Here is a 72,089-nt window from a genome sequence, read left to right as displayed (position 1 = left end):
TGGGGAAAAGCAATACCCCAACTAAAGTACAAAATGAATTGCCCCTTTGAAAAAGTTGTTGCAATCAGCCGTTATTATTTTCTTCCTAGGCAAGCTTCCTTTAACTAATGATGTATCTCAATGGATCAAATCCCTTCTAGGTGGATGCTTTATTGATCGGGTTTACTTTGCTTTGAGGCAATTTTATAAGGTGCATCTTACAGAGACTTCTTATAAATAGAAGTTATTAGAAATGTCTCCTTTGTTTTATGAAAAACAAATGGTTCATGTATTGCCTTGGTCTCCTGATAAGGATTATCAAAGTTTGATTCACCACCCTTTCTTGGTATGGGTAGAGGTGTTACATTTTTTGGATTACATGCACGATGAACTACCAAGTCTAGAAGCTTCTTTTGGACAAGTGATATGTCCTTCTTGCCCTACTAGTAATAGAAATTGATTTTGTATTTTATGGGATAAAAATGTACCTACTCCGACCTCAATATCAGTAGAGCTTGAAGATGTTGGTATTGGGGAGAAATATTTTGAGTTAAAATAGGGATCTTTTGTAGGTGCTTGTTTCACATGTCAAAAATCCGGGCATATTTCCCCGGAATGTCCTCAAGTAGTACAGAACCCACCTCCTAATGCGATCCCTTAGCCTGATAGACAAAGTCCCTCTACTTCAAGCACAACAAATAGATCTACTCCTTCAAATTCTATTCAAAAGGAGCCAAAAGGTTTCTACTCCTACCCAATAGCTTATTTTAACATCCACGAATTGAATCAAAGGCCTTTGCAATCCCGTAAAACTAGAGTGCAATTACTTTGTTGCCAAGACAATCTTCTCAGTCCCTTTTGAACACTCAAGCTTCTATGCTTTGGACTGATGTTTTAAAAAATGGAATGCTTTTCATGGAAACAGATGTTCAAGATTATCTTCCCGCTCATCAATCCACAAATGAGCGTGAAGATATGGCTATCATGTGATAGGTTTCAAACCTTTTTGTAAATATATAAACACGCATGTTTGCTCCAATCAAATGTTTGACCTACAATGTCCAAGGTATATCTCATGACAATAAGTGGAGATTACTTTGGTAGTATGTACATAAAATGCATCCGCATGTAATGTGTTTGCATATTCAACATAACCTTGTTGGCCAGATAGGATTTTTTTATGGTTATCACATCTTCTATGCTGGATTGCAAGACTTCTTGGGTGTAGCTATGTTGCTGAGAGATGAATGGAATTCTCATATTGCTTATAATGATCAGGATGGTCGCTATGGATGGTGATTCATTGTATGATTAATGGTGAGATGTTTGAATTAGCTGATGTGTGTGCTCCACAGTCTTTCAAGCAAAGAACACAAATTTGGCGTGAAACGATTGATTATCCCTTGCTTTCTAATGCTTTTTCATGTGGGGATTTCAATAATTCTCCATACGCTTCAGACAGCACTACACATAATTCACACATGCTTTCAATGGAGAAACAGGCATGGCCATTATTCATGGATACTATGCATGTCACTATATTTGGAGATTAATTCATCCTGATGATTTGGGATACATGTATCAGCATAATGCTTTTTCTGCTTATTAGGCTCGCCTTGATAGATGGTATCTCTTACATGCTCATCAGCATGAAGTTTTTGTATGCAAAATGTGGGTTGCAGTTATCAGATCATGCTCCATTATGGCTTGGAATGTATTTTGATATGAAAATTGACAAGACTCCATTGCATATTATATGTCTATTGCATATAAATAGCAGCTGCTTGAAACATGAGACTTTCAATGACATGATAGAGTCTGCAATTGCACCCTTGACAATTCACATGCATGAGGATGTTGATTTTGCTTGGCTATCTTTGTTTAGTGTATTCAAGTTGTTCAAGCTGAATATGGAAGATGGTATATGGAAGAGCAACGACAAAAGATAGCATGGGCTAAACAGTAATTTCAAAGCCTTACCATTAAGAGTCAATCTTCCATGCTTGATTTACATGATCAAGAGAACCTTTGTGAAGCTAAAGCTCTTATATCTCAAGATGATGCTTGTAAGCTATATAAATGGAAATTTGAGGGAGATAAAAATCTCTAATGAATAAAGGATGTTCTTCTAAAAGGTTTTTTAAATCACTTCATGCAGATCGTATGCAAGATTCCATATATCGTGTCAGAAAAAGTGATAGGACATGGACTTCTTCTAAATCTAAATTGTCACATGAAATTTCAGCTCACTTCTCTTCGCTTTTCATGGGACCTTCTCCTCTTTTGGTATCAGATACAAAAGCAAGATCCTGTTGTTTGGACATGGTTCACTCTATTATGGCTTCTCATCAAGCGGCTCAATTGGAAGATTATTTTATTGAGGATGAATTATTTAATGCTTTGAAAGCAATGCAAAAAGGGAAATTGCCATGCTCTGGGATGGTCTCACAGTGATATTTTATCGACATTTTTGGGAAGAGTTAAAAGACATGCTACTTTATATGATAACAATGCATGGAGTACACAATTTTTTCCTATTTCTTGGAAACATGGTTTACTTAAGCTTTTACCCAAAAAATGTCTGGCAGAAAATTTTGATTCATGGAGACCAATTACCATGATGTCGGTGGTATACAAACTCATCTCCAAAATGGTTGTTCATAGAATTAAAGGGATTGTGCACAAAGGCTTACATCCAGGACAATATAATCTTGTTTCGAGAAGGAAAATTAATGATAATATAGCAAATGCTTTGATTGCTATTGAATCTGGAAAAAAATATTCAGAAAGATGTATTTATATGACAAGTGGATATTGCAAGAATCTTGATGCAATTAGATGGGACTTTGTTTCTCAAGCAATGCTTAAATTGGGCTTTGGTCAAGGGCTTTGGTCGAAAGATGGTAAATATTATCTATTGGTTATATATGGATGCTTCCTCTCAATGTCTTTTGGCTTGTGAGCTTACATCTTCATGAACTTTGGGTTGTTATGTTCTTCAAGGTTTCCCTTTGAGTGCATTGCTCTCTACTATTGCGACCCAACCCTTTTTTCTATATTTAGATAAACTTGAGCATGAAGGTGGCATATGTGGTTTACAAATTCCAAGCACTGAGTCTTTTTTAGTGCAGGCATATGTTGATGACTCGTTCTTTATGCATGAGAATGATCCGAAGTCTTTGTGCACTTTAATGTATACTTTATCTCTATTTGGTCACAGGCTGCTAGATTGCATGTAAACTTTACCAAATCTAAATTTCTTTCTTTGAAGGCATGTGATTGGCATTCTATCATTTGGAAGAGTCAAATCATTATGCCAAATGAGGTGGTCAGACATTTGGGTTACCTGATTGGTTGGCACATGTCTATGAAGTCACAACTTCAATGGGTCATGGATAAGCTCATATCTAGATTGTGCTATTAGAAGTCATCCACTTGGCCTTTGCATGTCAGATTGAGGATTTTCAATCCATTGTTATGGCTCACATCCAATTTTATCTCCCTTTCATTTCCTAGACTAAAGAGGCTATCTCTAATTTTATGTTGCAAGTAATGGAATTGTTATGGAAAACCAATCTAAAGCATAAGGCTTTACGCTTACTTAAATCACAGTTAGTTTGCTCACCAAAGATGCATGGAGGATTGAATATCCTAAACATTCATTACCATGTGATGGCAAGAAAAGCTACTCTATTGATTGTATTTTTGAACAGTCCCAACCTTGGGCGATTATATTAGCTAATATGTGTGCATCTTATAGATCCGTTGTGTGGTGAGAGCAAGAGAGGGAAGGATAAGGGGATGGTGAAGAGAATCATACACAGGATCTTTGGTTGAGCTATGAGAGGAAAGGAACCCTCTCACTCCTTATTACTCATTATAATCAATAAGAATAGATGGGAGGTCGGCCATTGCCTTTAGGCAGCCACTTGGCCTAAAACCCTTACAATATCCTACTTCAAGGCCAATGTGTCCCAAGAGGCTAGAGAATATAGAGACTATTATGTACAATTGTACAAAACATGAAGCAGGACCATAGCTTCACCCTACACCCATCCCTACACCCATCATCTCTATGCAATGTGCAAACCGCTCTAAAGCTAAGCTCTTGGTTAGAGCAGTCGTTGGGTTTTCATCCATGTGAACTTTGACTAGCTCAATGCGTTTGCTAGCCAAAATATCACATACCACATGATACTTGACCTCTATGTGTTTTGACTTGGAGTGAACCGGGGGTTTTTTGGGTAATGCAATTGCACTTTGATTGTCTCGCAATATAGCACTAGAGTCTGGTGTATACCAAGTTCTCCCACTAGACGAGATAACCACACAGCTTCCTTACTAGAATTGGAAACTGCAACATACTATGCCTCAATGGTGGAAGACAAAGTGCAATCATGATCTCCAAGAAATTGTCGCTCTAGCAAACAAGAAAATGTATCTTGATGTGGATCGCCTAGTGTCCACACAGCCCGCATAATCCGAATCAATGTATCCAACTATGGAAGCATCATTGTTCCCAAAGTGTAAACACTTGCTAGCTAAGCCCTTGATGTATCTCAAAATGTGATTCATTGCTTCTCAATGCTTTTTGCCTAGATTTTCCATAAACCTGTTGACCACTCCCACTACACATGCAATGTATGGCCATGTTCTAACCTTGGTGAACATGAGAGTTCCAACTGCCGAAGAATATGGCACCTTTGCCATCTCTGCCTTTTCCGCATGCGATTTGGGACTATCATGTTTGCTAAGTTTTTTGTATGTTGCCATTGCTATACTCAATTTCTTCCCGCCCTTGCATATTAAAATGTTGCAAGACCTTGTGAATATACTCTTTCTGTGGTATACCATGTTTGCGATCTCTCTTGATATGCATACCAAGAAAGTGATGTGCATCACCCAAATATTTCATAGCAAACTGCTTGCTTAAGGCACCCTTGAGAAGTGAAATCTCATATTTGACTTCCCGGCTATGAGCATATCATCCACATACAAAATCAAATTGATGAGGGAACCATCGTTCAAGCTCTTTGTGTACAAGCAGTGATCCTCTTGTCTTTGTATGTAACCCTTGGGATTGAATGTACTTATCAAACTTGATGTACCATTGCCTTGAGCCTTGCTTTAATCCATACAAATCTTTCTTGATTCTACACCACAGTTCTACCCGTGTTGGCTTCTCATGCTTTATTGCTAAACCTTTTGGTTGTTTCATGTAGACATCCTCTTCAAGATCCCCATGAAGAAACCTTGTCTTCACATACATTTTGACCAATTCCAAGTCCTCGATGGCTACTAGACCAAGCACAAGATGCAATGAAGTCATCTTGAGCACTGGAGAAAATATTTCATCAAAATCCATGCCTTTCGTTTTCTTGAACCTTTTGGCAACCAATCTATCCTTATACTTAGGCTCGGGATCATATGTGATATACTTATTCTTGTACACCCATTTGCATGACAATGCCTATTTACCGTAGGTAACTCTGTCAATTTCCAAGTTTCATTGGCTATAATCCAACTTCACACTATAATCCATTTGAATGGCCTCTTTGTAGCAAGTGGGTTCACCGCAATCAGTGACTAGCAAGTAGTGTAATCCTGGATCAAAACGCTCATGTGCACAAGATGTACGAGTAGATCTCTGAAGTGCTTGAGTACTAGATTCCTCTCTCTGTCTGGACCAACATGTGTGTCTGTACTAGTGGAAGGTGCATCACTAGCACGTGCAAAATTCTGTGTAATTGATGGTGAGGAAACATCCTCAAATTGTACTCTAGCAATACTCAATGTCTTTCACTGGCTTTTTATGAATCTTAGACTCGTTGAATATCACTTGTGAGCTGCGTATAACCTTCTTAGATTCCGAGTGCCAAAGTTGATAGCCCATCTCTTCATCCATGCCATATCCAATGAAGATGCACTTGTGTGATTTGGGGTCCAGCTTTTGTCTAAGCACTTTTGGCACATGTGAGAATGCCTCACACCCAAACACACGTAACCTGTCATAATTGGGCTCTTTGCTCGTCCACATCTCCTGCGGAACATTTTACATTAGTGGTGTACTAGGTGACTGATTGATCAAGTAAGCAGTCATCGTAATAGCTTCTCCTCAAAATTCTTGAGGTAAGTTGTCCGCGAACAACATAGAGGTGACCCATTCCTAAATGCTTCTGTTCATCATCTCAACCACACAGTTTTGTGCGAGTGTGTAAGGTTTGGTAAAGTGTCTTTTAATGCCTCCTTTACTGAAAAAGTCCTTGAACTCAAAGGAGATGTACTCGCCTCCATTGTCACTGTGCAAAGCTTTAAGCTTTCTACCCAATTGGTTCTCTACCAATGCCAAGACTTTTGAAAGACACTCAAGACGTCACTCTTTTGCTTCAAGAGATAAACCCACACTTTTCTATGAATTTTAGGAAGTATAACTCTCCCCCTAGAGACTTGACTGGCATAGTCAGTACAAGTTGCTATGAACGAGATCTAGATGACTCCCTAACTCCTTGTCTAAAGGCACTGATGTCAACCTAGTCTGTCTGCCATAGATACAATGTTCACATAAAGAGAGGTTAGAGTAATCTTACACAGGGATAAAACCAAAACACTGCAAGACTTTCATTCCCTTTTGACTTATATGTCCTAGCCACAACTCTGTAGATGGCAGCGTCCTAGCCACAACTCTGTAGATGGCAGCTCGGCTACACAAATAGAATCCTCTTTACGAAAGAGACATAAAGTGAGCACAATGAGCCAGACTTTTGGCCTTTAAGCATGACCAGATTTCCCTTGATGATCCAAGAACCATGAGAAAATATGGTAATGTAACCCAAATCATCTAGTTGTACAACTAAAATAAACTATTTGTCAATTTGGATACATGTCTAACATTATGCAGCATAAACTCAGTGCCATTACGCATAGAAAATGTGATGATGCCCACATCGCATATATCAAGCTCAAAATAATTTTCTAGCTTCATCGTGATATGTGTGTCAGTGTGTGTAGAAAACCACTCCTTGTAAGGAGTCACCTGAAAGGTAGCACCTGAGTCCACAATCCAATTCTACGCATAACACTCGTCAAGAGCTAACAAGGCATTAGGACTCAAATGCGATGTGAAAATCAACATGTAATGGAAATGGCCTATGAACTTTGAGGCTAGAAAAAATTAGAGAACTAGAGTGAGCATTTTTATGAGACTACTTTGAGAACATAGAGGGTGACAATAATTAGCGATAGCAACACAACCATTATACTTAATTAACCTGGCATGAAAAATACTTTTGCAAGAGAAATAATTAGAGAACATGACAACAGTTGAGGACCGGATTTATGTGGAGCCTATCCCCCCTCCAATAGGATTTTCTATTATAGATTCTCCCATAAAGAGAGGCTTGGTACAATACAATCTTTGTGTTCCTTGTGACCTAGGTGATGCAATGAAGATGGAAAGATTCATGCACCAAAATTTGTAAAAGCATTAACCATCCTCGGCCTCATTCTGAAGGCCTCAAACACCTTCAAAGGTGGAGAGAGCTAGCAAGGAATGAGAGTAGGGAAGAGGAAGAAGAAGTAGCGTATGAGAAAGTTCCCATTTATTCTCCCACATTAAATGATCAGTTTAATATGAGAAAATGATTTGGATATAGTTAGATATTAGATTTTATGACATTACCTCTCCCTTAAAACCATAGTCGTCTTTGACTATGAGGTAGAAAAGATAAAGCCTTAGTCATTAGTCAATGTTTCTTAGCGGGTAGAGGATCCCTTTTTACCCTACGACATCATTTCAAGATGGATGACTACTCCATTGGGGATTGGGAGACTTAGCTGCTGCAAGCATGTTGTGCTCTTTAGTCCATATCATAGTTCCAAAGTAGAGTGAAAATTTCTACCTGGTGTTTGAGAGACGTCATCAATACAAACATGATTCTAAACATGCATACTACTTAAATTTGTGCACAAGAAAAAGAGAGGAGAAATGAAGAAATATTCTTTTTAACATAGCCTTGGACATGAAGCCTCAATTTCCCAATCAAGGGAGTAATTGCGGCTTCTTGCCCCTTGAAGGCTCCATCGGCTACAACTACATCTCCCATCTCATGAGGTTGAATGCCTAACTTGGTGGCCAACTCCATGGATATGAAATTGTGAGTGGAGCCAGAGTCAAAGAGGATGAAAGCATCATGATCCCTTACCTTTCCCCAAGCATAGGAGAGAGGTGATCCTTTGCAATGAGCATCCTCTTTTGGAGCTTTGATCATGGAAGCTCTAGGAGTCTCATTGCGGGCATTTCTTTTGGGGCAAGAATTGTAGACATGTCCTTGCTCCCCACACTTAAAGCATTTGTGGTCCTTGCGAAAAGCTTCTACCTCTATAGGAGCTAGTTTATTTTTAGCTTTGTAAACTCCCTTCTCCTTGGACCGTTTGTTGTTGTTGTTGTTGTTGGAGTTTTCTTGGGAAGAGTTTTGGGCATTGTTTTTTTTCTTTGCATCACTTTTGTCTTGGCTTTCCATGGGCTTCGCAAAGACAAAAATGATGCAAAGGGGAGAAACAATGCCCAAAACTCTTCCCAAGGAAACTCCAACAACAACCGGTCCAAGGAGAAGGGAGTTTACAAAGGTAAAAATATACTCTCTCCTGAAGAGCTAGAAGCTTTTTGCAAGGACCACAAATTCTTTAAGTGTGGGGAGCAAGGACATGTCTACAGTTCTTTCCCCAAAAGAAATGCCCGCAATGCGACTCCTAGAGCTTCCATGATAAAAAATCCAAAACAGGATGCTATTGCAAAGGATCATCTCTCTCCTATGCTTGGGGAAAGGTAAGGGATGATGCCTTCATCCTGTTTGACCCTGGCTCTACTCACAATTTCATATCCTCGGAGTTGGCCACCAAGTTAGGCATTCAAGCTCATGAGATGGGAGATGTATTTGTAGCCGATGGAGCCTTCAAGGAGCAAGAAGCCACAGTTAATCCTTTGATTGGGAATTGAGGCTTCATGTCCAAGGCTATGTTGACAAAGAGTACTTCTTCATCTCTCCTCTCAAGCATGAAGATGTCATCCTAGGGGCACCATGCCAAAACTCTTCCCACGGCAACTCCAACAACAACAACCGGTCCAACGAGAAGGGATTTTACAAAGGTAAAAATAAACTCTCTCCTGAAGATCTAGAAGCTTTTTGCAAGGACCACAAATGCTTTAAGTGTGGGGAACAAGGACATGGCTACCGTTCTTGCCCCAAAAGAAATGCCCGCAATGAGACTTCTAGAGCTTCCATGATCGAAGTTCCAAAAGAGGATGCTCATTGCAAAGGATCACCTCTCTCCTATTCTTGGGGAAAGGTAAGGGAGCATGATGCCTTTATCTTGTTTGACCCTAGCTCTACTCACAATTTCATATCCACGGAGTTGGCCACCAAGTTAGGCAGTCAAGCTCTTGAGATGGGAGATGTATTTCTAGCCGATGGAGCCTTCAAGGGGCTAGAAGTCGTAGTTACTCCCTTGATTGGGAAATTGAGGCTTCATGTCCAAGGCTATGTTGACAAAGAAGATTTCTTCATCTCTCTTCTCAAGCATGAAGATGTCATCCTAGGGGCACCATGGTTTGACCATATGGCTGTTAATATAAATTTCCCTGAAAGAAGGTTGTATTTCAAGTATAGGAAAAAGGACATGTGCATAGATGATAATGAGCTTGGTTGTACCATACCCCTCGTAAATCAAACAATCTATTAAAATTCCTAATGTTTTATCAAATGAAGATGGTAGGAATCAAGAAGAGTTAGACTTGTCTCATTTTCGAAATGGATTCCAAAATGTTTTTATTGATAATATCCCTTTGGACTTACCTCCAAAATGAGGAGATGATGACCATCAAATTGAGCTCCTACCAGGAAGCTCACCGCCTAACAAGCCTCCTTATTGAGTTTAACAAGCTCAACAAGAGGAGATCATGAGGCAAGTACAAGAACTGGTAGACAAAGGGATGATGTGGCCTAGCTCCTCTCCCTTTTGTTCTCCAATCTTTTTAGTGCAAAAAAAAGATGGTACATACCGCATGTGTGTGGACTATCAAGCGCTAAACCATCTCACTATCAAAAACAGATTTCCTGTACCACGGGTAGAAGATATGTTTGATAAGCTACAAGATTTGACCTAATTTATTAGGATTGACCTTAAAAGTGGCTATCATCAAATGAGGATAGTGAATGAAGATATCCTAAAGATCGCATTTCGTACAAGATTTGGTCTTTATGAATATCTAGTCATGCCTTTTGGCTTGACTAATGCACCGACCACATCATTAGGCAAAATTTGGACTCACAAAGGGGCCCTTTAAGCAGTTTGACTTTACCTCTCTCTACCAAAACCGGCGCATGGATAAATTTTTGCAAACAAACTCCAAAGTTGGCGGAGGTCTGACAGTTAGAATGTCCTCTTCAAGCTCTATCTACTGATATATAGCACGCCATGAGATTCCTCATATTTTAAAAGATTCTTTTTTTGATTCACGAGTTGTCACATCATAGGTGAATCAAAAAAATAATCTTCTAAAATATGAGGAATCTCATGGCGTGCTATATACCAGTAGATAGAGCTTGAAGAGGACATTCTAACTGCCAAACCTCTGTCAACTTTGGCGTTTGTTTGTAAAAATTTATCCATGCACCCGTTTTGGTAGAGAGAGGTAAAGTCAAAATTCCTTAAAGGGCCTCTTTGTGAGTCCAAATTTTGCCTAATGTTCAATCGTTAATGGAGAAAATATTTAGACCCTATCGCAAGTTCACTCGTTGATGATATCAGCATCTACTTGAAGTCCTTGGAGGAGCACAAGCAACATCTCTAGGTAAGTTTTCAAGATTTGAGGGAGAACAAGCTTTTTATCAATCAAAAGAAGAGAAAATTTTTCCTTCAAGAGATTCAAAACTTAGGTCATATTATCTCTCAAGATGGTATCTGTATGGATCCATCAAATCTGGAGGTAATAAAAGCATGGCCTAATCCAAGGAATCTACACGAGCTAAGAAGCTTTATTGATATGTGTGCATACTATAGACGCTTCATAGCAAAATTCTCTCAAATAGTAGGACCATTAATGACTTAACAAAGAAGAACGTTAAGTACTTATGGATTGCTAAGGAGCAAAATGCTTTTGACAAAATCAAAGAGAAGCTTACCTCCCAGCCAGTCCTTATGCTTTCGGATCTCTCAAATCCATTTGAGGTCCAATGTGATGCTTGTGGTGATTGCCTTGGAGCAGTCTTGCTTCAAGAATGGCATGCTATAGCATATGAGAGCCAAAGGATCAATACCAATGAATGAGTCTTGGGCATATACGAAAAAGAGCTTTTAGTTTTTCTACATGCCCTAGACACTTGGAAGCACTATCTAATGGGGGATCCATTTATTTTATGAACGGACCACCAAAGTCTCAATTACTTCATGACGCAAACCAAGCTTTCCCACAAACAAGTGAGGTGGGAATTTTTTCTTTCTCAATTTTATTTTCATATTGCTCACATTGCTGGTAAGCAAAATCAAGTGGCTGATGCATTTCACGATGACCAAGAGTCAATGCGGTGTCTATAGGAACTCACAATGATCTATCTTCTATGATAGATGAATATGCTAATGACCCTCACTTTAAAGATATAATGTCAGCCCTTGCCTTGGGGAGGAAAGAAAAAACATTCACCTTGCAGGATGGTTACCTTGTCCATGGCAATAGGCTATGTGTTACCCTCTCCCTTTGTGAGAAAGTCATGTATGAATCCCATGCTTCTCCCTATGCGGGGCATAGAGGCATTCAACCTACTCTTGAGTAGTAGAGACGTACATATTTTTTAAATAAATTTTGGTGCATCTATTTAAAAAATAAGAGGTTTCTGCAAACATTAGTGTGAACAGGGCCTTTTAAAATAGGCACTTATAAATATTGGATGCTCTTATAAACCACTCATTTCTTAAGCACGGGTGAGCTCTTACCATACCCAATGGCGCGCACCAAAGAAACCGCCAAATAGCATCCACCTGCCAATAGAAACACCCTCCAAGGATGTACGAAGCCAGCATGGCTTAAAGGCACCCTAGGGCATCCAGTAGGAAATATGTAAAATAGCACGTGCAAACAAAATAAGGGATGTATAATTAGGTACATTTACATTAAAAAAATTGCTTACATAAAGGGTTTTTTAATTAAGAAAGCGAAAATTTTCATACATAAGGGCTAGTTTTCACACCAAAATGCATACATAAGGGGTATATTCAATACTTGAAAATATATAGGTAAGGGATTTTATAAATACCTCTTGTTCGCACGTGCTATATGCAATTTTTACATAGTGGACTCCCCAAGAAAGCCACAAGAGGACGGCCACGAACACCTGGCCATTCTAGGCACTCTTCAAGCAGTAGACACAGACATGGTAGTCGTGGGCCCAAGAGTCATCAAGGACAGAAGATTCTTCATGTACACAACAACAAACACCTCGACATAGAGTGAAGCAACATGCCCAGTGCTGGCGAGAAGAAGAGGGCTAGCAAACATCATACTCTAACAGGGAGGAGCCATCGCACCACCAATCGCAAGCAGGACCTTCCAGTTCTTGGGTGGTCCATACAGATACTAAATCAGAGATAGAGCCACCATGGCAACGAGCTCAGATACCACGCACAATTGGGTGCCAATAGGAGGGAAGACACCTGGAAGTGCCAAAGTACACCTAAAAAAAAAATTTACACCTAAAAGTTGTTAGAATGGCTGACAATAGTAAAAAGAGTGAAATTAATGTTTATAGCTTTGATTTTGCTAATGAGCAGGCTACTAATGATGCCCCTATGCTTGTTAACTACCTTGTTTCTAGCCTTCAACAAGCCATGGACAATCCATCCCTCCAAAGTGAAGTGCAATGGCAGCTTCGTGCTCATGGGATTCTCCAAACTCCCCACCAAGAAGAGAGAGTACTAAGGAAGACTCCTTGTGAGACTTCCAAAAGAGGTCTCTCTCCAATTTGGGAAGACGAAGAGGATCCGTACGAAGGGCTCAAAAATCTACTACTTGATGACGCATCTCCTTCCTAAAGGAGAACTCAAGAGCCCCCACCAAAAGAACAGGAAATAAGTGAATCTCCTACCACCTCGGCAGAGATGGCTCCACGAAGACACGGGCAAAACGCTCTCCAACACCCCCTAAACGGAGAAGACCATCGCACACTTCTCCACACCATAATTCAAAGATGGATGACAAAAAACAAGAGAAGAAAAAGGCAAGAAAGAGGTCACCCTCTTCTCTATCTTATTCATTCTCTTCCTCCTATGAAGAAAGTGATGGTGCAGATAAGGAAGACCAAGGGAAGAAAAAGGCGAGAAAGAGGTCATCCTCTTCTCCATCCTCCTCAAATTCTTCCTCCTCTGAAGAAAGTGATGGTGCAACTTTTGAACCACCAAAAAGAAGAGGCCATAGGAAATCCTATGCCGCGTGGAAGAGGTTGTCTAAGCTCAAGAAGTTCAAAGAGGGAGGAAAGAACATCTCTTTCCTTACCTACGATGGCACCTTTGGTGCTACGGACAAATTCTTGGCCTTCATCCAACAATTTGATGTGGCGTTTGGAGATGAGGGCTTCATGGAGTCCTTTAAGCTACGCCATGTAGCTATGCATTTTCAAAATTCCGCTAGGCAATGGTGGTCTAGCCTATGGGAAAATGGTGAAGCCCCATGAACATGGAAAGCTTTAAGAGCTTCCATCATGAAGCAGTTTTTGGCTACCAATGCCAAAGACAAAGTATTCACCGAATGGCGAAGCTTGAAGCTCTCTCCCTACGAATCTATTCACAAATATGTAGACAAGTTTTGAGACTTACATCTCAAAGCCACTGTCTTCAAAAGGATGGATTTTGGAGAGCAAAAACAACAATTTTGTGCGGGTCTAAATTGAAGATATGGTGGAGTATGTCAACTCCCAAAGGCCACGCACTACATCTGCGGTCATACACCATACCATGGTGTCTTCACAAATCAATTTCCAACAAGGGAATAAGAGAAATCTTTAAGTCCATAGAGAACAAGGACCGTAACAATGATCCTAAGGGGAAGGAAAATGTCCAAAAGTCTCCTAAAGGCAACGCCAACAACAACAAATCTAAGGAGAAGGGAGTTTATAAAGGCAAAAATAAACTCTCTCCTGAAGAGCTTGAGTGTTATCGAAAAGATAACTGTTGTTTCAAGTGCAGGGAGCTATCAATCTTTCCATTGCACACTAAGTAACACACTCTCTATTGTGTGCCTTGAGCTTCCTTCGTCTTCTCCAAGCTGTGTGTGTTTCTCTACAACCCTAATTCCAACAATTGGTATCAGAGCAGGTCACGTCCTCTCGGGCTTAGTCGCCAGCTGCTCCAGCACACGCCTGCTCACCTTCTCCGATTTCAGTGAGCTTTGGCGAGCGTTCGCAGGTCGACAAAGTTTTGGGGGATGCTCGAAGAGCTTGGTCTGCTCAGAATTTTGATTTGGGCTCATTTCGGCCTCCGTTTCCACTACAGGCAGTACTGCACAGGCTATTTTGTCATTTTGTGCAGAATTTCTGTCAGTGCCATTTTCTGCATAATAGGTGCCTTACAGTCTTCTACGGTTTGTGCTATATAGCACAGGTTGTTCCCGCTCCGTTTCTCCTATTTTCGAGCAGTTTTCACATCAGGTGCAACATTTACCATGGTTGACAACAACAACACAGATGTGTTCAAGATGTTTGCTGCTGAGGACAGGTTGGATGGGGACAAATACTCTATGTGGGCTTATATGATGCAACATGTTCTTGTGTCAAAGGGTTTCTGGAACATTGTGCAGGGCATTGATGTACATCCTCGTTCTGAGGATGTAGGCGATGTTGAGGATGTTGCAGGTCTTGCTGCAAGGATTGCTGCTGTTAGAGTTGTTTTGCCTACGGCAGAACAAGCTCGTTGGGATGTTAAGGATGTGCAGGCTCATGCATTGATTGTGTTGTCTGTGAAGCGCACCATTGTTCCTCACATCCGTTCAGCAAAATCAACAAAACAGGCTTGGGATATTTTAGCAGGTCTTTATGCAAGCCGCAATGAGGCTAAAATTGCTTTGCTGCGTAAAGAGCTGGAGTCGAAGATTATGCATGAGGAAGATGATATGGACACTTTCCTTGCTAGTGTCAAGGATATCAATGAGCAGCTTATTTCTGCAGGTGAAGTCATTTCAGACAGTTCCCTTGTGCAGACTGTTCTTGATGCCTTACAAGATTCCTACCAGACTTTTGCTAGTACTTGGAGACTGATGACCCAAGGAAATCCTGAAGTTGTCAAGTTTGATGCATTATGCACATTGCTGTTGCAAGAGTCACTGTCCAGAAAAAACAGGACTAGACAGCGTGCAGATGAAAAGGCTTTTATTGCTTCTCAAAGAAAGGGTGGTAATAGTAATGCAGCCACTTCTTATGGTTCTGTCGCAAGTGGCAAAAATTATGTTCCTAATGCTTCTGCTGGCAGCACTTCGTCTGGCAATTCTGGTGATAAGGGAAAAAAGAAGATGCGTTGCCATTATTGTAAAGCCAATGATCACTTGATCAAGTCGTGTCCTAAGTTGAAGGCCAAAGAGGCTAAGAAGAAAGAGGGTGGTTCCACTACAAATGCTGGTTCCATTACAAATGCAGCCATTGTTGAGTCTTCTGTGAAAGGAGACTGTAATGCTGATGTTGATGCAGAATGGGCTTTTAGCACAGAGTGCACTTACAATCCTACTGTCCATGATGCATGCTTGTTAGTTGCTGCAGATTCACATGTGTGGTATTTCGACAGTGGTGCTACAAAGCACATTACCTCACATCGTGAATTGTTTACCTCTCTCGAGTCTGTCCCTCATGGGAATTCAGTCACTTGTGCCAACAACGCCTCTTATCCAGTTCAGGGAGTTGGAAAGATTGTGCTCACTGCTGCTAATGGCAGTTCCTTCACACTTGTTGATGCACTGTATGTACCTGGGATCAAGAAGAATCTCTTGTCAGTATCCGCACTTGGTAGACTTGGACTTGTAGTCAAATTGTGGATGACAGATGTACAATTCATGATCTCAGTTTTGGTGATGAAATTGTTGCATCTGGCCTTTTGTGCCGTGGGCTGTATAAGCTCACTTTGTATGACAAGTGTGGACAAAATTTTGCAAATGATGTTGCAGATTCAAGGGCTATTTCAGATGCAAAACTTTGGCATGCACGTTTTGGTCATCTGAATTTTGCTAGTTTGCTACGTTTGCAAAAATCTGATATGGTTGCTTCTTTGCTGCCTCGTGAAGCACCTGTCAAACATGTTTGTGAAGGCTGTATTTTGGGTAAGATGCAGCGTTCTAAATTTCCAAAGGATGGTTCAGTTCGGGCCACATGCAGGTTGCAGCTTGTGCATAGTGATGTTTGTGGGCCCATGCAAACTCCGTCCTTGGGCAATGACCTGTACTTCGTGACTTTCATTGATGATTACTCTAGGCATGCATGGGTATTTCCGCTTAAAGCGAAGTCCGAAGTTTTTATGTGCTTCAAACAATTTCTGGCTATGGTTGAAAATGTCTCGAAATGTACTATGGGCACCCTCCGTTCCGATCGAGGGGGGGAGTATATGCCTCATGAATTTAATGCATTTCTGGCTAGTCGTGGGATAAAACACCAATGTAGAGTGCCTTATACACCTCAGTAAAATGATGTTGCTGAGAGAAAAAACAGGTCACTGACGGAAATGGCACGATGTATGGTCAAAAGTCAAGCTTTACCGCATTCTTTTTGGCTTGAGGCCATCATGTGTGCCACGTATGTACTTAACAGGTGTCCTACGAAAGCTTTGCAGTCTATTACTCCATATGAAGCATGGCATGATAGAAAGCCTTCTATTGAGCACATGCGTGTTTTTGGTTGTTTGGCATATGCTTTGGTGCCACAAGTGCAGCGCAGAAAATTGGATGATAAGGCTGTCAAATGTATTTTTGTTTGTTATAATGCTGAAAGCAAAGGTTAGAGGTTGTATCATCCGCAAAAAAAACGTATTCTGGTTTCTCGAGATATAGTGTTTGTGGAAGATTTTGTTCAGCCCTTGCTGTCATGTACTAGAGACAGTAATGTAAGCTCACATGACATTTATGACACTTTGTTGCCTCTTTTCAGTGGTGGAAATACGAATGTAAGTTCCAATGAGGCAAATGTATAGCCTATGGGGGTTTCTGAAAATGTTTTAGATCAGCCTATTACTAATGCAGATGTACATGATGTACTTGATGAGGAAAGGGCTGAAAATGAGCAGGCTAGAGGTATGCAAAAATGGCTGGTGCACACTTTGCGTGATAGTAAATTGGATGCACCTTTGTCTAGTCGTTCTCGTTCAGGCTCTCTCCATGCATCCTATGCATAAGATTGTTATGCTTTGGCTGTGGCTAGTTTACATGATGTTGAGGAGCCTCTATCTTTTGATGAAGCATAGAATTCAAAAAATTGGATGGCTGACATGCAATCAGAATATGATGCACTTATAGAAAATGACACATGGACTTTATGTGATTTGCCTCCTGGCAAAAAGGCCATTGGTACGAAGTGGGTTTACAAGTTGAAACGCAAGTCGGATGGTGAGATTGATCGCCATAAGGCTCGACTTGTTGCAAAGGGTTATGCATAGCAAAAAGGCATAGATTATGAAGAGACTTTTGCTCCCACTTGTCGTATGACTACTGTGCGTTTTCTATGTGCATTGGCAGCTCATTTTGGTTGGGATGTACATCAATCAGACATTGTTACTGCTTTCTTGAATGGTGACATATTTGAGAAAGTTTATGTAACGCAACCTCGCGGTTTTGTCATAAAAGGACAAGAGGACAAAGTGTGCAAATGTAACAAGGCTTTGTATGGGTTGAAGCAATCTCCTCATGCTTGGTATGAGAAAGCTGACACTCATTTGGTCAAACAAGGCTTTCGTAATAGTTCAACAGAAAGCACATTGTATGTAAAGCGTGAGGGTGATGTATTTCTCATCGTGGTTCTTTATGTTGATGATTTGCTGATCACTGGACCAAATGAGAGACATATTGCTGAATTTAAGGCTGATTTGAATGCTACTTTCAAGATGAAAGATTTGGGGCTGTTGCATCATTACTTGGGTATACAGTTTAAGCAGTGTGATGGTGGTATTGCCTTGTGTCAGAAAAGTTACATAGATACATTGCTATGTAAGTTTGGACTTGAGGATTGCAAACCTATTGCCACTCCCGTGGAAACAGGTTTGAAGTTAAGTCTACATGATGCTGGCGATCCTGCTGATGTCACTCTTTATCAAACTGTTGTTGGCTGCCTCATTTATGTATGCAACACGAGGCCGGATATTCAGTTTGCTGTCTCACAGGTCAACAGATTTATGCATAGCCCAGGTTCTAAGCATTGGCAGGCTGTCAAGAGGATTTTTCGCTACCTTAGTGGCACTTTACATCTTGGCTTATTTTATCCCAAGGGGGGATCATTGACGCCAGACTTACATGCTTTTTCGGACTCAGATTGGGCTGGTTGTTTTGACACACGAGTGTCCACAAGTGGTTTTTGTTTCATGCTTGGCAGTTCATGTATATGATGGTTGAGCAAGAAGCAACCTACTGTAGCCACTTCGAGTTGTGAGGCTGAGTACATGGCAGTCTTCACAGCTACACATTAGGAAAAATATGAACCCTCTAGGGGCCCTTTGGGATTAAGGTTAATTAGAGGTCAGCCAATAGGAAGAGGGTGGTGGACACACTCTATACCCTCAAAAAAGTAGGGGGACAAGGTAGCCTTACACCTCTTAATTGTCTCTTACCTAGTGAGAAGGTAAGGGAGGTGGCTAGGGGAAAGAGGGGGGCCGCGGGGGGGAACCACTTTGACCTCTTTTCCCCCACTTTTTGGCCCGGATTTAAAAATACACTAAAAATTTCAAATTTTCAAAAAAATTCAAATTTCAAGTTTTCCCTCCTTAAAAGGTCCCCAAACCTATTTCATGGTCAAAAAAGTATTTTTGACCTTCAAAAGTTAAAAACGTGCACAAAAAAATCCAAAAAATTGATTTTCAAAAAAAAATAATCAAAACATCATTTTCACCCTCCAAAGTCTTTCCAAACCTATTCTATAGCTAAAAAGTGTTTTTCTCTCTCTACAAACCCTTTTCCAAGCTCTCCATTGCTGCAACAACCACATGCACCCCCTATAGTCCATCATTATCTCTCTGCTAGCTTTCTCCCACCTCCATTGTAGCACCAAGCAAGCTTCTCCTCCATCTCTTCCCCTTGCCCACCACATAGTTTCACACCAAGCTAGCCCCTCTCCCTTCTCTCATCTCCATTACAACATGAAACAAGATTCTGCTCCTTCTACTTTCATTCACTCACACTACATGGAAACCTCTACTCCCGAAGGTGGCAAAAGTATGAGCTCACATGAGTTGCATACCACAACAATAGGAGGTGTGAATATCGCGTGGGCATTGCAAGGGTTCATCTCCAACATAAAGATAGAATGGTAAGAAAACTACCCTTGTAGCTTACATTCAGAGCTTAACATCATCTCCATCTTTAAGTTTATCATGCTGGAGAGAATTAACCTCTTTATGGCTTTCAGTGTTTAGGCTTCACACCTCATAACGCTGGGTGGTGCTATTTTGTTGATGGCTTTGGTGCGCCATCTATAGTTGTGTAGCATGTGATTTGAGTCTCACAATGTAAGTAAGTTGTGTTATCTATGGAGAGTTGTCAAAGAATTTTCTTGTAATTTATTCTTCGTATAATTGTCATTAGATAATTGGAATGATATCATTTTGTACTTTATAACTTTGTGCTCACATAATCTTTTGTTTACTTACAGATTCAAGTTGTTTTAAGAGGACATGAGCAAGCAACCATGTGCAGAGATGGAAATCACTCTATTTTTGTTCCTTGAGGAACCTTTTACTACCATGTTAAAAGATTTTGATAAGAATAGTAGGTGTTTTTTAGAATCTTGAACCAATAGGGACTCTCTAGGAGCTCTCATAGAAGCCATCCATATAGTACTACTATCTTCCCTAGTGTCATAGACACACAAATACTAAAGTGTATATGAATCTCTAGATGAGGAAGACAAATACTTGTAAGATAAGCCTAACAGCAACAACATTGTCTCCATTTGTAATTATTTTTCATGAGGTTGGATTCCTCTATAAATGCAATATAAATATGTTTTTTTGTTAAATGGTGTCGCATTGAGTGAGAGTATTTAATTTAGATTACTGAAGTTTCATACAGATCTGAGAAATATTGTTTACTTTTATGGATATTTTGATTTGCCTGTACGATGATTTAAGTCGCAAGTCTTAATCACTCCACCTTGAAGAAATTCAAGCAATATTTTGATTTCAGTTTAATCATTAATGGTTATTCTTATTAAAGTGGATCATAAACTTTGTCAAGATGTCCTCATTTGGGGATGTTGAATATATATCATTAGCAATGTTTCACAAGAACACTAGGTGGACACAAGGAAGTAAAAATTGGCTCCTTGTTTGGTCGATTTCTAGTGTTTAATGTTTAGTGCACAAGAATTGTGAGGCTGTTGACATGGGGAGTTCACTAAAGTATATGTAACATAGCACATGTGTTCAACAGAAGGGATTTTATATTCTTGTAAAGTTGCAGAAACATGTGTAGATAAGGCCTATAAGGGGTACTTTCAATCCATTCTAGTGAACGCACGTGATATAGGAAAATTTTACATAGTGAATGCTCCGGACCTTTGAACACAAAGAAAGGGGCGGGAGGGGGGGGGGGGGGGGAGGGGAGCTCTAATTACATCTGAGTGAAAAGAAGTGGAATTTGTACTGTCATGTTGCATAAAGATTTTCTTTCACTTAATCTAAAAAAAAATTGGTATTCTGGGGTGCAGACAAGGCCATATAATGCAAAAAACGGGGTGGCCACAAGGGCGCGTAGTGAGCCATCCAAAACTGCTGGATGGGCCATATGTGGGCCCTTGTGGCCACCCTTTTTTTGCATAATTAGGCTATTGTTGCACTCCAGAACCCTGGAAAAGATGAGATGAACCTAAAATTGAACTTTTCAAGCACATTATGCCTTTCTTCAACTCAACTTACTAGTTCCCTGCACCAAAAGGGAAAATCACATTGGACAATATAAAAATCTAGTCCCATGCTGCATAAACATCTGGTTTCATCAAATATTAACATTCTTGCTATTATAAGGGGCAGACAAGGCCATTTAATGCAAAAAAAAGGGTGGCCACAAGGGCGCGCGGGTGAGCCATCCAAATCTGTTGTATGGGCCATCTGCGCGCCCTTGTGGCCACCCTTTTTTTTTGCATAATTAGGCTATTTTTGCACTCCAGGACCTTGGAAAAGGTGAGATGAATGTAAAATTTAACTTTTCAAGCACATTATGCCTTCCTTCAACTCAACTTACTAGTTCCGTCCACCAAAAGGCCAAATCACATTGGACAATATAAAAATCTAGTCTCATGCTACATAAACATCTGGTTTCATCAGCTATTAACGTTTTTGCTATCCTAAGGGGCAAACAAAGCTAGAAAATGCAAAAAAAAGGGTGGCCACAAGGGCGCGCAGATGAGCCATCCAAAACTGCTGGATGGGCCATCTGCGCACCCTTGTGGCCACCCTTTTTTTTGCATTTTCTAGCTTTGTTTGCCCCTTAGGATGGAAAAAATATTAATATTTGATTTAAATTTAACTCTTCATGGCCAGAACCACTTAACTTAAAACACATGGATAAACCGAAAAGCCAAATCACTATGGAGACAGTAGACACAACTCTTAATCATTTTGTCATTGCAAAGTCATCTGAAATGATGTGAGCTTCTACAACTTCTTGAATAGCCTCCAACGCTATTGCTTGCATTTTATACTGATTTCCATAGCTTTGAAGCACCTCCTTCACCGTGTGAGCATATTTTTGATGCATGGCCATGATTCAAGTGTTAAGTTTTTTTTTTTTCCTAAGTGTTGAACTTTTCGGTTGTTTTCAACAGCTTCTAGATTTCAATCGGCTCTGAATCTGTCTGGGCTTGTCTCACATGAATTTGTTCATCTCATCGCGTTCTTCGACCATCATGTGATGAGAAAAAATACTATCTTGCTCGCATTCTCCAAAAATCAACGTGCAAGTTGACAATTTATTTAAAAATGACGTAAAACATACATTTTTTACTTTTTTCTTAATTTACGGACTCCAACGAGCATTAAAACCATGGAATCTGAAATACTCAAAGAACCATTGTTTTTTATTGTGTCAAAAGTGGCTTCCAAGGAGTGTACTCGGTCAAAATTTGAAACTGAAGAAAAACAATCAGAATGAACTCCTAGACTGTGTATAAACTTTAGAATAACCAAAATTTCCTTCAAAAAAAAGTTATGCTAAAAATTTGAAAATAGCCCCCCATTGGACTCCCCACAACGATAGAAGTCAAAGGATTCAAGGAGAGGTATGGTGTCACAAGTGCATGGTGGGAATCTCATCGAGGTTTATTCCATCAAGATCTCTTGTACTTTATCATGTCTTCTCATGTACAATCTTACCAAAAAAAAAAATGACACTTTAAATGACTACAAATCTTATTTAACTTATCAAACAATTTAAAATATGGTAGACCAAGAGTGCTCTTACACATCAACAAACAAAAAAGTCCAAACTTCTTCTCATTAACTTTGATAAACATACATTCGTGAACAACTTCCAAGGGGTAGTGCAGTCATAGTTCTTACATCCATTCCATGACATGGTATGCTCATGGGGTAACCTATCATATAGAAATATCTCTGGTGGGGGTGTCCTCATGTTAGGAAAGGGTGTGTTGCTGATGAAAAGTTGTTGTATTGTCCTACTAGGGATCTCTCTATGTTAGCATAGTGATTTTTGGTGTAGTGGGAGCCACATTGCTTGAGAAGAGCTTTGTGCCACCGTAAAAGCTTCATGTTATGCCAGTTCCTTGAGCCATTCTTGCATTAGGATGAGATTACCCACCTCTAATAAGGATGGATTTGAAGCACCTACCTGCAAGATGTAACAAAGAAGGCTGTTCTAGAGGAAAAGTGGTGACACTTGACCTCTCTAACCTGCACCCACTATTTCTTGTAATGCCACTGTTTTGAGCTGAAGAGCTTGACATTCGTGCATCCACGAATGCAAAGAAGCACCTGCACCCATACACAACCAATTGCAATAGCCTATCAAGCCTACTTCTCCCCTCCCAAGATATTGAAGAACCATACACATTCGTCTCACCGACAGTATGACGATCTTGGGATGACCTCTGCTCACCCTCACGTGCGGCCTTCGGTGCAAATACCGCGGACAAGCAATATGTACACTTTTGTTGTGCGGAGTACATGGTGGTGGAGGCATACAATTTGTGATGTCCGTGAGCACCATGACAACTGTTGTGTGAGGAAGCAAAGAATGAAAAGAAAGAGGGGGGAGGGAGAGGGAGGAACGTGGGAGGAGAGAAGGGGGCAGAGGGGGAGAGGGAGAAAGAGGGGAGGAGGAGGAGAGAAGGGGGTAGGGAGGGAGAGGAGGGAGAGAGGAGGAAGGAGGAGGAGAGAACAAAGGTTTTTTTTTTTTGGGGGATTTTTTTTTTTATAAAGTGGACTTTTAGTGTTTGTAGGTTTAAAAAAATGTCAAAAAATGATTTTTTGATGTGTATATATGTTGGGAGGGAGTTTTAAGTCAAAAATAAGTAAAAATAACTTTTTTGAAAAAAAGTCTAATTTTGGCTCTTAGTGACCCACGTTTTTGCTGATGTGGCCACACCCCTTTACTCCCTTCACTTTCCAAAAGCTAGAGAGAGAAAGTAACCTCTTAGGTCCACATCCTACATGTGTCTAAAAAAAAGGCTAGAAAAGTCTACTCAAAACTAGCTTCTTGAATGCCCTTGTCCCCTTAACCCTACACAACATTAGCCTTAATCCCTAAAAATTAGGATTCCTTACAAGGCCCATGCAAAGTCCATATTTCTCCTAATGGGTTGAGTGTGTATGGCTCAGACGCCTTATGGCTGATTTGGGTGTTGGACAGGACACTGCCAACACTATCTACACTGACAGTCAGAGCGCATTGGCAGTTGTGAGGAACCTAGTTTTTCATGCTCGCACAAAGCACATTGAGGTGCATTACCACTATGTCAGGGAGAGGCTCTCAGCAGGAGAGATCAACTTGGGTTATGTGCCAACACAGGACAATCTTGCAGATCTTTTCACAAAGGCATTGTCTTGTGAGAAGCTTGAAGCTTTCCGCAAAGCTTTGGGCTTACACCCCTTTGTGGACTGATCCTTTCCTCAGGGCACGGCACTTCCCTTTACTCATGTGCCAGCTCTCGTTCACCGCATCACTCCAGGGGGGATTTGTTACCATATACATGTGGTAGTGATGTGTGTGAACACACTAGGACCGCCGGGGCATTTTTTCCCTCTTTAGGAGGTTTTTTCCCCTGTGCATTGTATATACGCCCATCACTCTAGGGCTATCAATCTTTCCATTGCACACTAAGTAACACACTCTCTATTGTGTGCCTTGAGCTTCCTTCGTCTTCTCCAAGCTGTGTGTGTTTCTCTGCAACCCTAATTCCAACAATGCTCACTATGTTTAAGCTATTTTCCGCTACACACAAGTTACTAGGCCATTAAATGTTACAGCCACAAGGGTACGCAGATGAGCCATCCAGGACTTTTGTCTGGGCCATGTACGCGTCCTTGTAGCCACCCCCTTTTTGGTATTTTGTGGCCTTGTATGCCCGCCAGGATACCAAAAAAAGTTAATATTTGGTCTAAGTTTAACTATTCATTACCAGAATCACTTCACTTAAAACACATGAATAATAAAAAAAGGCAATTGAATTTGGAGACAGTAGAGACAACTATCAATCATTTTGTCATTGCAAAGTCGTCTGATTACATGTGTGCAATACAAAAAGGGAGGTGTAACTTTGGCTAATGCTCAAAGTCTTGTCGCAATCACCATGCAAGTTGCATATCCTTTGGCTGTATTGTCACTCTCTTTGCATGTATGGCACATAGGTTGGTATCTTCCAACACTGAAATGATGTGGGCCTCTGCAACTTCTTAAATAGCCTCCAGCACCATTGCTTGCATCCTATATTGATTTCCAAAGCTTTGAAACACCTCCTTCACCATGCGAGCAAAGCTACTCCTCTTTACCCCTTTAGAAAAGAATTCAAGCTCCTGTACTCATGGCTTGAATATTATTAATTGCAAGGAATAGAAGAGGGTCTTTCAACACCAAAACAGTACCGGTTCCTTTTAAGCTTCTAATAGCTCAATAGTGGTTAAGCTGTAGGCAAGCCCCGTAGTACTCCACTATTAAGACCATAGCTCTCGACGGTGATGCCCCATTATCTGCACGAAGCATGCGCACTGCAAGGCTGAAAAATCCCTATTCTACTTACTCAATTACAATTAATAATACAAACCAATTAGAGCTAGCTTGAGCACCTCCCTTCTTGAGCAAGAAAAGAGAAACCTTGTGCTCTGAAACCAATGTAACGTTTAATGGCCTGGTAATTTGTTTTGTAGCAGAAAATAGCATAAACATAGTGAGCATTTCATTAGAATAGATTCCTAATGAGCATAGCAAGAGTGCTTGGATGGAGAGAGCAACAAAAATCATAATACCTAGTTAGATAGGCATGAACAATACTTCAAAGAGAGAGAAATTAAGCTATTGACAACAATTGAGGACCGGATTTACATGGAGCCGGTCCCCCCTCCAAAAGGCTTTGTATTATAGGTTTCCCCCATCAAGGGAGACATTTTACAATACAATACTTTGGGTTCCTTCAATAACTTGTTGGTGCAATGAAGATGGAAGCTTCAAGCACCACGCATACACTTATAAAACACAACATCAATTCCCTCACGGTCTCAGACCCAAGACCTGACACACCTTCGAAGATGGTGAGAGATAGCAGGGTATGAGAGTAGATTGAGAGGAAGGAGTAGTCTTACGAGAAAGAAGTATATCTCCTCACATAATCGCTCATAAAAGCTTAGCATAGCTTAGTAATTAGCATGGTAGAGGAGATGAGCATGCATTGGAGCTTGGCTCTTGGTTGGATTTGCATCCCAAAGCCAAGAGTTGTTGGTGTAGACCTCCCTTCTCACAAGCTTGGAGTAGATGATGAGCTTTCCATTAAATCTGAGAAGGAGAGAGAGTCTTCTTTGCTTCACACATGAGATTGTGTGAGTGTCTGTGTGTGTGATAATGCCTTGCCAAAATCAGCCCCCTCTCTCTCTTGGTCGACCCCTCTTGGACCCTGCAAAGCTTAGCTATGATAATTAAGAAGCATAAGTGATAGCCTTTTGACATGTGTCCCCATTTCCCCTTTTGTGAGAGATTTAGGTAATTAAATAATGCAATCAAAATCTCATTGGACCCCTTAGTCTTTGGCCAATAGGAATCAGGCAAGCCATTGGGCTGCTGAATGCTCACTGGACCCCTTGGGAGACTGTCCAATAGTCTTGTAGAGAACTTAATTTCTATTGATTCTTTTATCAAGTGTTTTAAAATGAATTAAACTAAATGTACTCTAGCCTAATTCTCATTGGGGCCCCTCTATGGCTATCCAATAGGAATTGAATGCATCTTGGGGGCAACTGGCCTATGGAGCTGGCATGTGTCTCCTATTCCCTTTGTGTAAAGGGAACCTGCTAGAGTGTGTGTGAGTTTCTCTCTTATCCCCTACAAGAAAGGCTCGCCCCCTACAAGATAGGGATGTGGGAAGACTTTTGAGTCTTCCCACAAGCATCCAATTTGCCCTAGGTTTTGACCATTGGACCTAACCTTTGAATTTTGGAACCTTAGGGTCTTTGAATCCTATTGTTTGCACATTGCTCTTTTGCAGATGGCCCCCCCTTTGGATCCCTATTTTCCCTCCTTTGGATCCCTACTGTGGCCGGTCTGCCAGCTTAACCAATATTCTAGCTTTTTCTCCCCTGGCACTTTCCCATATTAAATGATCAGTTTAACATGAGAAAATCATTTAGGGGAATTAGATATTAGTTATTATGACAGTGGCCACCCCCTTTTTGGCATTTTTTGGCTTTGTTTGCTCCCTAGGATACTAAAAAATGTTAATATTTAGTGAAACCAGATGTTTATGCAACATGACAATATAAATTCCACTTCTTTCCACTCATATGATTTTTATAATGTCCCCAATATGATTTGACCTTTTGGTTTCTTTAAGTATTAAGTTAAGTTGAAGGGAGTGATCATGTGCATGAAAAGTTAAATTTAAGGTTTATCTCACCATTTTTAGGGTCCTGGAGTGCAGCAAAGACCAAAAAATGCAAAAAAGAGGGTGGCCACAAGGGCGCACAGATGAGCCATCCAGGACTTCTGGCTGGGCCATCTGCACGCCCTTGTGGCCACCCCCTTTTTTGCATTAGTTGGCCTTGTTATCCCTTCAGGATACCAAAAATGTTAATATTTAGTGAAAGCAAATGTTTATGCAACATGACAGTATAAATTCCACTTCTTTTCACTCAAATGATTTTTGTAATTTCCTCAAAATGATTTTCCTTTTTGGTTTCTTAATGTATTAAGTTAAGTTGAAGGGAGTGATCATGTGCATCCCACTTATGCTGAGTTGTTTTTTTAAGCAAAAACGATGCCGCTTATTAAAACACATCACCAATTTCAGTCATTTACAAGATTGAGAGATCACATTGAAAAGAATGTACAAGATAGAGAGGCAATTCAAAATATATTTTATTACTTCTCACTTTTGTTTTTGTAATAGTTAAGGCATTCCTACCACATCATATACAAAGGTGCGCCTTCAAGCAGCCACAATCGAACCCATGACCAACTGAGCTAGCTCGCGTTGGCAGCAAAGCATAATCACTTCACTATGGAGATCACCTTGACTAAGGACTTTGAGATAACTTCACAATCTAAATATTTGGTAGACGTAAGGCTCGATCTCTCACCAGCAGTATATGCAAGGATTATTGGAGGCCTTTGGCATGAGTCCCGCCACCGCCGCAGCATGACCAACTACAAGCCAATCGCTACTATGGGTTACACCTTTACTCTTAATTTGAAAGCAATTTCTTGCGAAAGCAAGAAGCAGCCTATTGTAGCCTTCTCTTTGACAAAGGTTGGATATTGTGCTGCTTGCAATGCTACATGCGAGTCTATTTGGTAGAGGCAATTACTTTTGGAGATAACATAGATATGCAATGCCATTTTGTCCAAGAGGATGGTAAACCTTTTGACACTTCTATCTTCATAAAAGACTCACCCTTCACTCCAACTCTCTTCCCTTGGTTCCACGTCCAAGAGCTCAATGGGATTCCTATCTAATGGTGGCTTTGATATCTCCCACGTGCAGATTACAAAGTGAGGGCTATCTTATGGTTGTGCATGGCCGTATGAGAGGTAGCTAGATGTACCCATATCGGCATGTTTAACATTGTAACCACATGCCCGCTAGGTTGGCTAGATGCAAGATTTTGTTCCTAGCTTATTTATTGGTCGATGTCTCTATTTTTGTGCTTTTATGCCATGTAGCATTCTTTGCTGAGGTGGCATATGCTGATATATCATCATTGGGTTGTGGGATTATAGGTAGCTATGAATTGCGCATGTGTGGAATTTTTCCTTCTTTCACCTTTTTATTGCACATACAATATGCTGGAGAGAGACGTTGGCACCGGATTGAAGAGAGAGAGAGAGAGAGAGAGGAGGGGGGGGGGGGGGGGGGGGGGGGGGGGGGGGGGGAGAAGAAGAGAGACTATAAGATTAAAGAGAAGAAAAACAAAATCATTCAAAATTTTGGTATACGTATATAGTTGATTTCAAAACAAGGTGTCTAGAGACAAACGTTGGCATTGCCTTTCACTCTGATATGAGTGAGAGAGAGAGAGAGAGAGAGAGAGAGAGAGAAGAAGCAGAAGAAGAAGAAGAGAGACTATAGATTAAAGACAAGAAAAATTCCAAAATTTTGGACTAGGTTCTTTATTGGTTGATGTCTCAGTTTTTGCACTTCTATGCCATGTATCATTCTTTGCTGACGTGGCATATGCTGATATGTCATCTTTTTTGGGCGTCCTCTCCTATTTTTGGGTTGTGGGGTTATAGGTAGCTATGAATTGTGCACGTGTGGCATTTTTCCTACGCTATGTTTTTGGTAGTGTCCTCCTACTTCTGGGTTGTACGTAGCTGTGAATTGGGCACGTGTGGTTTTTTTTTTTTCCTTCCACCTTTTTCAGTGCACATACAATATGGCTGTTCTCAAAATAAACAGTAGCAAACTCCTGAAATGCATTAATTTGATGAATAAATAGAGTTATCATTCATGTCAACCTTGTCTTCCTAGGATTGATTCCAGAACTCAAAGATGATGATCCTGTGTTAAAATCATAGTCACAAGGGACGCATTCCGGGACGGGGGAACGGGGAACGGGGGACGGGGGACGGGGCTGAAATGGGATTTTAGTTTAAAAAAGAGAGCGGGACGGCAAGTGGGGACGGGAAGCCCGAAAAAGGGCATCCCCTGTTACTATGGTTAAAATCCGCTGACCGGACAAAGAGGACTATCACATAAGCATATTAGACATCCACCATTGCTTTTTATTCACATAGGTCCAGCTTTCTGTGATCATTGCTACCGTCTCATCTGATGTTTCGATCAAATTACTCTTCCTTATAAGTTCAAAAGAACCAAGTAAATTAATAAGTAGCCAACATTTAAGTGCAGACAACTTATGTGTAGCCCATACTTCACAAGCAATCCTTATTTATTTTCTTCCCCAGGAAGTTCCTCAGAAATTCGGATAGTCGAGGAGATTTGCTTGTCCCTGTTGAGTAAGGGCACCCAAAGTTCATGAAGAGCTTCCATAAGCTGAGAATACTCCATTATCATGCACTTAAGAGAAGTATTACAGTGCACCATCATTTTGACTTAGTGTCTATGAATCAGCTGATGGAGGACGATGCCTGCACAAAACAAACATACATCGATCTTACTCGCCTGACTCCCAACTTGGACGCTGATCAGCATATAATCTATGTATGCACAAATCAGCTTGTAAGACATCCTGATAGACCCTAGGCTTCCTTCGCATTTCCAATTTCATCACTAACATTTTGCCCTTTGACAACTAATTAGTGCAGCATAATAGACTGACTAAGGTTTTCTTTTTGAATACTGTGAATTACAGGAATTCCAAACTCCAAGCAATCATAGAACCGTAGTTCCAAGGAATGGCCATTTTCAAGGTCTTTGTTCCCTGTTCCGAATCCGCATTCCGTGTTTCAGACGTGAGTATCTGTAATGGGGATAGCTTTTCATGCTCGTTGTCATTCCCCATTCCCCGTTCTAATTTTCCGTTCCGGGTAACTATGCTAGTGCTTTAGCATATGAAAAAGAAATTAGGAAAGGGATCAACAGCAACACAAGCAAATTAAACATAACCCTGGTAAATTATACATAACAATATTCCCTGACTTTTCCCAAACATGATAAATTTGTATGGTATCAACCGATCACCGCAAAACAAAGCATTTTCCCACTAAATACAATCCTTAGAATTTTCCATGACAGAATCACTAAAATGAGTAGCCACAAGGGAGGTCCGCCCATGCATGGAAAGATAAATTTCGAGATGACGCAACTATGTTACTAGCATCATTCCTGTGGACAGCCACACCACCTTTAAACTGAAACACGCTTTGCATTTAGCTAGCAATTGATCAGGCTTCACTGGAGGGATACTAATAGTCCAGCTTTACTAGCGCAACCACCTACAAAAGCCCCAGCTATTATCTACTGCCATTCTTGTGCTAGACCGTCAAAAAAATACCAAACAGGATACTGCTCTTCCCAAGAAAATTGCATTTGAGATTGCTAAGCCCAGTCAAAATTCCTTCATACACATCCAAATTCCAATCCTAAACTTTGTCTCTTCAACCTCCAAGAGGGACCCTCATGGCACATGTCAAAGCAGTCGCTTCTTTTACAGTGGGTCACGCCAACCATATAAGGGTAGCCTGTTCCTGGACAATGACCTCCTGGGTTTAGGCTTTAGAGGTTTAGGGTTTAGGGTTGGTAACCAAGATTTGAGTTGGAAAACTCGTCGGTTCGTGCATCTAGCTCTGAGAGTGAGAGATAATCATTCAAAGTGTCGCTTTCGCTGTCGCTAGTGTAGAGTTCACTAGAGGTGCTCCATTGTAACTCTTCAATGGCTGGTTGAAAAGAGCGAGGTGGCGAAACATTTGAGTGCAAGGCGGCTGCAGATACAACATTCACCTTTGGCCTTTGTGAAAGTGCATCAACCACTTGGTTTTGCTTAACAACTATGTGAGCAATAGCTTCGAGCCTGCATTTTGCATTGCATGATCGTAACTATCAAGATCCACAAATGTGTCAGAGATAGCATCTTGATGAGAAGCATGATGTTGCAGACTGCCCTCCATGAAGGTGGCATCAGAAAAAGTTCCTGCCGTAGCATTTTCGTTTGTGCGCAACGTGTCAAGAGAGACTCTAGACTTCCTCTTTGCAAAAATGCCGGACAGAATCTCATTCATATAACTTACTGCATCAGCCTCAGGCATCTCTCTGGTATTCTCAATGAGACCCATGATTAAAGCAACAGATGGGTTGAAAAACAGTTCTCTGTTGGGAACCCTCTCCTGCATAAAAATCTCACCACCTGAAATGAACATGTTGGGTGCATTATCAGTGGGGAATAACTTAGAAAGGGCCTCCTCCAAGGCCACATATCCTGCTGCTTCATCTTCTTCTTCCTCTTTGCCTTCTCCTTTTTCTTCTTCGAAATTCTGAAGCAAGCCATCTGAACTCTGGCCGCGATCATCTTCATTATCATTTCCAGCGGCACTTTCACTGAGATTATTTTCATTGGTCATTAAGTAATTGTTGAAATCCCAACTTTCATAATCAGAATCACAACTAGAATGCATACTCTCCCAAGGCAGGAATGTGAAAACATGTTCACGAGGTGAGTAAACCTCTTGAGACTGGTAACCAAGATTTAGACTGGAAAATTCATCACTTCCTGCATCCAGCTCTGAAAAAAAATCATTCAAAGCGTTGCTTTCATTCTCGCCAGTGAAGATTTCACTAGAAGTGGCCCATTGTCGTTCTTCAATGGCTGGCTGAAAAGAGGTAGACGGCGATACATTTGCGTGCAAAGAATGGGAGGCGGCTGAGATGTTAATGTCAATCTCCGAGACAGTATTTTGTATAGCATGGTTGTGACTGTCGAGATCCACAGAAAGCAAAGCCTCTTGATGTGAAGCATGATGTTGCAGAGTGCGCTCCTCAAAGGCAGCATCACAAGGAGTTCCTGGTGTAGCATTTTCGTGTGTGTGCGACATGTCAAGGGAGACCTTACACTTCCTCTCCTCAAAAATGCCACACCGAATTTCATTCATATAACTAACTGCATCAACCTCAGGCATCTCTCTGGTAGCCTCAACAGATGGGTTGAAAGACAGTGCCCGGTCGGGAACCCTCACCTGCATAGAAATCTCACCACCTGAAATGAACATGTTACGCGCATCATCTCTGGGGAATAACTTAGAGAGGGCCTCCTCCAAGCCCACATCTCCTGCTGCTTCATCTTGTTCTTCCTCTTGGCCTTCTCCTTTTTCTGCTTCAGACTTCTGAAGCAACTGGCCAAGATCGTCTTCATCATCATTTGGAATTTGGGGACGCATGAGAGCCATAACAAGCTGAGAACTTCCTCTACTCTGCGTGTTTGCGGAACAATCTGAACAGAAGGACACAGGAAACTTGTTAGTTTTGGAGAGCGCGAGGAGGACGAGAAGGAGAAGGAGAAAAATGAACCCTCATATCATAACCCCTCTACCTAAAACGATCCACCTTCTAAATTACGAGCTCGCGCGACCCGCTCACTCTTACCAACTCGCTTTAACTTACACTTTGCCATGGCCAATTCTCTCTTTTGTTATTTGTTACTTGGTGAGCCTAACATCGTTTTTTGGCTATTTAAGCCCACAATCGGCAACATGGCTTGATCTAAACCATGACCTCATTAATCATTAAAGATCGTGACGCAAAAGAAAAAAAAGCACCAAACATGCCATGAAAAGCAGCAAAATGAAAAGCTCCCTTCATCGTCTATGAAACGCTCTGTACTCCTGATCTTTCGTAGCAGTTGCTCTACAGCCACCATTCACAACGACATCTACGAGCAATATGATCTACGGAGGATGTTGTTGACATGGCCATGGAGATCTTTCAAGTGTCCGTGATCCTCTGTTGTGCTCTACTCTTCTATCAGCTCCTTACCCCGAACGTTGTGAAGCCTACATGCCCTTTTGCGCAGCCCTGCGACTTGAGAACAACCAAAGGATGCTCGACTGATGTGATCCTTTCCTGGCCCGTCTCTTGGCACGGCATTCATCATGAGCGAGTGGCTCAAAAAATAGTAGGAGATTATTTCAGTGAAAAGTTGCGACGATTTTTGAGTTGGACTCTCTAGAGATCCTTTCCAAAACCCAAAACGTGTGTGTGTGTGTGTGTGTGTGTGTGTTTTTTTCACTTTGGAGACAGGATTGCAGGAGACATGCATCATCACAAGCGGGGTAGAGTGGGACGCAGAAGGGAGGAGGTATGTTGTCTAGAAGGTGATGTGCATGTGAGGAGGGATTGGATGAACCCATCAAGGCAGGATGGAGTAGGAGCATGAGCGGAACAAAAAGGAACGATAAGAGGCTTGCAGCGAGGTGATGTGTGCATAAGGAGGCACTAGATGAGCCGATGAAGTTGGGATGAAGCAAGAGTACGAGGGGTACAAAGGCAGGTTGAACAACGTGGATACCTATTGTTTGGCAGTGTCTCTAGCTACAAGAGAGCAGAGCAGTGTTGGACTTTCCAACTCCAATGGAGCTCGTGTGTCTACGTGCAACACGGATGAGGCCAGGCGAAGCGAGGCAGGGCGGGTGAAGCAAGAATGGCAACATGGTCAGAAGTGATTGTTGATGGTGAGGTGGCATGTGATGTGGAGGGAAATTAACTTATAATCTCCCAATGGGTGAAAATTTAGTAAATTGCTTGAAAGAGGGTAAATCGGTATCAACATGTAGAGTCATTGTGGATAGGAAAAGCCTTACATACAGATGCTCAAAGAGAATAGGAGCCATGGTCTATCCTCAGCAGATGCAAAGTGAGGGCATATCTCCAGATGCAATCACCTACGCTTTCGTCTTGAAGGCATGTGGCATTGCCTTGGTCGACATGTATGTCTAGAATGTCATCTCTTGAAATGCATTGATGGAGGGATATGCCCAACAAGGACAGGGCCATGAAGCTTTGGCTGGTTTTATAAAGGATGTGAAGCCACAGCACTCCTCGCACTTCCTTGATCGACATGTATATCAGATGTGGTGTGCTTGAGGAGCTTCCTATCTGAAATGTCATCTCTTGCAACACACTGATTTGCGGGATATGCTCAACAACAGTAGGGCTAGAAAGTGGGCTATTTTCAGCAAATGCCAAGCAAGGACATTTCTCCAAATGCAATCACCTATGCTTGCATCTTGAAGTCGTGTGGTACTATGCAGAACGCCAATATATGGAAAACATAATTCATGATGACATTTTTAGTCAATGGCTATTGACACAAAACGTCCTGCTTGGCACTGCGTGTATGCCAGATGTGGTGTGCTTCAAAAATTAAAAAGAGTTATTGAGGAGCAACTTGTCTGAAATGCTAAGTCCTAGAATGCATTAATTGCGGGATATGCCGAGCAGGGGTGGTGCAAGAAAGATTTGGACTATTTTTGGCTGATGCAAAGTGAGCGCATCTGTGCGCTCCTTGCCGCACTGTCGAAGCAAGGGACTTGCCAATACACCGTGTGCGAGCCACAAACGGCTCCAAGCACACAACAAGCCTAAACTAGCAAGCTCAAGAAAACAAAGGGTGTGTCACTCACCGCTCTACGCTCGCCTTCGTGGTGGATTCCTCGCCGCGATGAAGAAGAAGCTGCAGTCGTGCCGCGCTCAACCGCTTCGCCGCCGTCGTGCCTTCGTAATGCTCGATCGCACACACACTCTCCCTCTCTCTCTCTCTCTCTCACACACACACACACACAAGGAGGTGAAGAAGAAGAAGATGGAGATGGAGCAAGAGCACTCTTCAATTGCACAAATGAGAGAATGAGTAAAAATTAGGTTTAGTTGGCTTTTATAGGAGCTCACCCCATTCACACTTGGGCGCCCATGCTTAGCCAACTAATCCCTTGAATGTCCAAGTTAAAGTGCGCCTCTCATCGACGATCACTCTACCTTTCCCTATTGGACCGACAAGCCCGGTACCTGACTCTAAATAATACATAATACACGTCCATCGTAGGTGATGGGTGTCCGTGAGCCGTGAGGGTTAACATGCCCCCCTTCCTGATGTAGATTCCGTCCTCGGAAGCTATTGAGTTGAAGCTGGTTCGTCGAGGTGGAAGAGCATTTGAGATGAATGTCCTTAGCCTTCTTCAGTCACTGCAAAATCAAACAACATTGGCACAGTAATTGCATTCTCTTAAAAAGCATATGCAGTTTTAGATAGAAAAATTGATTGGTCAAAGAATTTCAAACAATTTGTTAGCAATGAACATTAAATTGCAATGTAATCAAATGCATAAACAGATGTAAAGGTAAAAAATTAAACAAGTCTGGGGTCACTAATTTGACGGTCGAAAAGCACTAGAGATCGAATATTAATACCATGGGTAAGCTTCTTAATTTTCTGTGGTCAATTAAGTTGTTTAATCGCGAGAGCCAAGTATTCATGTTCGAGGGCTGACTAGAGGCTATATCTAGAAGACTTTGTAGTTAAGCTACCATAAAAGGAATTTCTCATGAAATCATCGCCTGGCTGATTACTTTTTCTTTGACCCCCCAAGGTCTTTTCACAGTGATTCAATTATGATGTGTGTGCTTATTTTGTATGCCTTGGGTTTTTTGCTTTTCAAGGAAAAGCGCCCACACTGGGAACCTCTAGGGCTCTAGTACCATAGGCGATACATGTGAGTGAAGTACCAAATCAAGCTGAGATTTCTCTTCCAGCTTAAAATTTTACATTGTGGCACTTTGATTTTTTGCTTGTTCATTTTCAGCATTTTAATTTTGTAACTTTGGGGGGTCATATAACATTGTTACACTCCCCAGGCTCATCACATTAGTAAACTCCCTTTATAATACTTAAGCTAAAGGTCAATAGGGTCAAGCCCACTAGAAAGCCCTAGTACATTTCATACAATGCTGCCTAAATCGGATTAAGAACCTAAGTAACCATTGCTTATTAGGAAGGCATTCCCCATGGTATTAAGAGAAGATTTCTAATACCTACCTTGGTCAAACTAGCTTAGTTGGACTGCTTGATTTTTACACCTAGACAAGTGATTATGACAAAACATTACATTGAATTAAATGTTTGATACCAAGCAAATGCACTGAATATTATGCTACCAATCACAATCAAAGCAGACAAACATGGATGCAAAAAGGATAAGGGCAATGCGAATGGACAAGAAACACCTGTTTGTGTTGATGGTCGCGCTTGATTTGAAGGTTCCATGAAGGTCCAAATCCTATCAATAGCAACACGCTCCTGTACACACTAGGAAACAAAAGGAATACCTCCAGGAGGCACATCAGTGGGAAAAGAGAACTTTGCGAATCACTCAACTCTAAAACAGAAACACTCCTATCGTACTAATCTTACCTAACCTCCATCATTCAAGTGATGAGGATCAAAGGTGTTTTATGGCATAGGTTTCTGTTTCACTGTACCAGATGTGACATGTGTAGGTCTGAGTCAATGTTTTGACTTTTATTGTGCATACTCGTTTGCTAATTGCTCTTGCTCTTTTTTTTCTTTTTTTTTTTGTGAGTATAAAGCTTTATATGTACATTCCCTAAGATTGGAGATTAAGAGGTCAGGGAAAAAGGTTGAGAGGGAAGCAAATGAATGATGACTGTCAGCAAACACTCCCCCCTTCCTTGGGTAGATCATACCGTTTGAAATGAGCTTGTCACCCTTTGAAACCAATTGTTCCAGTTGGTAATAGGTGAGGATTTTTGCCAGTAGTTTTCTATTACCCTAGGCACCTTGTCGAGTTGCAACGGTGGTAAGGTACTCTCCCAGGATCGAACTTGAAGTGGTTCATTAGGTGATTCTTGAACACTGGGAGGTGTGGATTCTTTTGTAGCTTCATGGAGGTCCACTACTATAGATGGAGGCTGTGTAGAAGCTTTTACCTCTATGGATGTATTACATGAGGAGCTAGAATCTTCATGGAACTCCCCCCTTCCTGAGCTAGGTGGAACAAATCGTTCTTTCTTTGGTACCCAAACTAGCTCGGGAGCGGGTGTGTAGCATTCTGTGATTTTTTCCTTTCCACGATCATTGATTCGTTTTGGAGCTACGGGATTGGGCTCACTTGGGTCAGGTGATAGGTAAGAGCACAATCTACGTTTTGGCACCCAGATTTGATCATTTCCTTGATAGTAGCCTTGGGCTTCCAATAGTCGTTTAGGGATCCATCGCAACATTTTCTTACTTTTCTTGGAGCGAGTGGTACGTTTCTTACAAGGCTTCTGTTTTTTAGCACTAGCTATGGTCACTAAAGAAGCTTTAGGGACCCACTTGTATGTTTTCTTCGTTACATTAGGATGAGTCTTGTCGAAGCGATATGCATTGCTTGTAGCATATTTAAGGGTACATGCATTTCATCCCCCTCAGGTGTTACCCAGGTCGTCCCCCTATTTCCCCAAGTGTCTATGGTTGATGCTAGGTGGACCCAATCCACATTGTCTGATTCCGTCATACCCGGTAACACATCCATGTAAGGAGAATCTTGGCCAATGTCTGTATCCTTCTTACAAGTGTAACAATATTGTAGTGGGGCCGAGTGAACTGTGGTGTCAGAGCGATGATCAATAATGGTTTTACTCCCTAAGGGGTGTACCTTACCAGTCACCAAATCCACTCTAAGGACAGAGTCTTGGAATTGCAAATAGACATGATTTTTAGACCAATCGTGAACCATTTGTGCTTCCCTCATGAATGGTCGTCCTAAAATCATTTCATATGACATAAGGTGTTTAGAGAAATCCATTACAATGAACGTATGTCGTACCTTGTGTCCTAGAACTTTGATCTTAAGATCCTTGAGCATCCCCATAGGTTTGGCTATGGTACCATTTGCCATCTTTACCACAATGTTAGTAACACTGAGGCGGGGTTTTCCCATGGATTCCCAACAATCTTTTGTAACGATGCTAACTCCCGCACCACCATCAAGAATTCCCTTTATAGTTAATCCCTTGGTAGTGATGGGTAGGGTCGCATTAGACTCGTCGCCTTCAAAATACTGCCCTAATTCGTTAATGGGTACCTCGATCACAGACTCGTGTCCATCTAAGTCAAGTGATTGCACATGATTTTCCTCATCAATCATAATCGAGTCAGGCCTATTTGGTTGCGCAAACTGCGGTAATCCCGTTCGTAGCTCTCCGTTAAGGAATGCTCGAAGTGCAAGGAATAACTCAGGATCTCCATACAGCTTTGCTATGATCGTGGTTCGGACCTCAGAAGACATGAAGTCCACTAGTTTGGCAACATTCATTGGCGTTTTGCAGGGTGTAGGTCCTTGACTAGGAACTGGTGAGGATGGAATCTCATATTCCTCAATGGGATCAGGTATTCCTTCGTTAAACATCCTTTCCAACAAGAAGGGTGTATGCTCACTTTCTGATGTCCTGTCCTCACTCCCTTCTTGGATGATACTAGATATGGCTAACGGTCTATGGTTCATGTGGGGTGGATGAACTTGCGTGGGAAACACTGTGTCATGAATTTTGACATGCATGGGTTCTGGTTCTAGTTTCCTTTGAGTCTCCTCCACTAAACCTCTTAGATGTTTCACCTGCTTAATCTCGTCTACTGGGTTTGGGTACGTCCCAATCTTCTTTTTACGATTCTTCCCTTTTTGCCCCTGCGGTTTATCTTGGGGGTCTTGGATTGGATTTGGAAACACTTGTGGTGTTTTCAGAGGCTCTTTATGGTTTTCTCTTATTCGGTTTTCATTTGGTTCCATGTTACGGTTTTCTTTGTCGGTCTTTCCCTTTGTGGTATTGGTTCTAGTCTCCATTGTCTCGACTGAATCTGAATCATCCTCGAGGTCATTCATATACACGGGGTCATCTCCTGTTCCTATGTTTGTTTTGGAACTTGGCTTTGAATTTTCCGTATTCTGCGACTTCTTCCTTCGTGTCTTCTTTTTCTTTGCTTGGATAACTGACGCGGTATCTCTCTCTTCGAGGATATGGCCTGGCCCTTGAAGCATGGACCGTGTAATCGCATAAGCGGGTGCGACGGGTGGTATTGGCGATGTCACACTAGCAATTTCGACCAAATTCAGGGGTGTGATTTTAGGCGCATTTGGGTTATAGGGGCATTGGGCAATCAAGTGATCTATGCCACAACGATTACATGTGAGTATTGGCATTGCAGACGTGCTCCCTTGATTCACTTGCATCTGTGCAGCATTCTTTTGCAGCCTAATAGGGCACTCCGCTACTCGATGTGGTCCACCACACTCGTAGCATTGAAGAGGTGGCCTCCTAGCCTGGGTGTTGATATTTTGACCTCTGGATGCGAGAGCAGCAGCTTGATAAACCGGCTTGACTTGTCCCCAACAATCTTCCATGTAGTATATAGGACACTCTTCCAATGTATCAAGTCCGTAGGCAATACTAGTGTCTATTTCCTCCTCACAACCATCTGGATAAGCATTTGATGGCTCGCAACCCACTTGGTTCATAGGGGCGACTCTTGGATGCGGGGGCTGCGGTCCTAGCACAGGAGGTGGTAGCGGTGTAGCTTGTACAACATTTTGAGATCTAGGGACCATGTGTTGCGGTAGTTGCTCAACAGGTGGAGTAGGCATCAATACAGGAGCTCGAGGCGCATCCGTCCAGGCTACAGGTGGTCTATTTGCCATCATACGTTTGATCATTAAACAATCCTTAGCTTGGTGACCATACCTACCACATGCGTTGCAAGTTCCATTAAATTTTACTCTAAACGTAGGGCACTCACTAGTGCTATGTGGACCTAAGCAAATGGAACACCATTGTTGCTCCCTTCTTGGATACATGTGACTATTTTGAGGGGGTCGATTATCCTTAAGAGACTCTTGGATTGCCTTGGTGAGGTTTGTCAAGAATGTCTCAAATACCTTTGGCTCATTGGCAATGGGCTTTGCAGTCATGGGTTCATACTCAATGGCTTGTGAGCTAGTGGATCTCGTGTCAGTAGACACCCTCATGCCTGCTATCATCAAGTTGTCCTCTAATTGGATTGCATTGGCAGTGACATCTTCCCAGGTTGTGATACCTCTAATCACTAGTCCATTATAGATTCCTTCATTCCTCAACCCTCGAATGAATCGATCAAGCAGTTGGTTATTGTTGAAGCGCTCATTTACAGGGCAACGAGAGTTTAAGTGCTTTAGACGACTAATGAAGTCCCTTACTGACTCTCCTTCCTTACGTTCGGCCTTCTGTAGCTGAGATGCTACACCCCAAAGCACACCTTCTCGTATGTACTCCTTTAGAAACAACCTTCGAAGGGTAGGGTAGATTGTTTTCTCGTCCACCCTTAGGGTCCTATACCAATCTCCAGCCTTCCCACTTAATGTCAAGCTTAAGGCATTGCACTTATGTAGTTCGTTGCGTTCCCCTAAGGAATCACATACTTGTTCAAACACTTCAATGTGTTTTCTAGCATCTTCGTCCCCATTGAATTTTTGCGTGAGTTTGGCAATTTGTACTGCCTTACTTCTAGGCTCTCTATCAGATGCATGACGCATATTTTCCGCGATAGATCGACCTATGGTTTGAGCAAACGCTGCCAAGTCACCTATGTGAGGAGGCAGGGCCGGTGGAGGTACTCTTGGAATCATATGTGGGAGAGGAACGGGTACCGGTCTTGGCATATGTGTAGATGATGCAGGATATGGAACATAACCGGGCATAGGTCCACTCGGATAAGGGCTAGGGAGCGGCACTCGAGGAGCATGAGCAAGTGGTACAATTGGAGGTGTGGGGGCCATGTGTGCATAAGGGGCTAGAGGCACATACGGTCGAGGCCCCATATTAGGTACTATGACACTAGGTAGTGGCACTGCGCTAACCGTAGATGTCATCGGTACATTCTTTGTCAGGCTTATCCCTGGAGTGAGCACTGTGTTTTCCTTGATAGAGGGTTGAGCCAAGTTAGGGAAGCTAAAGTTTTCGCTCGGAGGCTCAGATTGCATAGAGACCCCAGGTGAAATGACGTAAGATGGGTCCATGGGGCTCATTAGAGGAGTCTCCATTTGTGATAGAGTAGGCTGTTGAGCCTTGCTCGTATCCAGAAATCTCATGGGGCCAGTTGAGAGTATATTTACCCCTCGGTTTTGCCTTTCTGATTGAATAATGCCATGGATAACATTACAGATCATTTTCTGTTGATCTTCGATGCTCGTGGCACTAGAGGTGGATTGTACAATCTCTATCCATCCTACATGGTAGGCGTGGCCAGAGTGAAGATCCGTCAACACCTCAGTGTGGAGGTCGTATGTCCAATGATCATTAATGAACAATCCTTCTAGAGTCGACGTGTTAATGGTTTCTTGTGAGGTAGAAGCAATGTTGCTCCCCGTGGTTTTACTTGTCACCAACGGTACTCTAGAGGGAACTTCTGAAGGAGGCAACTCAACAGGGCCTTCTTGGTAAGAAGTTGGTAGGATATCCACATGGACACTCTTTGGGGGTGTGGGGTCCACGTGCGATGTGAAAGGAGATTCCACTTCCCCACCCCCTTCGTGTGCTTCATTTGCATCAGGTTCCGAGCGAGTAGCTCTACCTAATGTTTCCATGAAACGGCTAAACATACTAGTACTAGGCTGTGGAGCTTCGGGAGGTGCATGGCCTTCTCTCTCAGTGTTTTGGGTAGGGTATGCTTCCATGATTTCTGAGTCGGAGGAGGAATCACTAGCGGCTATTTTAGGGTCTTGGGTGGTGCTACCTTGTGTCCCCGCTGAGGGTCTAGAGCTTATCGTGGATGGGTAATGGGTGTCCGTATGAACAGAGGCACTACCAATGTGATCGTGCTCTAACACTCGTCCAGAGCGTAAGTGCATGTGCTTTTGATACCCTAAGGTGTCAAAAAGCTGCTCTAGGAGGCCTTGTGACTAGTTTTTAGCGTGTTTTTTGTTTGTTTTTTTGCTAGATTTTTTAGAGCCTGTCGTGGAATGGACCGTGTGATAGCTCGAAACGAGCGTATCGGTCAGAGGGTCGTGCCGTGCTTTACAGCCCTCCGTTTGGTCACTCTATGCCCTCGGAATCCCTAAAACTGTCAATTTCCAGTAGGGAACTAGGCCCAAACTAGAAAGTCTAAGGGTGCAAGTGGGAAGAGAAAGGAGGAGAGTGGAGGACTTGTCCCACATGCTCTCATTCTCTCTTGAGGGAGTAGGGTATATATATAAGAGTGAGTCTAGTATATATCATAAGACTGAGGACTGAGGCTTGGGCTTGGGGGCTCGGGCTCGGGCTCGGGCTCGGGTAAATGAACCCGATCCCGATCTACCTTTTATACAAACCAACCCGTCCGTTTTAAGAGTCACGTTTTTTATTTTCGAAAAATTTCGCCGCCCGCTCACTCGCGTTTTTAATTTCCGATTTTTTTTTCCCTTTTTTTATAGAAAATATTTTTTTTTCCAGAATTTATTTTTTTTTGGTGCAGAAAATACAGAAATTGAAAACGCAGATATGCAGAAATTACAGAAAACGCAGATATGTAGAAATTTCAGAAAACGCAGAAATTGAAAAAACGCAGAAATGCAAAAAATGCAGAAATTGCAGAAAATTAAAAAAACGCAGAAATGCAGAAAATTGCAGAAATTGAAAACGCCGAACTTGAAAATGCAGAAATTGCAGAAATTGAAAAAACGCAGACAATAGCAGAAATTGATACTTGACAGCAAATGTAAAAAACGCAAAAAACAAAAATCTCCACACATTCCTTCCCTGCCTTTCCTATGATAGAAATTGCACCAGAAGAAAGCGTAAAGTGCTAACCGAGCTTAGTGTAGGGCATATCCCCGGCAGCGGCGCCAAAAATGTGCGCTCCTTGCCGCACTATCGAAGCAAGGGACTTGCCAATACACCGTGTGCGAGCCACAAATGGCTCCAAGCACACAACAAGCCTAAACTAGCAAGCTCAAGAAAACAAAGGGTGTGTCACTCACCGCTCTACGCTCGCCTTCGTGGTGGATTCCTCGCCGCGATGAAGAAGAAGCTGCAGTCGTGCCGCGCTCAACCGCTTCGCCGCCGTCGTGCCTTCGTAATGCTCGATCGCACACACACTCTCCCTCTCTCTCTCTCTCACACACACACACACAAGGAGGTGAAGAAGAAGAAGATGGAGATGGAGCAAGAGCACTCTTCAATTGCACAAATGAGAGAATGAGTAAAAATTAGGTTTAGTTGGCTTTTATAGGAGCTCACCCCATTCACACTTGGGCGCCCATGCTTAGCCAACCAATCCCTTGAATGTTCAAGTTAAAGTGCGCCTCTCATCGACGATCACTCTACCTTTCCCTATTGGACCGACAAGCCCGGTACCTGACTCTAAATAATACATAATACACGTCCATCGTAGGTGATGGGTGTCCGTGAGCCGTGAGGGTTAACAGCATCTCTTTAAATGCAATCACCTATGCTTGCATCTTGAAGGCATGTAGCAATTTGAAAAATGTTGATATGGGCAAAGCATTTCACGATCACGATGCTAGTCAAGGGCTGTCGAAAAAAAAGGTTATGCTTGGCATTGCCTTGGTCGACATGTCTGCCGGCACGGCCACCAAGCCCTAGGATATTTTCAAAAAATGCAAAGCACAAAAAGAGCTTAAGGAGCTTTCTGCTTGGAACGTTATCTCTTAAAACACACTAACTGCGGGATATGCTCAACATCAGCAAGACCAAAAAGCTCTAGGTTGTTTTCAACAAATGCAAGGCGAGGACATTTCTCCATATGCAATCACCTATGCTTGCACCTTGAAGCCATGTGGTACTATGCAGAACATAGAGAACAAAAAACATAAAATCAACAATCTATGTCATATTTCACACTGCCTTGGTCGACGTGTATGCCAAAAGTGGTAGGGCCAAGGAGCCCTAGGCTGTCCTCAGTAGATATGAAGTGATGGAATATCTCCAGATGCAATCACTTTCTCTTTTGTCAAGCTCTGCATGGTTTTTTTAGGATACGAAGCGAGGGCAATTCTTGCACTACATAGGACTCTTCTCTTTAAGTTTAATCAATATCTTACTTTTTCTATATTTATGTTAACTCCTGTTTTGTGCCTGATGGAGAGGACATACATTTACAAAAATGGACGTTTTGATCACAAAGCACGACTCAAGCTCGACAAAACTGCAAGGTCCATCATCTGCATCCAATTTCCTATGCCTATGTGTTTGCTTGGCTCAACACATTAATGCTACGGGGCAAGGCATGGCTTCCGTTTCTTATAAATTTTGGAGAGACCACAGTGCCAACTCTCCACCATACTTTTGTATGGCACTTCTGCATTATGTGCACTATATACTTTGTATTTTAAGTTTGTGACATTTCATTGTATGTTAGAATGTTTAACTATTCACATTGCTTTTTGGTAGCTTGACTCAAAAAGCTCCAGTACAACATTGCGGGTCAGTAGAGCACTTCATTCCTTATTGCAGTTCATTGATGCTTTATCCATTTGCTTGTTTTAGAAATTTTCCACATTACTTCAAACAGGTAAGTCATATTGTTGGCCTCTGAAATCTATTAACATGACATTTGTTTAGGGTGTGTGTGTGTGTTTTTTTTTTTTTTTTGGGGGGGGGGGAGGGATATATGCTAAATGATTTTGTCCTATATGAACATCCTAGTGTATGATTTCTTGCTTTGGGATGCACTATATACCACCCAATTGGTCCCAACTTAAAAAGCATGGAGAGTAGGAGAGCAAAAACTATCCAGGAAGCAAAGCCGATCTCCACAAAGCAAGAAGCACCCACCTTTCTCCACAGAGTAGCTTGTCGTCGACTGGAACAGTAGTACCTACGTCATGAAAGGAAAGGTTGGGTTGAGCTCTGTGTAGAGAGAGAGAGAGAGAGAGAGAGAGAGAGAGAGAGCGCCAACATCAAGTACTCTCTATCTCTATGGAGCCATGTCTAGCTACAAGGAGGGCGCTCTGCATAGCGCCTTCTTGATCAAGTGCATTACCCTGCAAGCACCTCTCTCTCTTTCTCTCTCGGGATGCTTGAAATGGCCAGATGAAGCATATCAGTGTTGTTACTGTCAGAATTCTAATCTCGTTAACCATAGTAATGATAGGCAGCATCTTAATATTAGCAGAGAGCATGAGGGGAGTGCTGCACAATCTGTAACAGCGCTTCCTTTCTATTGTTCGCATTCGTGCACCTGCTATAGTTGCAATAATTGGAGCTGCCTCCACACACTCTCTCTCTCTCTCTCTCTCTCTCTCTCTCTCTCTCACACACACACACACACACACACACACACACACACACACACAGTTAGCTAATCTCCTCCTACCTGCATGAGCCCCTGCTTTTTCTTTGTGCACCACGTGGCACACCTGAATTACCTTCCCTGTGATAGAGTAGTATAGATAGTATAGATTCTATACAATGTAAGAGACTTGTCTTTCTAACTTTGGGACAAATTTTTTTTGCCCAATCAATGGGCAACTGATCTTCATCTTCTCCACCTGTTTAGCATACTAATTACCGTGGTCTCCAACTAATTAGTTTATTTTAATCACAACATGTAGTAGGCTTCCTCGGCATCGACTATGCTTCTAACATAGAACTGTACACCGAACACTACGAAATCAATTGGATAAGTTACACAAATCTGACCAATGAGGTACAACGATCAAGCTAGCAATTCAGCACATTGCGTGTTGAGAACAATGTAGTTTCTCAACGATAGTGGCAATGAGTCGGATAGCACCATGAAGAAGTATTGCTACAGCTTGAGCATAGGTGATGTGCAAATGGGGGCCTTCTTTCTAGTGAGAGTGGGGATATGAGCAGGGATTGTGCAATCAAAAACAGGCATCAATAACCTGTTTTCAATTGTTCTGTTCATGCAGCTTACGTTGTGCACGTAGCCAACAGAGCATCGACGTTTGCATGTCCATAGCAGCCCTTTCGACGATGCACACTTCATCTCTTTGTTGGAGCTTCAGCCCATGCCCAACTCTCTCCATCTCCCTTATCAAAGGCCACCAATCGCTTCCTCATCCTTCATTGTCGTCACCCCTATGAAACGGACCTTCTCTCTCTTCTTGTGGAAGCGCTAGTTTCCATTGGCAATTTAGCCGTGTCCAACGAAGAGCGCAGCTATGTTGCTTATGTGGTGGCTGGCGATGGCTAGAATTTGGCCACGTTGGAATTGGGCACCCCTCCCTCGCCCTTCACAGCCATTTTGGACATCAGTAGCACCCTGTCACGTCTCAGTGTCTCCCTTGCCAACTTCGCTCTGCAATACGGCAATACGAAGCTCATGCCACATTGCCATAAGCTTGGCATAAGTTGATGCCGCACTACAACAACTCAAAGACTACAGCCATATTCAACCCCATGGAGTCTTCCTCCTATCCCACAGCCACATGCTCTGATCGCGTCCGCCTGTCCTACCCTACCTTGTGTAGTTTCGATAACATCACCTTCACTTACGACATTGTTTACCTTGTCTCCTTCGCATACACGCGAGGTGTTTTTTCCTACAAAATACTTGTTCTCTTCTCTCTCTCTCTCTTTCTTCATATCTCTTTCCACTAACATAGAATTGTGCATATCCCCCTTGGTCTATGATGCACTTCTATCCTTCACATTAACTATGTAACTAGGCAATACCTAGAGGCCTAACTAACTATCTGTTGGCCGCATGACTTATCTCCACCACGTGGAGGGCTAACTACACCTAATAGGTTTTACTCTTGAGTGCCTTTTAAGGCCTGTATCATTTAAGGAAGATACCCTTTCTGACCCGCATTCACTCCCCCACTCTCTTTTGGGTGCATCCATGACTCTAGACATCCTGTAAACGACGCCCAGATGGGCGTAGCTTTGGCTGGTAGGACTTGTGGAGGATTTTGTATATTCCTCTGCTATCTAATAATACTCCCCCGTTCTCTTTGGTTGGGGCCCTTAATCTGGAACCACCGCACAACACTAAATCTCCTCTTGGCAATGAATTAGTGGGCTTCTATCCTACATACCTGCTTCCCAAGGTGGGCTCCATGGCCAACTGGTGGTGGCACTGGCAAGAATGGGAACGTCTGCAAACTCTATTTAATGTGAACTTTTGCTCACTTAGTTTTCATTCAGCATATCTTTTTTTCCTTTGGACTGTGTGTGCTCTGCATCGGCTTCCTACCCTATTCTCTCTATTGCTCTCAAGTTTAATGGCTCCCAACCAAAAGGCCGTAGCTAAATCATCCGAGGTAGATGCCTACTCAGTTACTGATTTAGATTACTTGTTGTGTTTGATGGCCCCAGGCAAAACGCTATATTATGGTTGGCCCAAAGGTGGTTTTGTTGTTTTTGAAAAAAGCACAGGCTAGTTAAAACCATTGTTGTTTTTCTTTTTTCCTAGTGCTTTGTACACTTTGTTTGTTCCTTTGATCGAGGCAACTGCGGGATTTTCTCGTATCTATCGTAAAAAGTTTCCCTGATCATTGATCCTCTACTTTGAATATAGAAATGAGGCGTTTGCTACATCTAGCTGTACTTGAATCTTTTGAACTCACAGATTTGTAGTTAGAAGTTCGTTAGTAACCTCTGTCAGCTGTTTGTCTTTTGTTTTGCAAGCATCTGTCAACTTCATGAGAAGTTCACCTAACTCCTCCATTTCCTTTTGCTATTTGTCTCTTGCTAGCTGGTGTTGTTGAGCTTCAGCTTTCAATTCTTGGACTTGTCCTTGCAGATCTGTGATGACATTTAGTCTGTCCTCTAACTCTCCTTGGAGAGCGTCAATCACCATCTTCAATTCTTTAGCCTTTGTGATGTGACTAAGTGCTACTGATCGGATTTTTTCTGTCATATCCTGCATTTGCTTTGCATATTCATTGACTTGCAGAATTACCTCATCATTGGTCTGCCAGGCCTCATTTCTTGTGAGCTGCCTAGACGTTTTGGCAGTCTCTTATGACTCTCTCGACGACGTCATGGTGGCTGGTTGTTCTTGCCGTTGAGGCTGTGATTGGCCCTCTTCTGCTTTGTAATCTTGAGGCTTCGTGGATGCCTCGGCTGCTTCTTGCTGTGTGGAGGTAGAAGGGGGTTTCCTCTTTTTCCTTTTCCCTTGCTTGTTCAAATCTTGTTGACTCCTCTTGTGCAGGACTTTCTTCTCTTTGCGGTTCTTGTTCTTTTGCTTTGGCTTGCTCCTGAGTAGTGGCTGCCTGTTGTGCAGATTCTGCTGCTTCTTTTTGTTCAGGCTCTTTTTCATTAGTGGGCTCAGCTTGTGTGGTTCTATCTGTTGGTGATGGTGGAGGGCTTGGCATGGGGTGTTCATGATGTTCTGTAGCAGATGAAGAAGGTCAAGGAGACATGTCACCTTGTTCATACGAGGCTTCTCCTTGTGCAGTTGCTTCTTCTGCTTGTTTTTCTCGTTTGGCGGCATGTGCTCTAGCTTTTCTTTCTGCCTCTTGAGCTTCTTTCAGCTTCAATGCCTCTGCCTCTTGATACATTCTTTCCAATGGATCCTTTGGATCTTCTGCTTCTCTCCATGCTGGGTGCTTTGTTCTTGGTCCTTTGACTTCTATAGGTACCCACTTTGCAGGGTCCTTGCCTTGAGCTTGGCGGCTTCGTTTGTAAGAGTGCTTCTCTCTCTCAAATCTTGCATGCTTCTATTGTGGTTCCTCTTGATGTGCTACCACTGCTTTTCTTTTCATTTCTTCAATGCGTGCTCTTCTTTCCTCATTGTCGGAGCTTTCACTACTATGCCGTTCTGGAGAGCTCTTGGCAGATTCTTCATCGGATTTGTAAGTTCTTTTGGTGGATCTCGTGGCTCGAGGGGATGGTTGCGCACACGATCCATGTGTTCTGATCTGGGGCGTGGCAAATTATCTGCCATGCCAATAGCATGGTAGGCAATTCTTGTAAGTACCTCAGGTGCTCCCAGATATGTTATCTTGCCCTCTTTCTTTGTTACCTTCAGTGTGGACATAACATATTGTGCTCGGTAACTCGGTTGATGGGTTGCCTGGTTGTCGACTTTAACACTTATGTAAATGTGGTCGCAACTGCATGATTGGGTGTCGTGTACCTTGGCGGTCTCTTTGCGAGAAAGTGGAAGTGTTGGTGGTATAATCTTATTGGTTCTTCCACTTGCTTCTGGATAAGATCAGTAAATGTTGCAACAGTGGTTCCTTGGTGAATGTACCCGCTGTCTTTTTATCTCTAGCTCTCATGGTCATCCCTTCTGTTGGCAATTCAAGAGCTTCGGCCACGATCTCTTTCGTAATCACCACTTCAACCTTGTTCCCTTGTTGGTCAGAGATCTGGGCTGTTCCATCTTCCTTAATTGTGAGAGCTCATAAGCTTTCTGGAAATCCACTCCACATGGCTCTTGTTCGTAAAACTCTCTGAGTCCAAGCCTTCTGTTAGCTTCTTTTGTCTTGGGTTTTGCTGCGACATCATAGACCTCTTTTGGTAGAAGTTGCAGTTCTACCTGATGTTCTTCTTTGCTTTTGAATCTACCTGTGAAAATCGTTGTGTTATTCTCCTCAAGTTGTTCTTTCGACAGGTAGGTCGCTTTGGCTGTTTTTACTGAACTGGGGTCCAGTTGGTATGGTGGTAGCTCTTGCAGCTTCTCCTTTTGAGAGACCCTCTTCTTGGCCTTGTCTGTAGCTTGCATGGCTCCTATTAAGTGAATAGAGTGTCAAAGTTAGAAAATTTGGCAGATTCCGCCCTAAAATGTTCTTCAGTCTGAAGTGCTGACAAATTGAGTCCAATTTGCCTCAAATCAATTTTTGAACATGCATAGATGCATAAAAACATGTAAGGATCAAATTCATGAAGTCCAAACAAAAAATTGCAGAAAAAATAAATAATCGCGATTATTTACAGCTGAGAAATTTCTTCAACTGTTTGCAAATTTGGCATCATAGGCTTGAAGTATATATCAATTAGATACTCTGAGTGAAATATGGGCTTATTTGGGTGCACAGGATGAAAATGGTGCCAAATTTAGGCTTTAGGTCTCATGTACTTTGGTCCTATGATGGCAAAGTTACAAATTTTCTCCATCTTGGCCAAAAAGTAAATAAGCGTGATTATTAACTTCTTCATCAAAATGAACATTTTTTTGTGCAACTTGGTTCTAGGCATGGCATAGACCCTGTATATGTGATATGAGGTGATTTGGATCAAAAAATGTGACTCATAACTCAGAATTTGGCTTGCAAGGACTTCTTTGCGCTTTTTGACAATTTTCCAAGTTATAATTGATCATTTTGGCTCATACTTGAAATTTGGCATGTAATAGGTGTGTACAAGTGATAGGTGAGGTGATGATACCATTTTCAAGTCAAATTTTTACAAAAGTAAATAATCGTGATTATTTACAGCAGTCAATATTTTTTGCAAAACTTGGAAATTTTGACATAAACATATTCTATACACTTAAAACAAGTCCTAAACTGAATTTGGTAAAACTTTGTCTTGCTGGCATCACTTCGTGCTTTGTCGACTCTAAAATCACTGATTTTTGTGACTACGTGGCCTGTAGAGTTGGTTAGTCACTTTTGAGGCTATGGACTTGTCCGCTACATATTCATGAAGCAACTCATCCAATTTTGGCCCATTTGGAGTCAGTTTGACCTCTATGTCGAATTTGACGTTTTGTAGCCTTCGAGCCGTTTTTTGCTTTCCGAGGGCTTGGCTTGGTTGATTTTATGAAACCAATCATATACATTGTGTATAGACCTCGTATATAAGCTGTCTGCGAGTCAGAATCCAATTCTGGCATCTGCCAAAAACCTAACTTTTCTACTTGGGACCCCCTCGACCCTTGACAAATGGTCAACTGTTGAAATAGAAGTGTTCTATTATGTTGGGGCATGCTACTGTTCAAGTCTCATCTGATTTGGTTGAGCTGACAGGCCGCTATAGTCGATTTTTGGTCGTAGGTCTTCGTGCACTACTTGGATTCTAGGGTTTTCCCAGGGGTTTAGACTAGCTACCGGCCGTACAAAATGGATCATTGATAAGTATAGAACTTACCCCTCATGTCTCGTGTGAGACAGCGCTAAGAATAAGCAATTGTGGACTCCAGAAAATGCGCGCGAAGAAGGCCGAAAAGCTCTCTCTCCAAAGGCAACAAATGAAAATGAGGTGATTTTAGCCTACCTTGGGTATCTATTCCCCAAATTCCCCTGTTAGTCCTACTAGGCCGTAAAATCTATGTTAGACTCAAAAATTTTCCCAATTGGATTCCTGCAGCTCATTCTGCAAAAGTAGGTATGGCCGCCTAATTTAGGCTTCCCGCTTCCATCTGCCGATTTGATTGAAATTTTTTGTGCCTGTTCACCTTGTCTTTCTGACCATCAGGCATCTTCAGTTTTTCCATCTGAGCTCCTCTGCTATTTATAATTAATTTTTGACCTGTTTATTAAAAAAATCAAACAAAATAACAAAATGCGCTAAAAAAGCAAAGTGAAAATCCAACAACTAAGAAAATCCTATGAAAAACACGGCTTTATTGTTTTTTGTTGGATTTCTCCATTTTTAAGCCTCAACATGAAGAAAAATGATGAAAAATAACAAAAAAGGACTATTTTTTATGATTTTCTGACAGTGTGTACACTATTTACATTCATCGAGGAGATATTATCAGTTAAATTCCTCTGTTGGTGACTTATAAGGGCACTATTAGGTAATTTTGTAAAAAATCACACGTTAACATCAAACTTTTTCCTCCCTCTTCAAACATTGCCCTTAATTACTTAGTGCCCTTCCACCCCTCCTAGATGGCGTACTCCGGAACGAATGTGTGCATGGGTTGAACAATCGTGTCTATGCATAGACTTGGTTGGCCCTACCATGCTTTGAAGATCAATGCAGTTTAAATCATTATGATGTGCAAGAGTTGGGTCTTGAGTAATTAACTCAAGGGTTTCTGATGTCGAGGCTTTCTGATGCTGTCTTCCAAAGAACAAATCTTGTAGTTTGTGTGCTCTTTTCTTTATTGTACCATTAGGATGCTTTAGCGCGCTGATTGCCTGAGCTGTTGGTATCAACAATGGCTGTTGCCTAGCTTTTTTCCACTCATTAATATTTTGGTTTGCTTGGTACAAAATGTCGTGGTTGAGTCTTCTTAGACTTAACTCTCCATTGCTTGATTGGTTTTCCTGTTTGTGAAGAAGATAAGTGCTCTTTATTCTTCCAAATCCATTTCGTGTTAGGTTCCTTGTTTGGAGATGCTCCTCTTTGTGTTTTGATCTTTGGAACCGTCTTTGGTATTTCGATGATGTTTTGGGCACCTAGATTTGAATCGGCTTGTCTTTAGCACTAGGTTGGTAACCTAACAGTAAAAGTGTCCTTTCAGGGTTTTGAAAAAAACCTCTAAAACCATAGTAGATCCACTCATTTTGTAAAATCCTTTCATGAGGTTATAGTTCAAGGCCTACTACACATGGAAAAATAAGGAACTTGTAAAAATTTCTCATCTTTTGGTCACACCAAGCCTCCAAAGTTGATGGACCATTACATTTTCATCAAAACAGTCATTTCTTACGTTTTTTTGCATAAAAATAAGATTAGGGATTTTTGTAGGGCTTGAGATAAATTCCCTAGTTAACTTCAATGGGTTGGTGATCAGAACATATAATTGCTTCTCACTCACTATTTTTTGTTTTGCCGAAAGAAATAGGTACAAAAAGTTGAATTTTTACCATTCTGCAGACCTATCAACAAAGTTTCTATAGCCACGCTCAATACAAATAATATATGCATGTTTTCTTAGTTCCGTATTGTCCTTTAGGTTTATAAGGAGCCATGGAGCATGTCAAAGAATAATACATCTCTTACCAAGGGGAATCTTGGGGACAAAGATGAAGTGCTAAGTACAGCAAACATGAAAAAATTGGGTTCAACATTATGAGTTGTAGAATCCCATAAAAAGTATTCAGTATCTAGCCAAATTTGATCCTTATGACTAGATATGGTTACTACCTACAAAATGCATGTAGTTGTCACAAGAAACTAACAATATTGAAAAAGCTATACTTGATATACTAGAATGTTTTGTTTTCTTCTATAATTGGAAAAATCAACCATCGTTGTCTACTATGAGAAATAGGGTATTAGGTGCCCCAAAACTCAAGGAATATTAGCTTTATGTTACAATATGCGACATAGAAAATCAAAACTACATTTGGATATCATGAAAGCCACCAAAAAAATCATAGAAGAGCTAAAATTGGCTAAAAAACAGGATTTGACAATTTTTGTAATTTGGTCATAACTTACAACTTTAACATTTATTATTTCTCCCTAGAAGCATCAGGACATGTTGAGGACTACTAAAGATAGTTTTCTAGCATTATAGACCTCACAAACATGAATTCTAGAGTGGTATAGTTACAAAAAGTTGAAAAAAGCCAAAAACAGGACCCGTTTTTTCACACAGTTTAGGTTGTGAAATGTTGTGCAAGGACAAGGTTAAAGATGGAATTGATATTCCAAAAAAATGTCGAGTTTTTTTCAGCTCATGAGACAACTTTCTAGTTAGATAGCACCTCAAAATCCATTTTGAAACTCTTGACATAATTCAAGGAAAATGGTCACTTAACAGGACATAAAAGTGTCCCATTACCAACCTAGTGTTAAGCTATGCTTTTGGTACCCAGATTATCATGACTCCTTGCATGCTACTTGTAGCCTTTACTTGTCGATAGGCTAGAGAAGATTGATTGCTTCATTGTTTGCTCTGTTGGTAACCTACTTTTCATTCCTCTTGCTTGGTGCATTTGGAACAATATGTTTTCCGCCTTTAGGTGATAGCTTGAGCTGATTTGTATCCCAATCTGGTACTGCCTTGTACGTCCGCATCCATGAGATTCCAAGAATCATTGTTTCATTCATGTGTTCATCTGGTAAGCATACAAACTAATGAGAACATGAACACCCATGTACTATCACATTTAAGTTGGCTACTCCCAATGTTGGTGTTGGGTTCTTGTTGCATCCTTTTATTGTCGCTATTCCTGCTGTCAAAGACTGATTGGTTGCTTTCTTATGGAATAAGTGACTGCATTTACTTGATCTCCCGTGTCAACCAATGCATTTGTACTATGATTGTTGAGTTGAGTTGTACTTTGATGTGAAGGTCCAATCCATCTAACCATTCATCATCTATTGAAACTGCATCTTTCTGCAATTCCCATTGTCGATCATCTATTTCCAGGGTGTTGATGGGAATAGGTATCTGTTGATTCTTGAGAGCAGCTTTTCTTTGAGTACTCAAAGCTGAGCTTCTTCTTGGGCTTCATCAATAACCTGTTGTCATTTTATCTTCCTTTGCTTAGCTGCATGCATCCTTTCTAGCAATTCATTGGTTAGTGGCAAATTGTACTTCTTTAAATGGCATCCACTAGTCCAATTAGCCATTGGCTCACCATCTAGGGTGAACAACTTAACTGCTCCACTTGGAGATACTTATTCAATGATAAACGATCCGTTTTTCTTTTTCTTAAACTTGGGAATGTGTTGCTTAAGGGAATAGACTAAAATTAAGTCCCCCTTTTTTTTTATAGATTTTCATAATTAGATGGGAATCAAAAAACTGTTTTTGTTTTCGCTTTTGTGCATAGATGAGTTAGCCTTTGCTCATCTAGCTTCTCTAAATCTTCAAGTCTTCCTGACAATTCATGTCTAGTCCACTCAAGGTGTGTAATCAAGCTATACATGGGTTTTGCAATTATAGCGCACATGTAAATGAACCATCTATAATATCCACAATGCCCCATGAAGTCTTGAACCCCCTTGACTGTTGTCGGTCTAGGCAAATTAGCAATAACATGCATTTTGTCCATATCAGTAGCTATGACATTTTTATATACTATATATCCAAGAATTTTTTCTTGTCTACCCATAAATGGGCACTTCTCAGGATTTAAGCAAATCCTATAAATTCTACATATTTCGAATACCTTTTTGAGGTGTTCAAAATGATAATCCCAGATTGATGAATGTACACATAGATAATCCATATATACTTCTAAGAATTTCCTAAGATATTCTTAAAAAGCATAGCTCATCAATCTTTGAAAGGTGGAAGGATCATTAGTTAACCCAAAAGGCATAATCTGATAGGCAAAAATACCCCATTCCGTTGCAAAGGCAGTTTTATGTTGATCCTTGGGGTCAACCAAAAGTTGATTGTATCCCAAAAATCCATCTAAAAATCTGTAAGCTTCTTTACTTGCAACTTGTTCTAAAACATGCTCAGTGATTGGAAGAGGAAAGTTGTCTCTAATGGTAGCTGCATTCACTTTCTTGAGGTTGACACACACTCGTAAATTTTCATTTTTCTTGGGTACTACCACAATTGGAGACACCCAATCTATGTGTTCAATTTCATAAATGAATTTGGCCTCCTTTAGCTTTTCAATCTCTTCTTTGACCTTCCTAGAAAATGTTTCATTGTATGTGTATGGCCTTTGTCTACTTGGTTTTGCATCATCTCTCATGGGTATAGTATGTTGACATATTTCTGGATCAACACCCTTGAGATCCTTATAAGACCAAGCAAAGATATCTCGGTATTCTTTCAGTAATCTTAACAAAATCTCTTCTTCTTCTTCTGTTAGGTCATTTGCAATGTAGCCAGGCCTAGGCTCTTCTCCTAGTTCGGCCAAATCTATCTTTTTTTACGTTTTCAGTCCCTTCGTAGGATTCGCCCTATTTTCGTAGTTCTCTAACAGATTGTTCGACTATGGTTTTTTTAATCTTGGAGAGTATATTTCTTGCAATGGGATGGAACACTCATTACATCTTTACCATTTTCTTCTGTGGTTTCCATTTCAGTCATAAATATCTCCTTTAGAGTTTTTTTCAACTCTTGATATTTCTTTTTTCGTTTGACTCTTGTCATGGTTGAATCCTTGTCTTGGTTTTTAGGTTTCGCTTGAGTTTCCCTTCTCATTTTTCTCGACGTTTTTGTCATTTCATATTCTTAGTCTAAAGGATATCTAACGGTGATTTTGTCTTTGAACAATCATATGTATCTATTTGCATCAAGAACTGTGTTCTACTGGAGACTGATGGCATAGGTCTAGCTTTCAAATTTCTTGTGCCTCTTTTTCGTCTATACCATTTCTGTCTTCTTGGTTTCTGGTTAGGAAAGTAAAAAAACTTTTCCTCCCCTCCTTTCATGAGTATTTTTGCTCTCACATGTTTTTTTTCCGACCTCGAATCTTCTGAGGTAGCTGAGTGTTCTTCTAACTCATTTGTTGCATCACAGTAGAGTTCTGAAAAGACTTGTTGAGCTTTCATCAAGTCCTTGGGTTTGTGAATTTCATCTTCAATGTGAAGGGTTGAGATCATTTGTATGGGGGGTGTAGATATGATTGAATGGATGTTGTCTACTTCTAGGGTTTGTTCCGCTCTTTTTAATTGAGTGGTTTTACACACTATGGATTCATCTTCGTTATCTCCCAAGTAAGAGGGTAGTGTTTTCAAGGTCAATAGTTTAGACATCCCTGAAGCTTCAGATCCGCAATCCCCATACAAGGATTGTACATCCATGTCCATATCAGGAGGTAGATTGTCTAACCAGACTTCCTCTAAAGGATTTGACTCTAGAGTTAGGCTCCCATCATTGATCTCTCTAACTTTTTTCCATAAGTGTCATGGCCAGTCTTCTTCTACGAATGGAATTACGTCCAAGGCATCTTCGTTGTCCGGCACTATAAGTTCTGGCTCTTTTGTTTCAAGGTGGGGTTCTACCATGACTTTTGATTTTTCTTTATTGTCTCTTACCACAAGCTCCTCTGGTTTTGCCATACTTTCAAGCTTGGGTCCTTGTTTTCTAGCAACTCTTGCGTGATTCTCGCCAAATTTTGATAAGCTTCAAGTTTAGCTGCTTCCATGTCTGGAGAAGGATAGTTTTTTCATTTGTTTTCCATGTTTTGGCCTGCTTTAAGTCTTGCTTGGTAGGCTTCCAAGGTTGCATTAATAGGCTCAAAAATTTTGTCAACCAAAATTGATCCTCCAGATTTCACGGTGGTTTCCTTGATTTTGCTTCCAGTTTCTTTCACCTTTTCATGGAATAGCTTCTTAGCTTTTTCCTCGATTTTAGCCTTTTGTTTCTGTTTTCTTATCTCATACCTTTTGTTTCTGCTTCGTTTGGTCTTTTGAGAGGAAATTTTTGTATTTTCTGAATCATTAGAGGAGTTATGTTTCTTTTTCTTAGCCTGGGATCTAGTGATTACCTTGATTGGAACAATCGGTTCACTCTCGATGAGCTACTAGGTATCACTTGGACTACGTTCACTACTGTTTTACCCTTGTTTAAAGGATTTTTTGGACAATCTTGTGGGAAATGTCCTCCCTTTTTGCAACATTGTATGCGATAAGCTTCAACTGGCTAGAGGTTCTTGTCAAGCTAGGGGCATTCATTTTCCAATGATCATCTGCACCACAATTATGACAGTTTCTCGTTCTAAGCTTAATCATGGGTCTTACCATTGTAGGTCTGACACCTTGATTAGCCACATAGTACATTGGTGCAAGCTATGGTGTAGCATAAGTCACATGTTCGTCCATTGGTGGTGGATGTGAATTATACCAATCTCCTTCTACCATTACTGTAGATGAACTAGGCTCATCATAGGGTATAACATGCACTAGTGCTTGTTCATCTATGACTCCCTCTGGATGCATATACTTTACAGGCACTTCATTATGTCCCGGATATGGAGGTTGTTGACCCAACACGGGTTGAGGTATTTACATACCCATTGGTGGTCTTTGAGCTGGGGCCATATTAGGCTGATATCCGTACATGGGTTGTCCTTTTGGCTTCATAGGCATGTACTGAACATTCCCATCATACTTTGGTCGGTAATAGCACTCATTGGTCTCATGGTTGGTCCATTTACCCTCGATTACACACCATTTCTACGGCCTAATTGGTTGTCCCTATTGAGGTACCCCTTGCCCTGGTACTCTCGTAGGTGTTTTTTGCATGTTATTCATCCTTTTGAGCATGTCTTCTATGGCTAAAAGCGGTGCTGCAGCAGCCGTTCCCACTTGTACTGGTTTAGTGGATGCCATTTTCTCACTTTGGTTATCTTTAGGGACATCTACTTCGTTGAAAATATCACAATTGTCTCTTAAATCAATAGCATCTGACACACACTCTTATAGGGTTGTATGCTTCTTGTTATGCAGTATAGCATGAAGTTCTTTGTTTAGCAGTCCCTCTAGAAACAATGATACTAGTTGTTCTTCTGCAGGTATCTCTAGCTCTGGGCACCTGGCAATGTATTGTTTCATTCGAGTTGCACAATCCCTAACAAACTCACCTTGTTTCTATTTAAAGCTGTAGAATTGAGCTACCGTATTTTGTTTGATCCCCGTTTTGGAACAAGCAGCTACAAATCCTTGAGCTAATGTATTTAAATCCATGATCGACCTTGGTGGAATGTTTTGGAACCATATTAACGCTTTTCCTTCTAATGTCATTCCAAACCCCTCGAATTGAGTATGGAATTTGAATATGAGTTATGCTCTTAGCACTTGCTTAAAGCTTGCTAAGTGGTCATAAGAATCCCCAGATCCGCTGTATTTTTTGATCCATTTCTGAAAATTAGCTGGTTTGACACGTCTATTTGGTTCAACTCCCGGTCTCCTGGCAGTTGGTCCCGTTCCGAGTCCTTCAAACCAGTCTATTGGAAATAGTGACTCATGTAGCCCTGGACTGGCTTTAGTGTCACCCGGTTTTCTTTGTGATGATATGGTTATGGTGTTTTAACATTACTCTCAAAAGATCTCTCACAGTGTTCATCTCTTGGAATAGTTTCTGGTCCGTGGCCCAATATCCAATCCCTTATGAAATACCCTTGGTATTTGGTTTGTTCCACCTCCTCAGGAGTCATCATAACAAAGTTGTTTTTATAACAATCCCTAAACAGGTAGGTTGGTAGATCTACTGATCCCTTATCTTTGATCTTGAAGATATAGATGATCTTCATAGGCGTTAGTTGTCCTGATTTGGCATGCGAAGTCCATAGAAGATCTTTTACATTTCTATCTCCCGAACAATAGACTCCGATCCTAGGATTATCTGTACTAAGCCATTTCAAAGGCTTCAAATCAACTTGATCGTATCCCTCAAATTCTAAAGTTGGTGGTCCTTCTTTTGCTACCATATCTAGAATTATGGTGTTTGCTTCTAATCCCCATTTGTCTATCACGTCAGGGTTTTCGACTTGTAAATACTAAGTTCCGTTTCTATCCATGTACATTTTTCCTTGTTTGTTTGCCCTGATCAAAATAATAAGTGTTTTTACTATGAGAGTTCCAAACAATGGTATTCGAGTTAGCTTGCTACTAACACTATGTTCTTTGGTTTGTTGCTTGTGTGGTTTGCAGGTTGTTGCTAATGCTCTATTTGGAGATATTGACTTCAGTTACTTTTAACATTACACATTTGGTATTACCTATTCCTTGACCAGGGGTATAACTTGAATGTAAGGGTACTAACTTGCTAACCCAACATGGGTAGCTACTCTGGTTTTTTTGGTCATATGACTGGCTGATATGGACTCTCTACAATAGGTAGGAGGTGAGGACATTTGTAAGATAATAAATAGGTCTGCAAAGTTTACATAGATAAATGTTGACATAATTCTTTCACAACTCATCTCTTCTACTAATGGTGGGAATTATGTAGTCACTAACTTACTTGGTGTTGGTAGGACTGTCTACCTTATGGCAGGGTGCCCTGATTATCTTTGGATAACCTTGTACTTAACATGGCTGAATGAAAAATTGGGGTTGATTACGACTAACCATTGCCTAACCTAATTAAGCTATTTTTTTACTCCTTCTACGAAGCTGTTTCTGATTCATTATGATCATAAAGTAATGAACTGAGTAGATTCTGGCAGTCATAAGTCTAATACCTACAGCACATGTTTGACCATACTACCTTGAGTAATGCTCTTGGGTTGTAGGTATGCTGGTATGTCTCTTAACATACTGGCCCAAAAACTATGATTGACTCTTTCACTGATCTTAAGGCTACATCTATTTTAGATACTTTAACAAAAGTAGATGTCACTACCAGAATCCGTTGCACATCACTATTTTTTAACAGCATGGTTTTCTTTTTGTTTAGTTCCTTGGTGACATGGATGACAACAAGGTCACCCACGTTACGTGCAATGCTGTCTGAAAACCAACCTCTAGGTTGTTTTCCTACTGTGGATGCAGGTAAGGGTGCCCTCTCTTGGCTGCTGATTGAAAAGAAGAAATGTTGTACTCTCAACTACTTTACTGTATAGGACCATCTTATTGTTTTAGGCCTGTAATTGAGATGTATTTTGTTTTAGGCCTGTAATTGAGATGTATTTTGTTTGGATACATTGTCCAAAGGAATACATGATTTTATATTATAATTGTTGGCAAAGGTCTTTGTATTAGTTTCTCACGTGTTATGTAAATAATTGATAAATAGAACTCTCTCTCTCTCTCTCTCTCTCTCTCTCTCTCTCTCTCTCTCTCTCTCTCTCTCTCTCTCTCTCTCTCTCTCTCTCTCTCTCTGATCCATTGAAAAACCTTGTCTCTTTCCCTCAATCCGCCTTCACGTGAGCCACTCTAGCAAGTCAAAACTATGGGTTTGGGGCAAGGCCCCCTTTCCCTGCCCTTGCAGCTCAATGTCACTTATCTCTCTTGCTACGTGAGACCTGTGTGTGTCTGTGTATCGGTGACTCATTGGGTACTAGGGAACACTTGCTTGCGATAGGAGCTGCAACCATGTGGCTACGGGAGGGGCTGGTGGAATCCCCGTCCCCATTATACATAGTATAGATAGATATCTTAGATTGCTACTTTCTTGGCGTTGCTCTGTGTTGCGCTCTGAGAAGTGCACCGCATTTGATATACATATTGCCCTCTAAGAAGTGCATTGCACTTGACATATACTGCCCATCCTACAATCAATGGACTCCATGAGATAACACTATGGATAGGAATCTCGTCGAGGACATGCTACGCTATGAGAAATTCACTGACCTCCACGGCCAACTCTGCTCTACAATATGGCAATAAGAAGCTGAGGTTGCATTGGCATAAGCTGAAGACACACTGCAACATTGACGTATTGCCTAAGTATGTGTTCTTTTCAAGTAACCCATTATCACAAATATCAGCATGTATCCTACGGACTTGGTACAAATCTTCTTCTTAGTGTAATCTTTAAGTGAGCTCACCAAAGAAAGATTGCCTAGCCTACTGCCTTGGTACAAATCCTTCTTCTTAGCGTAGTCTTTAAGTGAGATCACAAAAGAAAGATTAATTCTCTTCCCCTAAATGTTTGCTTGTGCAGTGTATCTTGCTCCTTTCTTGGCACTGTTCTGTTTATCGTCATCTCCTGTTCACCTCTGCCTGTTCCAAGTTGCTGACGCCCTTCCTTCGGGCTAGAAGTAATTGCTGATGCTGAAGTGTTCTCTACTGGGATAGAAGTTGTTGCAATAATCAGGCAGTTTAGTGCATGTACTAACGCTTCCCATCGTTCATGGCTTAAAATAGCTGCCAGGAAAATCCATCTTTCGAAGCAGTGGTGCGGCTTACAGGAATCTCTGTCTAGCTATTGGTATGAGCTATAATGTGGAGGGCTTTACTTGTCTGTGCACATTGGGAGTTTGTGAGAGGTAGGCGTGTGATGAATTGCACATGTCCACCTTTCAACTTACCAAAATGTGACTGTAGGTAATTCCTCTATGTGTGTGTGTGTGTGTGTGTGTGTGTGTGTGTGTGTGTGTGTTGTGACTCTTCGCTTCCCAAGGCATTACCTCTTCAGGGCTCCCTTATTGGAAATTCCCGGCTCACCGCCTTGATGCTCAAGCTATAACCACGTGGCAATGCCTGAAAAGGCTTCTCCGTAAGAGTAAATAGATGAAGGAGATAGCCCCACTACCTAAAACTTCTACATTATATTCATATCTCTACTTCAATTTTCATTATGTGCAAGGTGCTTCAAAATCTCCACCCACTCTGCATTTCAAAGGCTAACTTTTACCACTTTTAATTTCAATTTTCATTACTGCCTTTGAACCCATCATGTTGAAGGAGTAAGGCTCAAGCTAAACCACTAGGCTACAAGCCTATGAGCGTATGATGATGTATATGGTGCCCTTTAAAAAATAAAAACCTCATGTGTGCCCTCCCCCCGGGTGGTGGTGGAATCCAAATCCCCCAGCTTAGGCCTGTTTCCCTCACTTGTCATTTTGTGTGTACTACTAACTTGCCCCTTCTCTCTTGTGCACCTTGATTGAAGCGCTACCTTGCATCGAGGTGGCATCGTGCTAGGCTTGTATCCACCACTCTCCATCACATGCCTCGTACCCTACCACTGCATTGCAATAGCTGCCCATGGTCGTGCTACTCATCCTCCCTTGCACTGTCTTCATCCTCTCGATGCTCTAGCATCGCATAACTGGCTGGACCAACATGGAACTACCTGGCATTTTCATAAACAGATAGAGAGAAAATGAGAATATTAAAGCAAAAGGCCTTGCAGACCTGGTTCACGCATCCACCCTCTGGCCTTGTAATGCCTCTACCCCACTAATAGCTCTGCCCAACAGCACACATACAAGCTTCTGCATGAGGTTCTAGCCTTGGAAACATCACCTTGACCATGGCAACATCTACGTAGAGAGAGAGAGAGAGAGAGAGAGAGAGAGAGAGAGAGAGAGAGAGAGAGAGAGAGAGAGAGAGAGAGAGAGAGAGAGAGAGAGATCCTTGACCCTACGCTGCGTTTGAACAAACCCTCTATGTCTCCTCCACAAACACAAAGCTACCATATTTTGCCTCCTCCCACGTGATGTTCTACTGGCTCCTCACCCTTGTAAACCCTGCCCTGGCCCATTGCCCTACGTTGGTCTGCACATCAATGGGAACCTCCCCTTGCCTCCCTTTCTCTACACAAGCAGTCACACAGAATGGTTACCTAACACATGGTGGCACCCATCTCTCTCTCTGTCTCTCTCTCTCTCTCTCTCTCTCTCTCTCTCTCTCTCTCACACACACACACACACACACACACACACACACACACACACACACACACACACACACACACACACACACACGAGTGAAGACGATGGCTCAAAAATCTCTCTCCCTCCCCCCCTCTCTCTCTCTCTCTCTCAAAATCACCCAAGTGGTAGATTGGTTATGCCATTTTCCTCTTGACTTACAGGTCTTGAGTTCAACTCTTCTTGTTGGATAGATCTTTAAGGTCTCCTGGAATAGTTTCCTACGACGTTAAAACGATCTTCTTCTTCTTCTTCTTCTTCTTCTTTTCTCTCTCTCTCTCTCTCTCTCTCTCTCTCTCTCTCTGCCCTGCCCTGATAGTGCGTGCGCAAAAAAAAATCCACCACTATTGCTTTTATGTCAAGCCTCCATCTCCGTCTATCTTCACGCAAAAATCTCGCAATGACAAATGGTGAATGAGAGATCTCATTATCTCGAGTCTCCTCACAAGTTTTTGTTTCCCATTTGTATTAGACCCCTACTTTAAGGAAAAGTTGATCTCAACTTCTAACTTCCTCTAAGTTTCACTTAAACTTAGAGGATTGCCGGTGATTCCCATTAAAGCAAATTTTAAAAACGTCGTTTTTGGCCACCTATTTTGATCTACTCCACTTATCATTATATGGAATCTTTACAAGATGTTCAAAATCTCCACCCACTCTCCATTTCAAAGGCCACAACAAAACAAAACCACTTTTTATATTACTTTTCATTACTCATATTTGAACCCATTACCATTTCAAAGGCCATAACAAAACCACTTTTTATATCACTTTTCGTTACTCATATTTGAACCCATTACGTTGACCGTCCAAGGGGCAAACTAAACCACTAAGCTACAAATGTATTAGGTCTCTCAAAAAAAAAAAAAAAAAAAAGTCTTTTAAAACATATTAAGTGCTTAAGGGAAGGGCAAGTTTAGGATGGACTAGAGATTTCTTAGAACGTAGGAATTAGAAACTTAAAAATAAAAAAAGCCATACTCATTTAACATAGTATGTATGTGCCTACGATTGCTACTTACACATGATGGGGGTATAGCTTGACAAGTACGTATTTGTTGAGATGTCATGGCAAGTAAAATAATCGCCTTTGGCCACCTATTTCAGCACCATTAGCTAGAATCTTGTGAAGATTCCAAAAATTAAACACTTTCTTTGCTTCCCCTTGCATCTGGCGCCCGCCTCCAATCAATTGAATGACTATCTTGCATGCACAATCGCACCTCCTCTACGCCTCAGCTCTTGTGTGCTGCACATGCTTGCATCATGCTCCTCAGGCTTGGCTTTGTGCCCTTGTAGCAACCTTCACGCTTTGGCATGCGCTGCAACCCGAGAGGGTTGTGGCTTTGGCCTTCCTAGGGGACGATCGTCCTCTTGCATATGTGCACACTATTGGACCTCCCCTCCTAGTCCTTTTTGCACACACACTCGCATATCTTGTATATGTTTGCAGCTCAACGAACACACACACACACACACACACACACACACACACATACACACACACGGTACGCTTTGACATGTGTTGCAACCCGAGAGGATTGTGGCTTTGGCCTTCCTAGGGGACTGTCATACTCTTGCAGATGTGTGCACTATTGAACCTCCCCTCCTAGTCCTTTTTGCACACACACATACATGGATATCCTGTATACGTTTGCAACTCAATGGAGACACACACACACATGCAACTTTATTCCCTCTCCTCTGTGGCACTACGGAGAGCACAAATTCAAAATAAATCTCCTCCCACCAACCACTCCATCGCGAACACTCATGTGCAGGGATTGCTAACCCACATAGAGGGAGCGATAGAACAACAAAAAGAGAGGACAAGACTGCGTGCTTTGCAGGGCCTTCTTGGCTACAACTACCATTGCCACGTCATCATTCTCATGGCACATTCCACCTCCCGACCTCGCATCCCATCAATGTTTAGCCTACACGAGGCATCTTTTCCCCACCTTCCCCCATTTTCTTCCCATTTCTTGTTGTTTCCAAAAGGATCTTTGTTGATTCCTTCTAATTGACTTGCATCCAAAATCATGACCACATACGTATTTGGTCTACTCCACTTCTCATTATGTGAAATCTTCACAAGATGCTCGGAATCTCCACCCACTCTTCATTTCAAAGGCCACAACAAAATCACTTTTTATATCACTTTTCATTACTCATATTTGAACTCATTACATTGAATGTCCAAGGGTCAAGCTAAACCACTAAGCTACAAATCTATTAGGTCTCCCTAATCTCAAAAAATTAAAACATCTTTCAAAACATATTAAGTGCATAAGCTAAGGGTAAGTTTAGGATGTACTAGAGATTTCTTAGAACGTAGGAATTACAAACTTTAAAGCCATACTCACTCAACATTTATAATGCACATGAAGCAGCTTAAATTTTTCAAGGAAGGAGAGATCCTCCATGTGTCACATTCTGCTTCATTTCAAAAATAACCTTTAAGAAACACCTAGTTGAAAATGCAAAAGTGAAGGATAAGTACTAGGATAGTAGAAAATGAAAAGACAAAGTCTTGGCAGTGGATAGTAAAAACAAGTGAAAGGGTCACGGTGGCTTTCTGAAACAATAAGAAAATGATAAAATCATTAGGTTGAGTTTAACTAAGATTATATAAGGTAAAGCATTGTTTAGGAATATCTCTTTTATTGAGGGATTGAGTTTCCTCCTTACAAAGAAGCAAACCGAAAATAATAGTCGATTTTTTGAAGTTGCAAAATTTTTGAACTAAGTTCTCACACATTGCACCATTTTTTCTTCCCTTTACCATGGTTTTCTCACACACACACACACACACACACACACACACACACACACACACATATATATATATATATATATATATATATATATATATATATGTGTGTGTGTGTGTGTGTGTATGTGTAAAATAAATAAATATATGTATGTGTGTATATATGTATATGTATACAATTTACTAGAATTATGCAAGGTGAAGCTTCACTTTAACATTCTAAAAGAATAGAATGCAGGTGAAGTCAAGCCGCGTAAGGATGTGAAATGAAAGGTGGTTGCCATTACGACACTGAAAACAATGAAACTATGCCTAACCCAACTCAACACTAAGGCTTCTTTTAGGAAGCCAAAAACCTTAGTACTCTATCTAAATTTATAATACGCAAGCTTATAGTTTTTTGAAAGGTTATGGAGTTTCTGTCATCAATTTCAAGGCTGACCACTAACTACTTTTATTTTTTAAAACCATTGAAGGGTGTCTTTCCTTTACATTTTAAAGGCCATACAAAATTTTCATCCATGTGATGCTCAATGAACCTCCCTTCGTAGGTTTGCATGAACTTTCTATGTCGTAAATGATCTTTGACCTCGACGCTTGAAGTTCAAAAGCCGGATGCATGTATTTGTGTTTTGTGTGTGTGTGTGTGTGTGTGTGTGTGTGTGTGAGAGAGAGAGAGAGAGAGAGAGAGAGAGGGAGAGAGAGAGAGAGAGAGAGAGACCCATTGTATATAAGAGATAAAGTCAACGTGCCATTCCTTGAGGTGTTGGAGCATTGCACGAAGGCTTTCCACATTTGCATTGCATTATTGAAGTACAATAAACTTGACAATTCAGCGAGGATAGGACTCCACCAATTTGTTATGGATGTCTTGCATGCATTGTGTGTGTGTGTGTGTGTGAGAGAGAGAGAGAGCACGTGTAAGTGAGTGAGAGAGAGAACACCATTCACTACAGCCTGTGTGAGTGAGTGAGAGTGTGTGTGTGTGTGTGTGTGTGTGTGTGTGAGAGAGAGAGAGAGAGAGAGACAGAGAGAGAGAGAGAGCATTGATTTTACAATCATCAATCGACAGAGTCCGCAATCGAGAATCAAAAATAAAAAATTGACATCGACATCTACGAAATCGAGAATCAACAAAAAATGAGAATTGATGCAAATTGGAAAGTTCAATTCAAGAATCCAAGGTAGAAGATGTGCAATTTTAAGGTAGGAGCACACCTAAACAAACGGCAAAGGTGGATGACGCTAGGCAACTTCGACAATTCTCGGCTATTTTTGATGGTGTTTCTGTTAGATTTCTTTGAGCTTGTCAGTGCTCTCGCCTTCGGGTTGACTTGGAATTCAAAGGTGAATCTCAAAATTCATAGGTGGGATTGCACTAAACCTAAGTTTTCTTGAGCGTTTAAAGGAAAATTAGACTTTTTGAGTCAAATCTCAAAATTTTGTAAGGGGGGTTACACTAAATCTAGTTGAGGCATAGTGCTTTCTCCTAAAAACTTAGAAAACTTGCCTATGAGAAATTTTAGGGACAACTTGATTATATTTGATGGCTTTTACATTCTCTATACTTTGTAGGCTTACTCACCTTCAAATTTAGAATTTAGAGATAAATTTCAAAATAGTAGGTGGGATTACACTAAATTGAGGATTTTTCAAGCATTTTGCTATACCATAATTTTTTCAAAAATTTTAGAGTCAAATGTTCTATATTTGAAGGTTTTTGCACTAAACTTCTCCGCACTTTATAGATTCTCTAAACATTAATTTAATTTATGTTTTTTGACCTTTGTAGTTTTTGTTCTTTTTTAAAAAAAATGCTCTTAAGAGCTTGATTTGAATTAACTAGAAAAGAATACATGTAGACCCTGGCATATCCTTTGCACAAGGGTTTCCAACCTATACAACATATGCACACTGTGACCCAAAAACATACCTGAACATTTTTGCAAGTACACTATATTTCCATCAAGAACCTATCTTCTTATTCTCAGCAGCAAGCCGCTTCCTCCTGCTTGATAAAAGCCATTCAAAATTAGAGATAAATCTCAAAAAAATTAGATGGGATTATATGAAACCTAAGTTTTTTCCTCCAATTGTTGTGGGTGTCCTAACATTCAAATTAAATCTTCCATTATTCAAGGTGCATTGATATAGTTGAGAAAATTTGTAGTTGGAGTACACAATAGATTTTTGCTATTATTTAATAGTCCATTATCTATACTCTTTATAATGGAGTTTGAAAAATTGGAGGAAGGAGAGGGCCTCCATGTGTTGTTTTCTGGTTGATTTCCATGGCATGTTGGATCAACGCCGAAATTGAGTTATTGAGTCCATGTTGGGTTGTCATCCTTACCATAGACATATTAAAGAGCCCTTGCAAATTCAGTGAAGATGTTCAAATTCTATGTGATTCCATCCTTTTTCAATGACCTGCAATAGTCAAAATCGTATGCATGACAACCTGTTGACAGAGCACGTGTGTGTGTGTATGTGTGTGTGTGTGTGTGTGTGTGTGTGTGAGAGAGAGCACATAGACTGTGCAAATCCACCTTTTTTCAACAATGTACACACTGTAGTAGTCAAAATTGTGTGTGTGTGTGTGTGTGTGTGTGTGTGTGTGTGAGAGAGAGAGAGAGAGAGAGAGAGAGAGAGAGAGAGAGAGAGAGAGATAGTGCTTTGCCACCAGCAAATGGACAGAGAAAGAGAAAGAGTGATGTGGGTCATCGGGACGAAAACCAAGACATTGATTAGGATAGCTACTAATGATCTTGTATAGGTACGGTAGGCCAAGCGATGGCACTGTGAAGGTCCGCAACAATAACTCCATGGTGAAGCAGAGGCGAAGAGGGGACAAGCAATGTCCGTTGGTTGGGAGCTCTTGGTAGTAGAAGATGAGTGCTCAAGGCAATAGGAGTGCATGGGTTTTCTTGAGCCAGTAAGAGTTTGGTCTGGTAGTGAGAGAGTAAAGAGATAATGTCTTAGGTGGGAGCAGTTGTAGCCACAACTCGGCCAGAATCTCGGTGTGTGTGTGTATGTGTGTGTGTGTGTGTGTGTGTGTGAGAGAGAGAGAGAGAGAGAGAGAGAGAGAGAGAGAGAGAGAGAGAGAGAGAGAGAGATGTAGGAGCCCATTCGATTGTCCAAACCAAGGGGGCACATTCTTCTCCATGCACTCTCTCACCCCCCTATCAGTAGTGATGGCACTTCCCTATACATTAGAGCAATGTGGGACCGACATGTTGAGAGATATTTGTCTATAGGTTATGATGGTAATATCGTAATTGAAGATTTTTTTTGACATGCGTCCTTTTCTTGCAATGGTGAATACAAAAAGACCTTAATTGGGGATCCAAGGATGCAAAGCATATTAGCATTGGATGCATTTGGGCTTCTTCTATGGCTAGGAGTGTTGTTTTAGCTTCTAGGAGCGCTTGCCCCTGACTACTTTAGCTTCACATATTTGGAGAAGCTGTAGATGTTTTACATCTATCCCAAGGCATGTGTGTGTGTGGGTAAGTGAGTGCGTGTGCATGTGTGTGTGTGTGTGTGTGTGAGAGAGAGAGAGAGAGAGAGAGAACATAATTTTTTAACAGCATAGGAACAATTCAAAAGCGATATTGGTGTGTGTGTGTGTGTGTGTGTGTGTGTGTGTGAGAGAGAGAGAGAGAGAGAGAGAGAGAGAGAGAGAGAGAGAGAGAGAGAGATATTGGTGTGTGTGTGTGTGTGTGTGTGTGTGTGTGTGTGTGAGAGAGAGAGAGAGAGAGAGAGAGAGAGAGAGAGAGAGAGAGAGATGGATTGTTATCTTCCTAGAGTGATTCCAAGGACTACAGTTTCATTATCCTCACACGTGGGCATGTAGATACACACACACACACACACACACCTACCTATATATGACTCCGTGTGTGTGTGTGTGTGTGTGTGTGAGGAGGGGAGGGGAGGAGAGAGAGAGAGAGAGAGAGAGAGAGAGAGAGAGAGAGAGAGAGAGAGATAGATCCAATAACCATGCTTTTCTTGGCTGCAGCAATGCGCGGGCTACATACTGGTAGTATGTATGTGCCTACGATTGTTACTTACACATGATGGGGGTATAGCTTGACAAGTGCGTATTTGCTGAGATATCTTGGCAAGTAAAATAATTGCCAACTCTTTTGAGAAGCATTTGAGTGCAACCATTTAGCTACATGCAATATCGATGTTCCTGAGGGCAAGCTTTGGCACCTTGGGCATGGTAACTGTGAGAACTCCATTTTATATGGCCGCTTTCTATTCCTCCACCATATTAGCCCTAATCACTGCTGAGTTGGGAGCCACCCATCCAAGGAGAGAGCAAGAAGAACCCAATCGGAGATGCCACCAAACAGGGGGGCTGTCACCCGGACTCGAGCTATCCACCGGAGAGGCAAGAGAAGCAACCAAAAAGCAACAGGAGTAGAAGAATCCCGCAAAAAGACCAGTCTGAGCTTAGGTAAACAAGCCATCAACACCAAACACAAGAATTACCCTCGATCTATAGGTTCTTAGAGCCAAAACAAACAAGAACACCTGATCCATGAGTAAAAACCCCCAACCAGCAAAACTGTGAAACGTGAAACACCTGAAACATTTCAGCATGCAGGTGAACTGAATCTACTAAAACACGTAATTTTTTTTGGGGGTTTTTATCATCACCCATATATTCGCAAAATTGGCATTTTGGTCATATGTTTCACCGAGGCTCCTCTCTTGGGTGAAATGTTTCGGGGTAAAACGTTTTGTGGTTATGCTGCCCCCAACCAAACCATGCATACCATCTGCCAGAAGCAAACAACACAACCAAGATGCCAACCAACCCCAACCAAATCCGACTATAGCGTGGAAGCCCTTCTTCATCATTTAGTGGGCCCTGCCTTCCACAGTCATAGGTCGCAGTGGCAATGACGACCCAACAAAGTGATGTAGCCCTCAAACGCTTTGCAAGATCCCCATGAGAGCAGTTTCATCTGAAGCTTATAAGCTGAGCCCTAGCGAGCGGCACAACTGAGTTCCCTACTGCATAGCGAGAGGCCCCCAAGGTGCCCTGCTGTCAAAAACGTAGGGTATGGGAGGAAGGAGCAAAGGAGCCAGAGCTTCCCAGCAAAGGCCACCTCCCCCGAGGGCACCCCTAAAGCAGAGGCCTCTCCTCGCCTCACTCCCTTCCTCCGTGCCAGCCTTGTCTGAACCAGAAGAGCCATAGGAGCAAGAGTTGCCCAGCCAGGTGTTAGAATTAGGGTTGCATGAAAACACACACAGCTTGGATAAGATGAAGGAAGCTCAAGGCACACAATAGAGAATGTTTTACTTAGTGTGCAATGAAAAGATAAGATAGCCCTAGAGTGATGGACGTATATACAATGCAAGGGGGAAAAAACCTCCTAGTGAGAGAAGAAATGCCTCGATGGTCCTAAGTGTGTTCACACACATCACTACAACATGTATATGGTAACAAATCCCCCTAGGAGTGATGCGGTGAACGAGAGCTGGCATATAGAGTATAGGGAAGTTCCATGCCCTGAGGACATGATCAGTCCACAAAGGGACGTAAGCCCAAAGATTTTCAAAAAGCTTTGAACTTCTCATGAGACAATGCCTTTGTGAAAAGATCTACAAGGTTTAGGGTTGATAGCCTCTCCCTGACATACTGGTAATGCACCTCAATGTGCTTTGTGCAAGCATGAAAAACTGGGTTCCTCTTAACTGCCAATGCCCTCCGACTGTTGGCAGTGTCCTGTCTCTCAACCACGATATGCATGAACTGCCAAGCATGAAACAAAAACCACTCTTGCATACTCGCGTGTCAAAACAACCAGCCCAATCTGAGTCTGAAAAAGCATGTAAATATTGCCACAA

General features: G+C 41.5%; 1 protein-coding gene across 3 annotated transcripts; it reads right to left on the bottom strand.

The window, feature by feature from the left end:
- Positions 1-30,459: 30,459 nt before the first annotated feature.
- LOC147420581 (uncharacterized) lies at positions 30,460-33,504 on the bottom strand. 3 transcript variants are annotated; one of them, XM_086504362.1, is made up of 2 exons: positions 33,348-33,504; positions 30,460-32,805 (listed from the first exon to the last, which is right to left on the bottom strand). In XM_086504362.1, exons 1-2 carry the CDS (start codon positions 33,463-33,465, stop codon positions 31,370-31,372), a joined length of 1,554 nt encoding a protein of 517 aa, XP_086360488.1. In that variant the 5' UTR covers positions 33,466-33,504; the 3' UTR covers positions 30,460-31,369. The 3 variants fall into 3 exon arrangements, with proteins under 3 accessions (XP_086360488.1, XP_086360489.1, XP_086360490.1); XM_086504363.1 differs by having other exon boundaries at positions 33,140-33,472; XM_086504364.1 differs by having other exon boundaries at positions 32,905-33,470.
- Positions 33,505-72,089: the final 38,585 nt, after the last annotated feature.

The sequence above is a fragment of the Adiantum capillus-veneris genome, chromosome 28 (assembly GCF_014529385.1).
Source record: "Adiantum capillus-veneris isolate H3 chromosome 28, ASM1452938v2, whole genome shotgun sequence".
Taxonomy (NCBI): domain Eukaryota; kingdom Viridiplantae; phylum Streptophyta; class Polypodiopsida; order Polypodiales; family Pteridaceae; genus Adiantum; species Adiantum capillus-veneris.
Note: the sequence above shows the minus strand (reverse complement) of the source record. Positions and strands in the feature narration are given on the sequence as shown.

What these genes read in the sequence shown, in the direction of transcription:
- LOC147420581 (XM_086504362.1), bottom strand. Translation starts at nt 33,465, where the DNA reads ATGATGAATGCCGTGCCAAGAGACGGGCCAGGAAAGGATCACATCAGT. An exon ending in TAGGCTTCACAACGTTCGGG is followed by an intron (nt 32,806 to 33,347) that starts GTAAGGAGCTGA and finishes CCTTCTGTTCAG; the next exon opens with ATTGTTCCGCAAACACGCAG.